The 72,089-nt window shown below is 35.5% G+C and overlaps 2 protein-coding genes, 1 long non-coding RNA gene and 2 pseudogenes across 3 annotated transcripts; 4 read left to right on the plus strand and 1 right to left on the minus strand.

The window, feature by feature from the left end:
* Positions 1-8,021: 8,021 nt before the first annotated feature.
* On the minus strand, positions 8,022-13,815 carry LOC107466969 (receptor-like serine/threonine-protein kinase At2g45590). The gene is made up of 2 exons (XM_052254597.1): positions 13,432-13,815; positions 8,022-8,386 (listed from the first exon to the last, which is right to left on the minus strand). Exons 1-2 carry the CDS (start codon positions 13,720-13,722, stop codon positions 8,231-8,233), a joined length of 447 nt encoding a protein of 148 aa, XP_052110557.1. The 5' UTR covers positions 13,723-13,815; the 3' UTR covers positions 8,022-8,230.
* A 793-nt stretch (positions 13,816-14,608) lies between these two features.
* Positions 14,609-19,625, plus strand: LOC107466970 (phosphoglucomutase, chloroplastic-like; annotated as a pseudogene).
* Positions 19,626-23,664: 4,039 nt separating this feature from the next.
* LOC107466872 (uncharacterized) lies at positions 23,665-24,617 on the plus strand. Its single transcript, XM_016085881.1, has 2 exons — positions 23,665-24,197; positions 24,326-24,617. The coding sequence occupies exons 1-2, from the start codon at positions 23,665-23,667 to the stop codon at positions 24,615-24,617; spliced, it is 825 nt and encodes a 274-aa protein (XP_015941367.1).
* A 13,506-nt stretch (positions 24,618-38,123) lies between these two features.
* On the plus strand, positions 38,124-40,788 carry LOC107466972 (uncharacterized). Its single transcript, XR_001587830.3, has 4 exons — positions 38,124-38,272; positions 38,364-38,417; positions 38,495-38,652; positions 40,665-40,788. It is a non-coding gene; the product is annotated as an uncharacterized LOC107466972 (long non-coding RNA).
* A 1,517-nt stretch (positions 40,789-42,305) lies between these two features.
* On the plus strand, positions 42,306-48,456 carry LOC107466871 (gibberellin 20 oxidase 2-like; annotated as a pseudogene).
* Positions 48,457-72,089: the final 23,633 nt, after the last annotated feature.

Below are 72,089 nucleotides of genomic sequence, written 5' to 3' on the forward strand. Positions count from 1 at the left end.
AAAAATCATTTTTACATAATTTGTTTTACATTACATTTTGTATGAACTTGGACAAAAAATAATAGTTGGCATTATTAAAATAAGAGTAATATTATTATCTTTTATAAATAAATTATTTTTTTCTTTTTCAAACCAAATTTCATCTAATTCACCGTAGCTCAAAGAGGTTTAACCCCTTATTATTTTACCTTATAACAGTTTTTTTTATTATTTTTTTTATTGTAAATCACTGTCGGAATTAGAATTATGTGTGCTAAAATTTAGTAAAAAACTAAAAATTTTGGATATAAAAGTAAGAGCAATGTTATATCTTAATAAAACAGAAAGAGTACATAAAAAATACACAAAAATAATAAAATTATAAAAAAATAATGAAAAAAATACTCCAAATTTTTTAGCCTCGTACTTCTCTTAATTTAAAAGAAAAAACTTTTACAGCAACCACAAATTCTATACAGATTCTATAACATGTGCCTCCTTACAGATTTATAGAATTAATCAAAGAGCAAATAGAATATTTTGTAACGCCATATCTATAACAATATATAATGGCAATACATGGGTTTGGTATCCAAAATTTTTTTTCCAATATTACCCTTTTTAATCAACTTCTTCACTTAATGTCACTTTCAATTTTATTTCAAACTAATAATTAACAAACTAACGTGTCTGTTCAGCCGCTTTTCTATTATTTTTAAGAAATTAATTTTATTTTTTTGTTAATATATTATTTACGTTTCAAATTTATTAGATTTTTTTAATTTTAATATTGACGTGATCTTATTTATATCATATTTTGTTGAAATTAAAATTACTATAAGACACTTTAAAATGTTAAATTATAAAACCACACAACAGAGAGATAATATAAAATGGTCATAGTTTAAAATTCTAGGTAATATATGAGGTGAAATATTCGATAGCATGACCAAATTTTGCTATCTATTAAATTTTTAGTTGGATAAAAATTCTATAATAAAAAGGATCCATATAATTTGTACAATACATTAATAAATACATGAGATAAAATAAGACATATTTTTGTACTGTGTTTTAATAGTTGTTGTTTTGTGTTTAAGATAGATCTTTTCTAATTTTACTATTTAATTTTAAAAGATATATGTTGTTACCAAAATTTTATTATAAAGTTACTGTTATTATTAGTCTTATGAATATATTGCCTATTTAAAATTTATAGTATTTGTTAATTATTTGTTTTAATTTTTTTATTATAGAATTCATAATTTTGTTTGACATTAGGCATTTTATATAGTAGTGTACAATATCAAACCTCTTAATTTATTCAATACAAAAAATATTTTAAATGAATATTATGCAATGAAGATAAAATATTAAAAATATAAGTAAAGTAAGTGAGTACTAACTATTCATATTTGCATGACTTTTAGCATTGTTTGTAAATGGTTCATTATAAGAGATTGATTGAGACATTGAATTAGTATATTAAGATTATCTTGACCTACACTTATACAAAAAAAAAATACAAATTTAATATGTTGTAGATTATCTTAAAAAATTGTTAATCTTCTATATTAAGATTTAATGTGTTTATCTATTAACATTTCACATTAGAAATTTATTATATATTTAATATTATTAAATTAATATATTTTTTAATAATAAATAATGTTACGTGTCTCATGATTATTATCATTGGCTGATATAATAGCATTTTTTTATAATTGATATTTAAAATAGTTATTCAATAAAAATTGATTCAGTAGCTCATATAAATATGTAAAGCATTATCTATGTTTTTAATTTTAGAATTTGAAAATTATATATCCAATCACTGTTTGTAATATTTAATATAGTATTTAGATTTTTTATAAAATTATGACCCATTTTACCGTGATCAAATTTTGGCATTTGTTAAATTTTTAAATGGAAAATAATTTTATAGTAAGAAGGATTAATTTTTATTTATGCGATGCATTTAAATACATGAGATGAAATATCAATATTGTTGTATTCTTCTTCTATTATTATGTTTGTATTTAGGTCAGATTTTTCCTGGCTTTATTTTAAAATTATAAAAATATATATTATTACCAAATTTTTAAAATATGAAAATATAAATTAAAATAAAAACTAAAAAAATTAAATTAAAGTATATTAAAAATCATTATGTTACATTAATTTAACACAATATATAAATACTATTTTGATAATAAAATTATTATGATAAACTTTAATATAAGAATACTATTTAATATCTTATCAAGTGTTGTGTGTTACTAGATCAACGAATTAAATTAGGAGCGTTTAAGAAATTTTTGTAGTTATCTTAGAAAATAATATTTTTGTATATAAAATGATTTCATTTATATTTTAATATAAGAATGCAAAGACATATTCTTCGATTTTTTATTTTTTATCCCAAACATCTATATTATTTTGAAATATAAATACATTTTTTCGTAATAAATTTATAATAAAAGTTTTAGTTAAAGAGTACTCAATACTTCTTTTTATAATTTAGAACAGTAAATTTATTTTCATTTCAGAGTTATTACTTTGTAAAATATATTTAATCACTCAAATTTAAAAATATACATGGTAAAAAATAAGCAATATGCTAATTTTTTTTCTCTTTATTCTATTTGTTATTATTAGTTTTATGAATACATTGTTTATTTTATTTTTTAATTATTTATATATTATATGATAAAGATGGAATATTAAAAAATTATTATTTTGTCCACTAAATTTATTTTATGAAATAGATTATGTAAGGATATACGAAGTCTAAAAAAAATTAGACACCAAATTCTAATAACTTTTTATATTTTTTTATCAAGGAATGCTCTGTAATATGTAATTTTTTTAAGTTAAATAATAAGCATAAGAGTGTATATTAATTTAATTAATTTTGTTATAGAATACCAATTAATTATGTTACTATGACGTCTGTTATTTTGTTATTAAAAATGAATCGGTATTTAAATTGAGTACGTATTAATAATTTTTTTTATTGAAAGTGAATAAAATAAAAAAAATTGAGTACGTAGTAACAGTTTTTTTTATTTTTTATTGAAATCAGTTTTTAAGTTCTGTCGTGTCGTGGGATAAATACGGTTTCTAATAAAGAGAGAATAGGGGTAAAATAGGAAGAAAGAATTGGATATCAAAATTCCGTATCCCCGTTATATATTGGTATAGATTATTTTTTGAATTATATTTTGGTTTATAATAATTTTAATTTTAATAAAATATGATATAAATAAAATCACATCAACATTAAAATAAAAAATACTTATCTAATAAATTTGAAGAGCGGATGATATATTAATAAAAAAATAAAATTAATTTTTTATTTACTAACATGGTTTACAAATTAGTTATTTATATATTAAATTTATTTATTTTCTCAATCTTATTTAATTTGAAGCAAATTTAAAAATTTATATTCAAAAGACTCTTTATTTTTATGTATAATTCAAATAGATAAAAAAATATTTTTTTAATCTTATATTAAACATCTTTAATTATTTTTTATTTTATTATTATTTTAAAATTATTAACTTTTATTTTGATTATATCATCTCATCATATTATACACTATCATTTTTTTTATCATTCTTTTTACATGGATAACTATTAGTATTATTGTCTCACCGTCACTATTATGTTGTCTTGTTTTATTTTTTCTTCTTCTTTTATTAACCACAACCGCAATCAATTACCATAATACCATTATGGCAGCTCTCATTTTTGTTCATCACTTTGTATGTGAAAGACAAATTAAAAATATATAAGAATGAGTTAACAAAATAATTTATGAGAGTTATTCAGTTCATTATTGATAGGTATATACATGTCAAAAAAAATTAAAAAATAAATATCAGATAAAAAAATAATCATTTTTTTAAATTAAATTGATAAGAGAAAATTTTGTATGTGAAAGACAGATTAAAAATATATAAGAATGAATACAATTTGGTAAGTAAACCGAAGAGAAAGGAAAATGAAGGTGAAAGTTATGCGTGAAATTAATATACGTAGTAAAATGGTATAAAATTTGCAATTGTAGTAAATGAAAGCGAGGAAAAGATGGAGACGATACAATCACGATATTCAAGGAAGAAGAATGATGGCAACATAAATAATAAGAGTGCACCTAATGGTGAGAGGAGAAGCACTAAAAATTGAATAATGAGATCAAACTTGGTATAAAGTACTCACATAAAGAATATATCCAAAATAAAACGATAAGATCCATAAAAAATTATTTATCACCCCTAATTATTTTTTTCCTCCTTTCATACATGGCGTCGAAAATCAACATTTGGCATAGTTATTATCTAGTTCAAAAAATTACAAAAACTCATCCAAATAATTGTTACATACAAAGAAGTACATTCAGACTTGGAAAGAGAAGTAAGAAAAATTGAAAACGGATAAAATTAATTAAATGGATAAATTATTGGAATAAAGAATTGAAGGAGAGGTTACGGTTTCTACAACTAGTAGTGAAATATAGAATGAAAATAAGATAAAAGAACACGTGTTGCTGTTAACGGTAAAAGTTCCATTGTCATGCACTTACATTCCTGTATGTTTCAAAAGTAAAATATAATTATTAAAAACTAATTGAATTCATAACAAAGAAAATTAGTTATCGTATTACCGGTATCAAATTAATGATGGGTGGTAATTCTTCTAATTATAGTCAATCGGGCTACTACTCCTATGTTTGTAGTTAATCGACTACATCTATCTGTGTTTGGCACTGGAGTTGGAATTGGAGTCAGTTGATATGGCAACTTATTTTCCTTGTCGAATCATCTCCCGATAAGTTGCTGTCTTTGTTCTTCGATCATATTGTCTTCTTCGCCTTTGATTTTGTGAAGTTTCCATTTTTATTTGTCAGAAACATAGCAAAATGCAGAGAAGAAAAAGGTTTGCGATACCAAAATTGAAAGTGAAAAAGTATTTAATTCTGTTGGGGGTTCAGGTTTTAAATTTAGTACGTAGTGGGAGCAGTTTTTTATTGAAAGTAAATCAGTTTTAAAATATGTCGTGGGTTGAAAATGAATCAGTTTAATACTCTGTCGTGAGATAAATTCTTTTTTTATAAAAAAAAAAATTGAAAACGTAGTAACAGTTTGTTATATTGAATTCAGTGTGTAACAAAAATAAAAAAGAAATAGGGATAAAATAGGGAGAAGAAATTGGATACCAAACTTTTCTATCCCATTCTATATTGGTATAGATAAAAAAATAGTTATTATGACAAAAATAAAAAAAATAGTAAATAGAAAATAATAGAAAAAATAGTTATAATAGAAATCAAAGTTGTCAATCATGCAATGGGACTATTTCAATTCGAAAAGAATAAAAGAAAATTCAAATCTAAATTTATTTGATACTAAATAAAATAAAATTACATAAAATATTATTATTTACCGTATAAATTAAATAAAAAATTACTAATATTTTTAAATAAATATTTTATACAACAACTGTCAAGTAGAACTCACTGAATAAAAAAAATTGAACATCAAACTCCCATATTTTCTTTGTATATTGTTATTTTGTTATAGTATAAATAATAGTTTTGGAATTATCTAAATATTTTAATATAAATTAGTTAATATTGTCAAAGCTAAAAAATTTAAGAGATAAAATTAATATTTCTTCTAATGATTATTTTTAAAATTATAAATACACAATAAAAATTAGAGTACATTAAAATAGTACAATAATAAAAAATAATTCAAAAGATAAAATTAACAAACTAATGGAATACATATACACAACTAACCAATGTTATTTGGACCAATTCTAATACTTGAATATCTAAAAACAGATTTTTAACATATAAATAATATTTTTTGAATTTCGTAAATCTTTTAATATAAATAATTTAATATTATCTGGACAAAAAAAATTAAAAAATAAGATTAATATTTCTTTTAAGAATGATTTTTATCAAAATTATAAATACATAATAAAAATTTAGAGTACATTAAAATAGTACTATAATAAAAAAATTTAAATATTAAATTAATAGTGTAAATTTTTTAAGTGAACAATTAACAATCATAATATATTGTATTATAGATATATGTAACATAGTATATTAGAAATAATTAAAAGTTTACTAAGAATAATAATTTATACCCACTAATATTATTATCGTTCTATCTATTAAAAAATTTGGACCAATTTTATTACTATTATGAATATCTAAATAATTAAAAGCAAATCTATTATGGGCATGAGTCTAATGTATTTTTAAAATCTATCAATGTATTCAATAATATTAATAAGAGATGAGATGAGAAGAGAAAAATGGGTAAGAAGTGACAGGTAAGAATTACGTCAAGTGACCAAGTGAAGTGATGGAAGTTTTTCAGAGATAACTGACATTAAGTAGAGAAGTTGATTAAAAAGGATAATATTGGAAAAAAAAATTTTGGATACCAAACCCATGTATTGCCATTATATATTGTTATAGAATAGATATACAAAAGATAACTTTCAATTTCTAGATTTTTAATTATGAATATCTCTGATTAAAATATTTGGATGATTACTTAAATCTCAAAAAGAAATAATAGCATTAGAGTCACATTATATTATAATTCTTTTTAGACTCATGGTTCATGCTATTTTTAGACTTTTATATATATTCCAAACCTCAGCTATGAAGGCAGGGCAATTGCCAATATTGTATGAGAAGTCTCCTCCTATTCAGTGTTCATTCTTATTTCTAAGAACTCTACCACATTCAGCTTTCTCATTTTGTTGAGATCCATCTGTGTTGAGTGTACCAATTTGTGTGGGGGAGGGTTCCATTTTATTTGTTGCTCAGTTCTCGCTTTGAAAAAATTCTGTTTTTCCTTCCTCTTTGAAAAGCTTCAGAAATTTTCTGCACCTTTTTCAGTATTTCGTTGTGGCATTGAGGTGGTCTAGAGTAACCTTGTTCATGTATCTTCTTATTCCTCCAGTTCCAAATTTTCTAACACGCCGTGATGAAGACATATCTAGCCAATCCCTCCGGTTGCTGCCATTCAAATTTTCTCTAAAATTGAGTTCAATCCATTCATTGAAGCTAGCTCCAAAAAAGGAATCGAGCAATCTAGGGTTTGTTAGTTGGACCCTGATCGTTGACACCTTGGGACAGTTTCTCATAGCGTCAAGTGTGTCTTCCTTTTGGTTGCTGCACAGGGCTCTAGACTCCGGTGCTTGTTACTATCAAATGGGCTCAACCCTACCAATTTTTTTGAGGCTAATAACTCTTACCATAAACGTATGAGATTCGTGGCTAAGAAACAAAAGCCTCTAGGATTTGGTCTCCGTATAGCCCAATGCCCCAAAATACTTTTTTGAATTAATCTAATTACTAATTTTATACTAAAAAAAATAATTATTACTGATTAATTCTACTGAGACTCTGAATGGGAAGGAAAGCATCACCTATCAGCCTGTTACAATTTGATATATCTTTTGCTGTCCCTCCAAATAAACAAGATACATGTATCAATTTTATTAATCAAATGAAAAAAACTAAAAAAAAATGTATCTTACATTCATGTATGGGTACATAACACTAACACTTGGAAAGCAAGTCAAAATATGTAGAGATGAATTATGTAACAAGTTACCCATTAGTGGCCCATTACTACATCGTAGTTATTAGCGAATGTGAATTAGAACTTAGAAGTACGATGGAGAAAGCAAAGTGCATAGTAGCATAGTTGAATATAACAGATGCCGGATAGCGTTGCACCAGTTTCGTAGACGGGCTTTTATCCAATATTCTCGAATGATTTTATTGATTCGTAAAAAACTGTATGAATGTCCAGCTGTCCAAGTCAATTTGTATAATCAGAAAAACGACAACAATCAATTACCAAAAAGAAAAGTCTAGAACGTCAGCAATTTTTGTGTTTTTTTAGCCAGCACTTAACCATCAAAATAAAAGTGAGTAATTTTCCACTATTAGATGTAATCTCACACAATTAAAAACACTATTGATAGTCAATTGATGATTACAAAACACCAAAATTACTGCCTATATCATTCCTCTTACCAAAATATGTTACACAAAAGTAAGAAGGGTTTCTGATTAGCAAAAGTTGTGAACTACAAAGATGGCCTCTCCACTAAAGCATGCCTCAAAGTTAGTGTGAAATAGAGAAATCGATCAAAACTAGCAAAAGTAAAAACAAAAGAGAGTCAACGCAACTAAAAGGAAAATTTACAACAAAATAGAATTGCTACTGTTCAGTGGATGATGAAGATGAATAGTGAAAGGGCAATTGAGATGGCTCCAATTCTCCACTAAGCCCATCCCAACAACCTCTTTCATTGAAGGACGACGAGACGGTGACTTGAGCAAACAGAGCAACGCAACCTTGATATAGAGCAGAGCCTGCTCTTTATCCAAACCCTGAATAGATTCATCAACAAGATTAAGCAGCTTCCCTTTGCGGCTGCAATGGCGACCCCACGACACAAGATTCGCTCTCTGAAACTCATTGCTCGACAATGGCGAACCAGTAGTCACCTCCAATGGACACCTCCCAGACACTATTACAAGCAATAACACCCCGAAACTGTACACATCGCACTTCTCCAACGCATCGCCACCACACTCTGGAGCAACATAGAACACCGTCCCTCTCATGCTTTGGTTGTTGCTCATAGCGCCACTCTTGGGATTTCACCATCATCTACCCATGAATCTACGCTGTTTCTGCTACCCCTTTTCTTAATTTCCCTGAACCACCACTCCTCACTCTCTCTCTCTGTACCATCTCTATCCTTTTCTTTTTTCTTTTTGTTTTTCATTATATTTATGTATTTTAAGTAGTAATAGAATAAAAAATATTTTATCTCTAATTAAAAAATTGAACAACTAAAAATACTTTTATTAATATAAAAAAGACACTCCAAAAGGACTGAAGAAAAGAAAGTCAAAACAGAAAATAGAAATTTTTAATCGGTGCTTTGCACGAGTCTTCTACCAGTATACTCCGCTTTGAAGGCAGTGCAATTGCCAATATTGTATAAGAAGCCTCCTACCCAATTTTCATTTTCATTTCTAAGAACTCCACCACATCCAGCTTTCTCAGCAAAGTGCAACCCAATTACCCAATTGGGGGGGGAGGGGGAGGTTCCATTTTATTTGTTGCTCAGTTTTCACTTTGAAAAAGCTCTGTTTCCTTCTTCTTTTAAAAGCTTCAGAAATTTTCTTCATCTTCTTCGGTATTTCGTTGTGGCATTGAGGTGGTCTAGAGTAACTTTGTTCATGAATCTTTTTATTCCTCCACACTGATGGATACAAGGGGGACGAGTGGAGGCCTCTCTCCAAAATTTTTTAATAGTAATAAGTTATTATGTATAATTTAATTTTTTTTAAAATTATTTAATATTTAATCTAGTATAAATAAAAGTTCACTCTAATTTAAATATTAATGATTTTTAATATCTAAAAAGTAAGTAATAATATTAAAAAAAATTTAAAAAAGATATTATTACTAATATTTTTTAATTAAATAAAAATTTTCAAATTTTATAAAGTGAACTTTTTTTGTAACCGTTTTTTTATTCATTTGGTATTAATTCTCTTTGTTTCAACTGTTATAAGTAAGAGATCTTTTTTAACTATGAATATTGTGAAAATAACTTAGAAACAAAATAAAAGATGAATTTCTCGCTAATTATCTTTTAATTATATTGAAAAGGAAATTGCTAAAAATTTTGACACAAATTCTATTATCGGTGAATTTTATGATACGAAAAATTGACCACTTCGTTAGTAAAAAATATACACATATTTTTTTACTTTAAAATATATTCTCTATCAGAATATTTTGTAATACATCTTATATTATGTAATTTTTTTACATAATTTTTAATATTATATGTGTTATTTGCCTCCCATAATATTATTTCTGAATTCATTCCTGACCAAGATGCAATAATTTTGTAGGCTGAAGATACAGAAAAATTACCGTCGTCCATGTATCTCCAAGCCACTCTATCTTCTCCTCTATTCCGATTGGATGCATGTTGAGCCATTATTTTCATGATCATGCTTTCTGGTAAGAAACTCTCTAATTTAATTTTGTTTGATTCTTCTCATTCATTAGTCTATTCCCAGACATTGCTATATAAGCCTCAAGTCTTTTCTGCTTGCAAAATTGATCAGGTTCGCCTTCCACCCAAGCTTACGTCCATAATTTTGTGGGGAGCCCATCCTCAACGAAGGTGATGGTGGAAAGAGGGTCAGATTTTGATTAATTTCTTCGAAAGGTGAGAATTTAAATTTCTTGTTATTGGTTGTGACCGGTGAATGTTCCTGTGTTGATATTTGAGATAGAAAATTTTTGCCCATAAGATCTCTGGGTTCTCTTTTAGCTGTCAGATTATCTTTAAAAGAAAAGAATCTATCTAGTATTCAAGTAATCTATAAACGCATAGTTATCTCTCTAGACTCCAGTGCTAGCTACTGTCAAATGGGCTCAACCCTACATATTTTTTTGGGGCTAATAACTGTTAAGCGTCGTGGCTCAGCAACAAAAGCCTCTAGGATTTGGGCTCCACATAGCCCAATACCCCAAATTTTTTTTGAATTAATCTAATTACTGTTTCATTCTTGTAATTTCTATGTATGTTTGGATTAGAGTTGGTGGAGTTTGAATGAAAATGATTTTGTAAAATTGAATTTGAATAGAAGTAAGTTTGTGCTAATATGATTTATGTTTGGCAATTTTATATTAAAATTGATTTTGATAAAATGAAATTGTTTGGATAATATTAATTAAAATCACTTTTAGATAGATAATTAGTTAATTATTAAAAAGATATAATATTAAATTATAATATATTTTAGTATTTTTTATGAGTATTCTCAATAATCTTATTTTGTTTATTATTTTGGATTCTAATTTTTTACTAATTATGTTTTTATTATTATTTATGATTAATTTTTTATTTAATTTATCATTTTTAATTGGAACAATAATACATATTATAACAAATTAGAATAATAAATAATGAACAAAAATTATAATAATAAATTTTACAATGTCAAACAAAAAATATTCTATAATTATTTTAGTATTCTCAGTATTCTTTTATTTAATATTATTTTAGACTGTAAAATTTTATTACTTATAATTCCATTGTTATGTATGATTAGTTTTTTATTTACTTTATCATTCTTAATAAGATCAATCATTTATATTATAATAGAATTATAATAACAAATTTAATAAAAAAATCAAAATATAAAAAAGTACTAAAAATTTAAAAATATTTAAAATGACTCAAAACAAATATGAAATTTTTTTTCGAAAAAATCAATAATAATCATCAAAGGTTAACTCACGTTGACTTTAACGCATAATCAACAATTTTTTTGCTCCGAAAAAAATTGCCAAACATAAAAAACAGCATTCAAAGAATTTTAACGTACTTTATCCGTACTTTTATCCTTTCAAACGGATTTGCCAAGGACTAGTTTTAAATAATTTTAAATTTAAAGTAGTTGTGATAGAAATAAAAACTGTTATGATTTAAATTTAATTTTAAAATTTAAAACAAAAAATATTATCAATAAAATGCAAATTAAGGAAATGATTGAAGTATATCAAAATAACATAAAAGAACAATTGAAATCAACAAAAGGTATACATTAAAAAAAAAGTACCCAAGGAAAAAAAAATTATGATCTACTGTAACTGCTGACTTCCCAGAAGGAGCTGCCGCATTACCTTTGGCACCATCTAGACCACTGAACCCGCCAATAAACGAGGTTGATATCCAAATCTCTAACTGCCAAAGTTTCAAAGTATTGGTGATGCAAATATAGTAGATAGCGTCTCTCTTTTATTTCATAGATGATCCTTGAGCTATGATCCTTCAAATTATAAGCCACGAATTTTCTCATTTCATCTGACACAATTGCAAGCATTGCTTCTTCGTCTTCGTCTTCTTTTGGTGGTTGGCGAACAACACATGACACATCAAAGTGACCCCTATCTGATTGGAGAGAAGTTAGATCTATATAATATCTTACAATCCATCCGCTGTAATCTTCCTTTAATTCCCATATATCATACCTCAACTTTTCATTATACTTGGCTACGATCAAGTGTATATTCCCTCCGCATTCTCCGAAATACACATCTTCTAGCAGATCAGAAAGTGGTACAGACAGAGGTAACGGCAATGTTGGTAAATTTTTTACGCAAAGGAGATCAACATCAAGATAGACTGAACTTTTACCAATAGCGAACCAATGTACAGCACCATTGCAATAAACACCATTGTCAAAGTAATAAATATCATTTGGGAAAGAAGTAAGAAAATCAACTTTGCTCCAAGAACCCGTCTCTGAGGAATAAACACTCATTTCCATCTTGGTTGTGGGTTTATTTCTATCCCCATCTAGTTTGGTGAAAAAGATAATTTTATAGTGAGGAGATTTCCAAGGTTCAAAGACAAGAAATGGATTGGAAAATTTTGGATGAAATTCATAGCCAAATTTGTCTATACGAACATAATGGCCGGTTGATGGGTTACTTACGTAAAAACTGCCTCCTTGAGTAATTACCTTAGTTCCTGCATCGTAGGTTAGTGAAGTCAAATCTCCTGGAGTACTTCTCCAGAGTAGTAGACCATTGCAGGATTGCTCAATTTTATAATGTCTTGCCTTATCGAGCTTATTATCAGCATGAAGATAGGTGAACCTGCTGTTGCTGTTATTGGTGAATGGACTTATCTTAGCCCTCTTATTGAATAGGCAAGAATCAAGTGTTTGCCGCAAGATGCCTGATGGGTAAGGATTAGGGATGTGTTTGTATTTGCGGCATAACCCAAGTGTGTGTTGATAACAAAATTGGTCTTCGGAGATGAGAGACTTCCATTTTTTGCACACGCACTTGCTTCGGAGAAGGTCTTTAACTGACAAAAGGAGAAGAATTACTGTTAGCAGATCAATGTCTCCTAGCACAGCATCACCTGACCTATGCGAATGCATCGTTGATAATACTGCTTCCGGAGCTGAATGTTTGTATATATACCCTACTTAGGTTTAGGGTTAACTTTCAAATCATTTTAAATTTAAATCAGTTATAGATAGAAATTAAAATTGTTATAATTAGAATTTCGCATGGGCTCTCCAAAGTTGGGCTTGCTCATTTTTGTCATGCAACTAAAAGGGAAATTTACAGCAAAGTAAATTGCTACTGTTGAGGACGAACCAAGACGCAGCACAGGCTGAATCGAGCCTCTCACTATCGCGGCAAGAGTGAGATACACGCTTGGATAACGGGTCGGTTCGGGGGCATGGATCTCTGTTCTGGACCTGGGCTGGTCTGTTGGCCCGGATTCCCGTCCAAAAAAAAAAGGACGACGAGACGTTGACTTGAGCAAACAGAGCAACGCAACCTTGATACAGAGCAGAGCCTGCTCTTTATCCAAACCCTGAATGGATTCATCAACAAGATCAAGCAGCTTCCCTTTGCGGCTGCAATGGCGACCCCACGACACAAGATTCGCTCTCTGAAACTCACTGCTCGACAATGGCGAACCAGTAGTCACCTCCAATGGACGCCTCCCAGACACTATCACAAGCAATAACACCCCGAAACTGTACACATCGCACTTCTCCGACGCATCGCCACCACACTCTGGAGCAACATAGAACACCGTCCCTCTCATGCTTTGGTTGCTGCTCATAGCGCCACTCTTGGGGATTTCACCATCATCTACCCATGAATCTACGCTGTTCCTGCTACCGCTTTTCTTAATCTCCCTGAACCACCACTCATCACTCGCTCTCTCTCTCTCTGCACCATCTCTATCCTTTTCTTTCTTTTTTTGTCTTTCACGATACTTATGTATTTTAAATAGTAATAGAATAAAAAAATATTTTATCTCTAATTAAAAAATTGAGCAACTAAAAATACTTTTATTAATATAAAAAATGACACTCCAAAAGGACTGAAGAAAAGAAAGTCAAAATAGGAAATAGAAAATTTTAATCGGTGCTTTGCACGGGTCTTCTGCCAATATACTCCGCTTTGAAGGCAGTGCAATTGCCAATATTGGATGAGAAGCCTCCTACCCAATTTCCATTCTCATTTCTAAGAAAATTTTTAAGAAGTACGTATTTTGTGAAATAAAATTCTTTTCATATTTATTTCAGTAAAAATTCTATATTCTAGTATTATATAATGATAAATAAAAAATTAATGTTTTTCAACCGAGGTGATCGTTTGACTCCTTGGATGAATTTCTCTTCCAAATATGCTTGATCAAAAAGCTCTTATTTGGATTTCTCTCTTCCATTTTCACTGATCATTGCTTAGGAGACTGGTAAAGTTATTGATCAACAATGTATCTAGACTTGACAATGTAATAGAATGAAACTGTTATCTGTCGGGCGTTTAGCTTTGTGTGTATATATTTATGTTAATTGTGTAATAATGAAATTCTTACACCTCCTTATGCTAGCTAGTATCTAAGTATTTACTGGCTTAACAGTAGGTCTAGAAATCGAAATCTGATAGTGGTATTCCACTTATGATTATATGCATGATTGTTTTGCAGGTGAAAAGTGTTTATGCAAGAAAATTACCTCGCAAACTGGATACAGGTTGGTAGGATTCCATGGGGTGTATAATTACATGTTTTATACATAGTTTTACTTTTTCATCTAAGTAAACATTTGTGCATCTGTAGGCACTGTTTGATTCATTGCCTCCAGAGGATAACAAGAATGGTGTATTGGTGTTGGGAGGTGAAGGTCGATACTTCAACCGGGAAGCTGCGCAGGTTAAGCTTTTGAATGCGTTGTTTTAGCTATCAAATTTAATTTTGTTAAGAAAAGTGCTTATCCTGTATCTGATTTCTGCTGCTGTTCTCATTCACTTCAGATTATAATCAAAATTGCTTCGGGGAATGGTGTTGAAAAAATTTTGGTTGGACAGCAAGCATCTTTTAATCATTTGATTTTTTCAATGAATTTTTCTACAACAAATGTGAAGAACTTTGTAACACAAGATGGCAGTAAATGACGTCATCATAAGGATAAAAAATCTTTGATGGACTAGTGCATCACCTTATTGTTCACACTCCTCTAGTGTGTATTAACCTGACTCTCTTCTTAATAGAAATTGAGGACAACTTGTCTTTCTAATACAGGGAAGGTATATTGTCAACACCAGCTGTTTCTGCTGTGATAAGGAAGCAGAAGTCAAGCAGCAGGCCTATCTAACTAACTCCCTTTTTATCCTGCAGTATTTTAGCTCACTTGCTAATCATTTATCTCATTTCCTTATACTTTAACAGGCAAATGGTGGATTTATTATGAGTGCTAGCTATAATCCTGGAGGGCCGGAATATGATTGGGTATTAAGGTGAGTTAATATTTTTTAATTATGGGTCAATTGTGAATTGACTAATAGGTTATTTGATATTCCATAAACATAATAGATACAGCTCTGTCCCATAAAGAAGATTTGTCTTGATATATCTGTAGCCAATTTCCATGTTGTGTGCAAGTTTGCCAGTTGGTGTTTCTGATCCTATTTTATTTACCCTAGTTTAATTACAGTAGTGGACAACCTGCTCCAGAATCCATCACTGACAAGATTTATGGAAACACACTATCTGTAACAGACTGTAAGTGTTTGTCATGCTGTCTTGCTTTTTGCATCCTTATTCTATTCTTTGAAATTATTGACTTGATCATATATTGTCTGGTTGGAGGATGAAAGTTCTCATGTAATATTGCCATTACCAATTTAGCACTTAATCTTTCTTCTTGAACTCCTTACATTACTCTATAGAATTAATTTATTGGTGATTTTTTTCTTTTTTCATTTTCCTTTTTCTTAAATGGTGCTATTAATGCATCTAAAATCTTGCACACTATTTTGCATCATCAGCCTACCCTATTCCTATGCGGGATTACTCTAATCAGCCACTAACATGTGCCATCTTTTTTTTTCCCCTTCTGGTGAACATATAACTTGAGCTAGGCATGAAGAAAAATAGTTGATATTGATTGGGATACTCATGGAGGAGCATGACCGAGTGATCTGTGCTTTTCTTACCTTAAAAGTTTAATGGAATTTCTATTATATTGGGCTTAGATATTCTGCATTCATGTAGATATCTGAGATAAAGATCGCTGACATTCCTGATGTTGACTTATCAAAAACTGGGGTTACAAAGTTTGGAAGCTTCAGTGTTGAAGTAATAGACCCTGTTTCTGACTATTTGGAGCTACTGGAGGTGAGAATAATTTGTCTGTATAATTAAAATCTAACAGGACAATTCATGTTACTTGATCTTAGTGCTATAGCTTCATTTTATTTATTTATTATTATACTTCTGTGCAGACTGTATTTGATTTTCAGCTAATAAGGAGTCTTATATCAAGGCCAGATTTTAGGTACAATTTTCTTCATATCTGAATTGCTAATGTTAACATTATGGGATTGCATGTCCCATTTTGTTTCGTATCTGGCTCTCCCGTTGGCCTCTTCGCCTCTTTGTTTCTTTGTCCCTTTTTTTTCTTTTTTCTTTTCTGCTTTGCAGCTCTAGTTTTCTACAATTGTTGTTTCACATATTCTTGTTTACTGTGGCATTAATGAAAGAAGTTCTCTGTCTAATACCTTGCTGTCAATAATACGAGTTTTCCTGTTTGACAAAAAAATTTTATTCTTTTCATGCACTGTGGTTTTTAGTGTCTAGTTTTTTCTGTTTAGTCAATCTTATTTGTAACTAAAGAGGTTGACCTTTCTGTTGTTCCTTGTAATTCTTATGGCTTGACTTCCTGGATCTTGCATGTCTTCTTTTGGTTGTCTAATCTTTCTTGGTTGTTCTTAAGATTCCATATATAAAATTTATCATGTTTTGAACAAAGTGAGCATATCATGGCTGATGTATGTTGTTGGTTATTATGCTCACAATTTATGAAAGTCTCAGTCTTGAAATTCATTACATCTTTTTTATGTTTCAGGTTTACATTTGATGCAATGCATGCAGTTACTGGCGCTATGCCAAACCTATTTTTGTTGATAAACTTGGTGCAAGTCCGGTATGTTTTGCCCCTTTAAAACCTTTTTTAATGAGTTGAATTTAATTTATTTGTAGTTGTGGATACTAGGTTTTAATTATGCAATGTAGGATTCAATCGCAAACGGAATCCCTTTGGAAGATTTTGGACATGGTCATCCTGATCCTAATCTAACGTGAGTTTAACTCTTTATTTTATAAAATTGTCTTTTCACCTGAGAAAAATATATTTGATGGGTTGTTCATTTGACAGATATGCAAAGGATCTTGTCAACATTTTGTATGCTGAAAATGGTCCTGATTTTGGAGCTGCTAGTGATGGTATGTGAGTTTCATGAGTTTCTTTTGTTTGTTTCTCCCCATCTAATTTCCTCAGTAAACTATTAAAATTCAATGTTCATATTGTATTTGTTGTGCAAATATTGTTATGGTACACTTATGAGAAAGGATCTATCTCGTGTAATATGGGTCCACCACAATTTTCAACATATTGCAGAAGATGCAATTGATGTATGCTTGCACAACAATGTTTTGTCTGTTTACTTAATGTTGTTCAAGTATTTCATTTTTATTGTTTTTTCTCCAGGTGATGGTAATAGAAATATGATTTTAGGAAGATGTTTCTTCGTAACTCCTTCAGATTCTGTAGCAGTTATTGCAGCCAATGCAAGAGAAGCAATTCCATACTTCAAGGATGGTGTTAAGGTAGAAAATTTATCCACTCGTTACTGTTAGGTGTAAATTTTTACAGAGAAAAAAAATGCCATTTTCCTTCATTTTAATTTCAGGGTCTTGCTAGATCAATGCCAACAAGTGGTGCTCTAATGTGTTGCAGAGAAATTGAAGCTTCCCTTTTTTTAGGCATGTTTTAATTTATTTTATTTTGTATAATTGTTTATATTTTTCTAAACTATTTTAAATAGAGTCTCAAATATTTATAAGCATAGTTCTTTAATAACAAAGATGGACTTGGGTTCAGGTCCCCACTGGTTGGAAATTTTTTGGGAATCTTATGGATGCTGGGAAGTTATCAGTTTGCGGGGAAGAGAGTTTTGGAGCAGGCTCTGACCACATTCGTGAGAAGGATGGCATCTGGTAAGTATTCCACATGTTTTTTTAAGTTTATATAATTTGATTTAATTTTATGTTTCCGGGCTACTACTTTGGTATATCTTGAAATTATTAGAATTCTGAAAAACAATGTTGACCATTTAGAATGGTAATGTCTATGTGTTCCCGAAGAAAAGAAAATTTGTTGTGTATCTTGTGTTTACAGGGCTGTTTTAGCTTGGCTTTCTATTATTGCGCACCGCAACAAAGACAAGAAGGCAGGGGAGAAACTGATCTCTGTGGCTGATGTTGTGAAGGAACACTGGGCAACTTATGGAAGAAATTTCTTTTCTAGATATGACTATGAGGTAGGTGTCATCATGGCTGCAATTGAAGTTTCATTTGTAACATGATCTTGGCATTTCAGTTTTATCTTTTGATTTTCTTAGTAAAATGAGCATGGTTAAGTGTAATGGTTTATTTTACAAATCCATCTCCTTCATGTAGGAATGTGAATCTGAAGGTGCCAATAAGATGGTAGCATACCTACGAGAGACTGCATCAAAGAGCAAGACTGGTGATAAGTATGGTAAGTTGCTACTAACAATTTCTCTTAATCTTGATGATCCTTTCTTGTGTATATCATAAGTGTGAAATTCTCTTGCAGGAAGCTATGTCCTCCAATTTGCAGATGACTTCACATACACTGATCCTGTGAGTTTTCACATTGGTTTACATCTTTTAATTTAAGGTCAAGAAATTATGATTCTTGCTTGATATGGATCCAACTTATTAAATGTGTAGGTAGACGGAAGCGTGGTATCAAAACAAGGTGTTCGGTTTGTTTTTAGCGATGGCTCGAGGATTATATATCGTTTATCAGTAAGTGACATCTGTTTTATTTCCCCACCATTTCTCCCTCAAGAATCTGAAATCCATAGTGGAATTTATGTACCACTAAATGCAAATGTTTGCTATATTTTTTTAGGGAACTGGTTCTGCAGGTGCAACTGTTAGAGTTTACATTGAACAGTTTGAACCTGATGCCTCCAAACATGACCTTGATGCTCAAGTTGCCTTAAAACCATTAATAGGTTATATTCATTTCCAAGCCAGTAACTCTGATGTGCAGATTTGGTATTAACTGTTTTGTTTATCATTTTTTACACCATTGATTTTTCTATTGATATGCAGATTTAGCACTATCTCTGTCAAAGCTCAAAGACTTCACAGGAAGGGAGAAGCCTACAGTGATCACATAATGTACTTTATGTTAATTGTAATATTGCATATGAAGGTTGGTTGTCAAATTCAGTTTTGGTTACTCAAGCATTTTGGAGCAATATACGTATGGTAGTTAACTTATTTGTCAAATATGGAGGATTATTTATGTACCAAAATAATGTATTGTAGTGACAATAATTTTGTGCTCTGCAAAAGGAGCTGATCTATTTAAAATTTTGTCCAATTACATTATGGAGAAACTAGAGTTGCATCTCAAGTATGTTCTATGCAGTAAATACTAAATAGTTAGTCTTCCAATTTTAGTATCCCTTATTTTATTTTTTGATATATCCTTAACAAGTCAAAATTTGACGTCTTCACCTATATAATCCTGAAGGGTAGAGGGTTTGATTGGGTAAATTTTTACAAAATTTTTTTAAATATAATTTTTAAAGATTTTATAGAAAAAATAAAAATAGTTTTATGTTTAGACATTTCATATAAAAATATTTTTTAATTTATTAATTATGTTTAAGTACAATATAAAAATATTTTTTGTTTATTTATAATGATAAAAATAGTTTTTTTAAATAATTTTTTTAAAAAAAGATATAAATTATAATTTAAAAAATATTTTTTTATTATTTTTATTTTTACTATCAAAATTTTGTTAAATATATTAAAAAATAATTAAAAAAATTCTAACAAATATAATGACACCTAAATAAACTCAGAATACTATCTTCAAAAGAGAAACATTATTTTTTTTTCCTGTTAAGTGATATTGTCAAGCATGATCTTTTATTATTTAATATTTTTTTATTTCACTTAAAAAATATATAGTAAAATATCACACTTTTTATTTTTTTTATATTAAAGATAGAGAAATTCGAATCCGCAACCTTTTAGGTGAATATGGAAAAACTATGCCATTTGATTTATAATTCATTGACAGTATCACACTTTTTATCACCAGAAAAAAATTGAGAGAATTTATTTCTATACTAATATTCTTAAGATTTAGAATTAGTTGATTTTTTTACTTAAATATCAGACACAATATTTGTCTTTATAAAAAAGAAGCACAATATTTTATTTATAATCAAATTATTTTGGCTTAAATACGTTCTTAATCTTATCACATCAACATGTAGCTTGTCATAATAATATTTAACAAAACAAACTAAATAAAAACATTTTAAATTGTATTAAAACTAAAAACAGTAACTCTGATGTGCAGATTATGTGCAGATTTGGTATTAACTGTTTTGTTTATCATTTTTTATACCATTGATTTTTCTATTGATATGCAGATTTAGCACTATCTCTGTCAAAGCTCAAAGACTTCACAGGAAGGGAGAAGCCTACAGTGATCACATAATGTACTTTATGTTAATTGTAATATTGCATATGAAGGTTGGTTGTCAAATTCAGTTTTGGTTACTCAAGCTTTTTGGAGCAATATAAGTATGGTAGTTAACTTATTTGTCAAATATGGAGGATTATTTATGTACCCAAATAATGTATTGTAGTGACAATAATTTTGTGCTCTGCAAAAGGAGCTGATCTTTTTAAAATTTTGTCCAATTACATTATGGAGAAATTAGAGTTGCATCTCGAGTATAATAGCAACTTAACTATGTGTTCTAATGCAGTAAATACTAAGTAGTTAGTCTTCCAATTTTAATATCCTTTATTTTATTTTTTGATATATCCTTAACAAGTCAAAATTTGACGTCTTTACCTATATAATCTTGAAGGGTAGAGGGTTTGATTGGGTAAATTATTACGAATTTTTTTAAATATACTTTTTAAAGATTTTGTACAGTACTCTACCTACTCGGAGCTTATCGCCATATATCTCGGCCACATCAGAAAACGGAGCTTATCGCCATATATCTCGGACACGTCAGTCTGATCAAAACACACGTGCATCTGATACTCTAGGCACGTATATGTTAGTTCCCCAAGAATCTCGGGAAAGCCGAGATTCATTCAAATGAACCCTTACGGCAATTAAAGCTCTAGCTCTATAAAAACAGCGCTCACATAAGCAGAGAAAACACATGAAGCATATACCTCCTCTAAAGAAAATCACTTCACCTTCTGAAGTCCTCTGCTGGAATAATCTCTTTCTCAATTTCATATATATACATATATATCTGATCTTTTGTTTTATCTTCATACTAACTTGGGCGTCGGAGTCCCTTTTGCAGGTATTACGCTCGGGTCCAAGATCACAAGAAAATTGTCGGTCCCAATAAAACTACTGAGCGGAGGTCAGCACAGGACCGAAGTATACAGCGGCAACCCCATCCTTGCAAGAACATTTGGCGCCCACCAGGGGGCCGACGTCGATTCCTTCCCACCCGAGGATATAACCATTTTTAGCTCACCCATATCTGTTACGCCTTCCTCCCTTTTTGTAGGAAAAGAACTATGACGGACCATTCAGAGACTCAACAAGAAGTTTTCTAACTTTACTAAAATTCAATTTCTTTTGGTTATTGCTTAAATATGTTTGTCATCAAGGGAAATAGTGTTGAGTTAAGAAATTAATAAATTTAATTAGTGATGACAAACATTATTTTTGGGCAAAATAAATAGTTAGTGTTGATTAATTATAATTGCATCTTACTAATTATTTAGTGTTGCAGGCCAAAACTCAACATTGCAACAACCTAATATAAAAGCAAGCAACCCAAACTGGTTGAAATCAAGAAACAAGGTTGGCGGGCTATAAAGCAAGGAAAGCCCAAAGAAATCAAAGCAAGATAATTAATGGTCTGAATTTGAGTAGAACCCGATCCAAGCCCGAATTGATTTCAAATTTCTCTCACTTGCTTTCACCAACTCAACGTTCTTCTCTTCTTTGACCATGTCAAATCACAAACTCAGAAAAGTGAGAAAGAGAAAGAGAAAGCTTCTTCTCTAAGGTGATCATCAAAGAAGCAAGAAAGAGAAAGTCCAAGCTTGAAACTCAGAAGTCTAATCACCCATTTCAAACCAAATCAAGCTTAGGTTAAAGGTAACACATTTCCTTTTACATGCAACACACTTTCTTCTCTTCATCTTCAACTCTCTGCCACTCCATTTCGGGTTATATGGAAAAGAGGATTTATGTTCCTCACTGCTGTGCATCAACGGTTGAGAATATGTCTTGGGGACCAAGTTGTGTTTCAATGGTCAAGATCTAGGTTTACCATTGAAGAAATCTTTTCTGCTGTTAAAGTAGCTTTCGGTCAACCAAGGAAGGTCAGAAGCAAAGTTTCCATTGTGATGATTAATGGGAAAAAGTGAGACAGTGGGTTGGTGAAGCTCAAGGCTCAAAAAGTTGACCTAGGAAGAGCAACAAAGCAACATGCAAGGAGATAAAAGAAGACTTTCTGCTCATTCAGAACCAAGGAGAGATAACCAGAGTATTGAGATTTTGTTCTGAGAAGTGTTCTTTGAGAGAGTTCAACTAACTGGACAGTGTGACCTAATCAAAGGTGCCTTCCGCCAGTATGAAGAACTGAATCAGAGGCTTGCTAATCTGGTTTTCGCATAGCACAAAGGCTGTTGATGAAGTCAATCTCCTTCATGTTTTACTGATTGTAATGTACTTTTCTAAGTTTATCTTTCTGTAATTTCTTGTGAGAAAAGGCACTGTGAGAAAGCTCAAGTAAAAGCCATGAGTGGAAAAAGGCTGAGTGATACACTTGAGAGAAAAGCCTAGAGTTATTTTCTGATTTCTTTAGGTTGGTTAAGTGTCTTATATCTTGTACCTGTTAGGTATCCCTTTCTTAGTTGGGTTAGCACTAAGAGTGACTAGTTAAGTGTTAGCATAACCAATGTCAAGTTAGGTTAGAACTTGAGTGTGAAATTGGTGTATGTAATACTTTTAACTATAGTGGAAATTCCTCCATTGTTGTGGAGGAGACTGGACGTAGGTTGCATAGCACAAGGCAACCGAACCAGGATATATTCTGGTGTTAGCTTTTCTCTTCTCTGCTGTGTTCTGTTTTCTGATATTCATGAGACAAAAATAAATTGTCTCATAAATTTCCGCTGCTGAGTACAAACAGAATCAGAATTGAAAGTTTGATTTAAAAGGTCATAACACCAACTTAAAAAGGAAGGCATAGTTTCAACCCCCCTTCTCTAAGCCTATCACAACCTTTAGATAGCAAAAGGACAAACGATGAACAACACGAGGAGCATCAGTCAGAGTCCAATGCTAAGACAGTAGAAACTCCACCCAAGTCCGGGAGACGCCGAGCTAACCCATTCTCCGAGGAGATAATGAGCTATAAGATGCCACATAATTTTACACTCTCGATGACCTTAACGCCATACAAGGGGATCGGAGACCCAAAAGTTCATGTCACCAAGTTTGAATCCATGATGTATCTGAACAGTGATTGCGACCCTATTCTATGCCGATCTTTTCCTACTTTCCTAGATGGAGCTGCTTTACTATGGTTTTCTAATTTGCCTGCAGGATCCATAACCAGCTTCGACGAATTCACCAAGATGTTTATCAATCATTTTGCAGCATCCAAAATTTATGTGAGAGACTTGGATTATCTCAGCACGATCAAGCAAGGTTCGCATGAAAGCTTCAAGGATTACATGACGCGGTTCACTACGGCGGCCATGAAAATCCCCGACTTAAACCCAGAAGTACAGTTGCATGCTATCAAAAGTGGCTTACGACCAGGAAAATTCCAGGAAGCCATAGCTGTGGCTAAGCCGAAGACGTTAGAAGAATTCCGAGATAAGGCCACAGGACAGATCGAGATAGAGGAATTGCGAGAAACACGGAGGAGTGAAAAACTGTCATCACGAAAAGATGATGACAAGCCGAGCAGGTCTATTATTAAAGATAATAGAAAATATTTTAAGCTAACTCCAAAATTTGATTCATATACCAGGTTCAACACAAGAAGAGAGGACATCATAAAGGATATATTGCACAACAGACTCATAAAGCCACCAGTAAAAGCGGAAACGTATCAAGATCAAAAGTACGTAGACAAAGGAAAGCATTCCACCAGAAGTTCGGTCACACCACGGACGAGTGTGTAGTAGCCAAAGACCTATTGGAGAGACTGGCAAGACAAGGACTGCTAGACAAGTACATCGGTTCAAGGAGCCAGAAGGAAACAGCTGACACGAGTAAATCGAAGTGTAGCTCAGACCGAAGGGATAAAGGAACATGGCGGGACCCAGTAGAAACCCCCACCTCCAAAGGGGTCATAAACTACATATCAGGAGGTTTCGCCAGATGAGGAATGACAAATGCAGCAAGGAAGCGAAGCTACAGGGCCATGATGGCAATAGAAAAGACACAGCAAGATTGTTCGACTCCAAATTCTTCGGCAGACATCAGATTCAGTACATCTGACTTCAAATCACGAGTTCCAAACCTAGGCGACCCAGTAGTGATCTCGGTAAACATGGGAGAACTGACAGTGAAAAAGGTGTTACTCGATCCAGGAAGTAGCGCCGATGTCCTGTTCTACTCCACATTCAAGAAGATGCAGTTAAGTGGTAAGTCACTACAGCCATCAGGAGGAGAACTAGCAGGCTTTTAAGGAAAAAGAGTACCCATATCAGGATACATCTGGCTGAGAATAACATTGGGAGAACCCCCAAACTCCAAAACACTGGATATTCAATTTCTAGTGGTCGACTGTGTTAGTCTTTACGATGTCATCTTTGGACGACCATCGCTTAACTCCTTTGGAGCAATTGTTTCCACTATTCATTTGTGTGTCAAGTTTTCCTTACAGGATGACAAAATAGCAACAGTCCACGCCAATCTAAGGAGGCCAGACAATGCTACAATGCTAGCTTGAAGATTACAAAGGAAATCGTCTTGAGAATCAATTCGGTATACAACTCGGAGCGTATCCCACGCCTAGCCGAGATGGATCCTAGAGACGACCACAGTCGCCCTTCACAACGGACGATCTAGTAAAGGTAACATTAATTGCAGATAATCAGTATACTAACATTGGATCGGCTTTTTCTGTAGAAACAAAGCAAAATCTGAAGAACATTCTGAAAGCCAATGCCGACCTATTCGCTTGGACCCCGGCCGACATGCCAGGGATTGATCTGAACTTCATCTGCCACAAACTAGCAGTCAACCCCAATGCTCGACCTATAAGACAGAAGAAGTGCAACTTGGGAACAAAAAGAAGAAATGCAGCAGCAATAGAAACACAAAAACTGCTCGATGCAGGTTTCATAAGAGAAGTCCGATTTTCTTCATGGCTAGCAAATGTGGTCATGGTCAGGAAAAATTCAGGGAAATGGTGAATGTGCGTGGACTTCACAAATTTGAACAGGGCATGCCCAAAGGACTCATACCCATTGCCAAACATTGAAAGACTTGTTGACAACACTTCAGGTTACAAAGTGCTGAGCTTTATAGACGCTTACTCTGGATACAATCAGATCCAAATGCACCCAAACGATGAAGACAAAACAGCTTTCATAACTGACCAAGGTAACTTTTGTTATAAAGTAATGCCTTTCGGATTAAAAAATGCAGGTGCCACTTATCAGAGGCTCATGGACAAAGTATTCAAAAAACAAATAGGAAGGAATATCGAAATATATGTCGACGACATGGTCGTCAAATCCAGTTCAGAAACACAGCATGAATCCGTCTTAAACGATGTCTTTCAGCAACTCCAAATGCACAACATGAGGTTAAATCCAAAAAAAATGTGCATTCGGAGTAAAAAAGGGGAAGTTCCTTGGATTCTTATTAACAAATCGAGGTATAGAAGCCAATCCAGATAAATGTCAAGCAATCCTAAACATGCAGTCACCAAAGACGATCAAAGAAGTACAGAGACTAACAGGATGCTTGGCCGCCTTGTCAAGATTTTTACCAGCCGCGGCGACAAGATCTTGCCATTTCTTCAAGACTATGAAAAAGTCAGATGAGTTCTCTTGGACAGACGAATGTGAAAAGGTGTTTACCGAATTCAAATAGATTCTGGGATCACCACCTATACTGCAGAAACCATAGCATGGTAAACCCTTAAGAGCAATATCCAATGTATTTCGTAAGCAAAATCCTGCAAGACGCTGAAACAAGATACTCAATGATTGAAAAATTGGCATATGGCTTAGTAATCACCGCCCGATGTCTGAGACATTATTTCCATACACATCCGATCATAGTTCGAACAAGCCACCCTCTGCAACAAATATTAGCAAAACCAGATTTAGCAGGTCGATTGACAAAGTGGCAATCAAACTCTCTGAATTTGACATATCTTATCAATCAAGGGGATCACCGAAGGCACAGGCATTAGCCGACTTTGTCTCCGAACTCACAGGTAAGGATGAACTTACCAAATCCTGGGAACTGTACGTGGTCGGAGCATCAAACTAGAATGGATGCGGAGCAAGGATTCTGTTGAAAGACGACAATGGAGTCCATGCAGAACAATCAATCAAGTTTCTCTTTGAAGCAACCAACAACCAGGCCGAGTATGAGGCCTTGGTCGCAGAATTGAGGCTAGCCAAAGAAGCAGGAATCTCAGCCCTAAAAGTACACTACGATTCGTTGCTCGTGGTGCAACAGGTAAATGGCCAATTCCAGGTACGCGACCCGCTTCTAGAGAAGTATTTGATGATGGTTAAAGAGCTTATGAAATATTTTCAACACTTCGAAATTTTACACATACCTAGAGAACAAAACAATAGGGCTGATATTTTATCCAAGTTAGCCACTCATAGAATGACAGATCATACAGATAAACTACACCACATTAGTCTAACGGAATCCAGTTTAGAAGCAAAGTTAGTTTTGAGTGTGACACAGGTGGAAGATTGGCGAAAACCATACGTCCACTATTTACAGAACGGGAAAATACCAGAAGATGAAAATTCGAGAACATTCAGGTACAAAGCAAGCCAATACACTTTACTAGGATCAAATCTGTACAAGCGAGGTATATCTCGACCTCTCTTGAAATGTCTCAGCCGAGAAGAAGCCGAAAACGTGGTAAATGAATTACACGACGGCGTTTGCGGACACCACACTGGAAGTAGAAGTTTGGCCACAAAGATACTCCGAGTAGGTTACTACTGGCCGATGTTAAGCAAAGACTGCGAAATGAAAGTCCAAAGCTGTGACGCCTGTCAGAGATGTGCACCACTCATACATAACCCGGCCGAACTCCTACATACATCAGACATCAGCTGGCCATTTCATAAATGGGGAATGGATATACTCGGACCATTCCCAATCTCTACAGGGTAGGTAAAATTCCTTTTGGTTGCTATCGACTACTTCACGAAATGGATAGAAGCTCAACCGTTAGCAAAGATCACAGCCGAAAAGGTACAAAATTTTATTTGGAAGTCTGTCATATGTAGATTCGGCTTACCAAGAGAAATTGTATCCGACAATGGTAGGCAATTTACCGACAAAAAGATTGCATCATATCTGACAGATTTGCATATTAAACATCGTTTTTCTTCATTCGAGCACCCACAAACTAATGGGCTCGCGGAAGCTAACAAAGTTATCTTGCAGGCATTAAAAAAGAAGTTAACAGATGCTAAGGAAGGATGGGCCGAGCTTATCCCAGAAGTATTGTGGAGTTACAACACGACTCCGTACACAACAACAAAAGAAAGTCCATTCCGATTAGTATATGGCACAGACTGCATGATACCTATAGAAATCAGCCGAGGATCAATACGGACTTAGTACTTTGACAAACGTGACAACTCGGAAACAAGATCGGCCGAACTTGACCTCATACACGAGGACCGCGAACTCACCAAACTGAGACAACAAGCGATGCAGGCAATAATGAAGAGGCAATACAACAAAAGGGTCAGACCAAGAACACTAAAAGAAGGAAACCTAGTACTAAGACAAATGAAAGAAGCTCCGAAACCACAAGGACATGGGAAACTAGCCGCCAATTGGGAGGGCCCATACCGCATTTCTAAAGTCATTGGCAAAGGAGCATACATTCTTGAAACACTAGAAGGCAAACCCATACCCAGGACATTGAATATTTCATCTTTGAAGACATATTACAGTTAACTCTTAAGTGTAAGCGCAAACTAGCCAAGTACACTTTTTCCTGATCACGAGGTTTTTATCCCTAAGGAGGGTTTTACTCGGACAGGTTTTAACGAGGCCGACCACTTCGTAAAATAAGACATCAAATACATATCAATAATATTCAGTTGCATAACATGTGATACTCATCATTAGCAAAAGTCAAAACAACATCATTACCGACCACTAAAGTTGGTCGAAAAGATCGCAAAATGCAAGAAGTGATATTAAAGCAATCCTTATCATTCAAACACACGCAGGAAAAAGTCAAATTAAACGATCATACATGAGCTTCTGATACAGCTCTAAACATTTTTTCAACTGTCGTCAAGATTGGATACCAAAATATTAACAAAAGTCTGAAACAGAATCAGTCTTAAACTAAAACAAAAGTATCACATTTTCCTACTTTCAAATACAATCATACTTTCAGGCAGGGGGAGGAATATTTTCACCATGATCCTCACCCGCCTCATCTTGAACAAGCTTTCCATCAATCACGATCTTCGTTACATCAAGCCGGTCGACATCAAACTCAGGAATGAAAAGCGAAACTTGGGAAACAGCTCGGTCAAAACCAGACGTAAACATTTCAATACCTTAATCTTCCAATTCATTGATCCGAGCAATCATCTCACCTTTCACCTTGTCATTATCCCTTATCTCACTTTGAAGTACATGAATCTGATCATGAAGACGAGCCACTTCATCTTCATAGTAACTTCAGAAACCTTTTCTTCTTGATCTTTCATCTTGGCAGTAATGTCAATAATAACTCATTCTTTCTCTTTAATCGTTCGTTCTAAAGAAGCAAACTTCTCAGCATGAATCTGCTGCTCGTCCCCGATCAATTCGGTAGTACGGCCAACACAAAGCAAACGAGCAGTAACATTTTACAAAAAGCAAATCAAATACAATAAACAACATGAAAAGGAAAAAACAAAAACAAAAGAAAATTCACATACCTGAACATATTTTCCCAAAGCTTCCATACCAACTCGGCGAGTAAGAAGCATGTCCCCTGGATATTGGGAAGCCCTATCAGAAAGCTCAGCCAAAGGGAAGTTCTCACTCCAAAGAGAATGAGAATTCGCCCCTGGTATAAACCCATGAAGACTTCGCTGACGATCAAATGCCAACTTTGAACTTTCAGTAAATTCTTTACCCCTCCAGATAATACTTCCAACGAGTCTTCAGAAACATCTCTCTTCCTCTTCGAAGAAGCTGGTTGAGCAGTAGAAAAAGCAACTTCCCCTACACCAGTCTTAGAAAAACCAGAAATACCAGCACCTTTATCATTTTTCTTATCAAGAAAAGTCTGTAGGCGAGATGAAGTCAGATGCGGAACTCGCCCTCCTACAGATAGAAACAAGAGCTTATAGACCAGACAAGAACAGAACAATTAATAAAAAGTACATATTTATATTACCTATGTAAGTCATTAATCCCTCCTTATCACTTTCCTTCTCAAAATGCAATATCTTAGGAATCAACAAACACTCGCCGGCAGCCAAATTTTCAATTAAAAATTCCACCACTAAGTCCTCCTCCTCACTTCTATAAGCCTCAAGCACTTGCATGGGCTCAGAACACCAGTATAATGGAAATTTTTCTATCAGCTCATCGTCAAGGTAAAAAGGATATTCGGTCTCTATGGATCGAACTTTAACAAACAAAGGTTTAAAATTTTCGAAGGAAGACTTGTACAGAAAAAAATGGAACAACCAGGAAAGCTACTAAAAAATATCCATAGACCCCTCCGAACCCCTTTTGACTGAAACAGAGAAAAAAAAATACCCAAAGAAGGCAGATACTCAAGAAAGTCCATCAAACACTGGAAAGCCCGTAAAAATGCCCAAGAATTTGGGTGTAATTGGGAAGGAGCACAGTTAAGCTGTGTCAATACATCACACTCGAAAGGTGAAAAAGGAAATCTAACATGCAACTCAGTAAAGCAAAGAGTGTACATATAAAAATATCCCCAATCCCCCCTACGCTCACAAACCCTATCCTCACTGGAACAAGGAAGAATTTCAACGGCAATACCAGAATAGTCCTTAACTAGCTTTATACTACGAAGCTCCTTCAACGACTCAGAAGTAGAATATGAAGAAGCACGCGTTTTTACATCATCATCTACCTAATGGAAATGATCATCCTTCTTAACTTCAACCACTTTCACTTTATCTTTTTCCTTATCCCTAACCATTTTTTTCCTAACAGCAATAGAGAATCAAAAGCGAAAAGAAGGAAGCAGAGCGAGGAGAATCAATCTAACCTTTCGAAGCCATTCTAACCGCCAAAGCCAGAAAAAAAGTAAAAAGGTGAAAACTTTGAAACAAAAATCCAAACAAACGATATGACAAACCCACTAAACAAGCAGGAGACCCAAAAGGAACAACTGTTGAAGTACCCTAGGTCAAAACGGTTCAAATCCGGTCATTAAGGAACTTAATTGCATCACGTTCACCAAAAAATGGGAAAGTAAGTTTTTGGCACGTTCACCAAAATGAAACGCCTCAAAAAACATGAATGGAGTTTTAAAACGCAGCGTTGAGCTTGGGGGCTACCAAGTACAAACCAACGCCGAGATATAAGTCGTCCAAAAGCTCAACTTGCTATAAATTAAAACTAAAGACACAAGTTAAGCTTGGGGACTGTGTACAGTGTCCTACCTACTCGAAGCTTATCGCCATATATCTCGGCCACATCAGAGAACGGAGCTTATCGCCATATATCTCGGACACATCAGTCTGATCAAAACACACGTGCATCTGATACTCTAGGCACGTATACGTTAGCTCCCCAAGAATCTCGGGAAAGCCGAGATTCATTCAAATTAACCGTTACGACAATTCAAGCTCTAACTCTATAAAAACAGCGCTCACATAAACAGAGAAAACACATGAAGCATATACCTCCTCTAAAGAAAATCATTTCACCTTCTGAAGTCCTCTGCTGGAATCATCTCTTTCTCAATTTCATAAATCTATATCTGATCTTTTGTTTTATCCTCGTACTAACTTGGGTGTCAAAGTCCCTTTTGCAGGTACCACGCTCGGGTCCGGGTTCACAAGAAAATCGTCGGTCCCAATAAAACTACTGAGCGGAGGTCAGCACAGGACTGAAGTATACAGCGGCAACCCCATCCTTGCAAGAACAAATTCTATAGAAAAAAATAAAAATAATTTTATGTTTGGATATTTTATATAAATTTTTTTAAAATTTATTAATTATATTTAAGTACAATATAAAAATATTTTTTATTTATTTATAATTTTAAAAATAGTTTTTTAAGTTTTTTCAAAAAAAATATAAATTATAATTAAAACAAAGATATTTTTATTTTTTTATTACTTTTATTTTTACTATTAAAATTTTGTCAAATATACTAAAAAATAATAAAAGATAATATTTTTTATTGAAAAATATTTTTTCAAAAGAGAAACATTATTATTATTTCTGTTATTAAGTGATATTGTCAAGGATGATCTTTTAGTATTTAATATGTTTTAACATTTTTTTCTATCTTACTTAAAAAATGTGTAGTAAAATATCACACTTTTTATCACATGAGAGAAAAATTGAGAGAATTTATTTCTCTACTAATAATATTCTTAAGATTTAGAATAAGTTGATTTTTTTTACTTACTCATTTTTTATTTTATTTAAATATCGGATACAATATTTGTCTTTATAAAAAAGAAGCACAATATTTTATTTATAATCAAATTATTTTGGCTTAATAAATACGTTCTTAATCTTATCACATCAACATTTAGCCTATCATAATAATACTCAACAAAACAAACTAAATAGAGACATTTTAAATTGTATTAAAACTAAAAGAAAAATTTATAAGGCCAAAACAAACAAATAAAAAGAATTGTTTTATAAGAATCAAAAACTTATTTAACTCAACTATTTTCTATATTTTTATAGGATTCCAACGTGCAATGAGTCCCGATCAACATTTTGTCAAACAATTTTCCACTTATTTGCAAAATTATATGACCGTGAGGTTTGAATAAGTTTGCAGTAAAAGTAATGCAAAGGTGGGATGATTGTTGAGGAAGATAAGTGTAAGCTTATAGATGGATATATATGAGACAATAATGAATGACAGCAACATGGCATGATTCATTGATTCTTGGTGGTAAGGCCCATGGCTTATAAAGGTTACAGTGACCCGCACATATTGCTTGTCTCCTGTGGTGGTTCAGACATGGCAAGGTGGCTATCTTAACAAGATCATATGAAAAGATGTACTTCCTTCTCTCTCTCTATCTCCCTTCATCCCTTCATCTCATGACCTCGTCAGCTTTCCATAACATCAAATCTGCCCAATCAACCAACGTTACTTTGGACCATTATTATTTCATATTATCTCCCAACTTTATTTATTTATTTAATTTGCATGTGCTTGCCAACCCAAAGCCATATGCACAAGCAAAATTAATTAGTAACTAATTATAGCATATTGTACAACGTCATATTTTCTTATAGGTAAATACTCATTGTTTTCATATACAGTTGATAGTTGAGAGACGTTAGATAACAATTTAGTCAAACATATAAAATTATTTTACGATTTTCAACAAATAACTTTATATCAAAACAACGTGAATTTTCACATTTTTTATAACTTCAAAACACTGATGTATTAGATACACTACTGAGAAGCAAAATGAAGCAATATGAGTTCCATTATACTAATTGCATTTTGCCTTAGAGAAGCAGAATGAACACTATGAAATTTTTCCAACCAAAACTGAAGTTTCTTGCTGAGATCTGGATGATGTGTTTGATCTTGAATGAGACAATATTTCTTCTTGAAGACAGATATTGGCGCTTGACTTAGAGACAGAGTTACATAAATGGCCAAAATAATAATGAGAATCTAATTGTATATTCAATTATTTCAGGTGAGAAATTAAAGTTGGATTGTGCTCTAAACTTATCTTGTTCTTCATTAGTTGACACACTAGAACCACTACTTTGAGATGCTAAGCTAAGCCATCATGCATTATTGTTCTAAATTAAAGATAACTTTGAGGATGATAAATACAAACAGAGATTTCAAAATCTTCATGCTAGTAGTGGAGGCTGATCAGAAATTTGACCAAATTTGGTGGCCTCGATCCATTTGTCAGATATTTGTATTCTGTGTTACGTTCTTCCATAACCAATTATGTATTATATGCAAAATATCTTTGTGACTGCTACTAATTAATTCATGTTTGAATAGGTAGTTTTAATTTGTTCCTAGCAATGCTGAACTATAGAAACTGGAGTTAGTTGAAAAGTAGAACAAACATATCTAGCCTAAAATTTGTTAAGACTACGAAGTCAATGATTGATCTACAAATAGAGTGCCGCAATAAAAAAATCTCGACAAGTCAACACCGTCAAATGGATTAGTGGACTATACGTAATAATTGTATGAAGAAACTTAGATCAAAGAATAAATTTTAAGATAGAGGAACGTACATATACCACGAGATCTTGTCGGGTACCATGTACCCAATTTGTAACTGGAAAAGAAAAGAAATGGATTGGAATTACTCACCAGAAAAAGAAAATTAAAGGGAATCAGTATGAGCACCAAAGTGAGGTTTAAGATAGAATAATGATGCTTAAGCTTCTACGCACAACACATAGAAAGTAAAAGAAGACAAAATTGCATCTGATGTCACTTTCACTTTACAACACTAGTTGTTGTTAACCTTTTATCTAATTAAAAATACAGAAAAATTTACGTGTCTTCGTATAAAACTGATAATTAAAATCTATTAGATGATTTAATATATATATTAGATTAAATAACTGATTTTTAGTGTATAATTTGGTATAGTTTTACAAAGTTTATTCTATTCAATAAAATTATTTTAAATTTAATATAGTTAAGATCAAATAAATTCAATATTTTTTAATTATCTAATATAATAACATTATCAATTAAGTCTAAATTTTAAATTATCAAATTTTAATCAAAATATGTAATGCACCTTTTATAAATAAACATTATTAAATGCTCTCAGATTAAAATAAAAAAAATTTACTTTGTCCAACTAATTTATGTCATATATACTACTAAAATATTATTATTATATATAAATATTTATTGATGACTTATTTTTCAATTAATATATTAATGAAAAAGTTATAATTTTCACGTATAGCACCGAATAATGTTTCTAGTAGGTGTATGTTATACAATTTTCATTTGAAATACATTCTAAACCTCAAACATTAGCATCTTTATATATATAAAAAAATATTGCTATCACAATAGTTCCATTTGAAATACCTAATTATTCAACAAAGATAAGGAGAGATTATCTCAATTAAATTAATTTAATTAATACACATATAATTAGATTTGTTATAATAAATCGATTTTGTTCTAATTTATTAAAAAATGAGGAATGCTACACATATAAATCATTTTTGTTTACAAGTCTTACAAGTTGGGCCTAACACGCGCGTTACAGAAGAAGAAGCGTGAATATAAATGACTTGTATGATTTGTATGGAAAAGCGTTCTCTCTTTGCCTTCGATCTCCTTCTGTTTTTTTCGATTTTTTTCGATTTTCATGGTTTCTGAAATCAAGCTTTGAAATTATTTTGAAGATGATGGAACTTCAGAAATACACCCGAACGATTACAAAAATACACCCAAACGATTATAGAAATACATCCAAAAGATTACAGAAATACACCCAAACAGTTACAGAAATAAACCAAACGATTACAGAAATACACCCAAAGGATTACAGAAATACACCCAAAGGATTTAAGAAATACACCCAATATAGGGAGAGACAGTATATTTCTTCTTGAAATCAATACACCCAAAGAATTATAGAAATACACCCAAAAGATTACAAAAATACACCCAAAGAATTTAAGAAATACACCCAAAATTCGTTGAAGTACACCTTATGCATAATTCAGAACTCTTTCTCTTTTTCCTCCTCATCTTCTGCTGCTGCTTTTTCTTCTTCAAAAACGATTTCAGAGCTTGATGTCAAAAAACAATGGAAACCGAAAATAACGAAGAAAGAAAACAAAGAGAAAAGCACGTAAATGAAGAAGAAGAACAGGAAGAGGAAGAAGAACGTGTAGCAAGAAGAAGAAGAAGGAGAAAGAGAAGGCAAGAAACGTACCTTGAATAATGTTTCTTCGTTTTTTCTGGTAATTTTGATGAAGGAGAAAGAGAAAACGAAAAAAGGAGAAAAAATTTCAATAAAAAAAGAGGGAGGAAGAGAAGAAAAAGAGACACAAAAAAAGAAGAAGAAGAGGAAGAGGAAGAGGAAGAAGAAGTACGGAGAAAGAAGAAGAAGAAAAAGAGGCACAAAAAAACGTGAAACAGCGTGTTTATAAATGACTTGTATGACTTGTATGGAAAATCACTTGTATATGGAGAATTACTTTTAAAAAATAAATTATTAATCAGTTTAATAAAAATGTTCGATAATAACATGACACATGTAAACATCTTTTAAAAAAGATATTTTTAGTGTCTTTATTAAAGTGGTCTCCTTTAAAATATAATCCTCATTTCAACTCTAAAATTTTCCAGGGATCTTTATCTTCATCTAATCATCTCAACGATTTTTTTTTGTCTCCATATATATGCATCTGTATTGTGATCTTCGAATATCTTTATAGATATCCAAATTTACGAATTTTCGTTGTCATTTCTAATTGAAGGAGACATTACAAAACTCTTTCTATTATTCGCGAGCATATAAATATAAATTTTTATCTGTATGCAAACTAAATAGTTTGATATGATATGAAGCTCATCTAAATCTGACTTTAAACATATAAATGTCGACCATGATAGTAGATAGTGTGGTACTGCTTTTCCCACTGGGAAAACATGCACTAACTGTTTATATAATAAAGTGATGATAACGTAAATCGCAGTTGGTGTGGCAATGGAAGTAAGATGGTGATGGAAACTGACACACTTGTGTCCCTCGCAATTATGGAGGAAAGAATACCAACAGGGGGTTGCTTAATGGATGGCTTAATGAGTAATATGCCATGGCAAGATAAGAAAGCTGCCCAACTACAAGAACCTCATGAGCTTTGGGCCTTACTATTACAAGTATAAAGTGGGTTCCATCTATTTTTCATCACAAACAAATAGCACTTCTTGCTTTTCTCCTTGTTTTTTTTTCTCCCATTAAACGTAGAATCATGATTTGGGGGTGGATTATTTGTTGTTTTGGAACTTTTTGAGTTTGTCCGATGGTTAGTTTATTAGTTCGTTTAAGTAAATGTCGATAGTTTGAATTTAATCTCGTGCATGTAGCATGTAACAATCCGTTGGTCAGCGGCAAACCTTTAAATAAAGCTCTGATTCGTGACGAATTAATCTTTAGTCTGCTAAATTAAAGAATATAAAAAAAATTAAAAAATGAATACAATGATAATATTCTCAAATGGAATTTAGTGGCACTATAAGATTTAGAAAATTTACAGGATTTGAATCTTGATTGTGACTAGAAAGTGATTATATAGAACTCAATGAGAAGGAGTGTGCGTTAAGACGTAACTTGATAAAAAATTGAGTTTAGTCATTATTAATTATAACGGGATTCTTTTTTCTTTTTATGTCGAAAAGAGTATTGTCTCATTGTTCTAAATAAGCAGTTATTTATATCAGAATAGGAATTAGGAGAAAGTAATAAGTGAAAATGGCAGTAAACTTAATACCAAAGCAGGAACCAAAGAGACTTTGATGAATGATGACATGAAATTCTCTAACTCTATATGCGTGTCATTTTGTTGTTCTGATAACTTTAGCTGGCACCAGCAGAAAAAAGCTTGTCCTTTTAAGGGTCTTTACCCTACTCTCCCATATATATTAGGCATTTGACACTCCTAAGTCCTAATATTAGTTCCACAAGATCTGCCATTTGATCCAAATCTAATAATCCAATTGTTCCGTAAATTTCCAATAAGATTTATCATTAAAATACTAACAACTGTTATATTCATGATTCAGTTTTGGTAGAGACATATCATAGTGGGAGTAGTCAGTGTTAGTAGTTAGTACTTGTGTTTTTGGCTTTCTCAATATGTATCAACTTACTACAGTTGCTTCCCCTTAAAAAGGTTCAGGACCTCTCTCAAACATACAATGAGTTGAGGGTAGAAAAGCACTATGAAAATTAATAATCACACATTCTACATATGAAGTCCATCACAAGGGTTTCAATACAGTCTAAAAGTACTTAATAATAGCTGTATCATTTAATAAATACTTGTACTTATATGACCAATGGATAATTAAATCAAACAATAAAGATTATATACCATGATATTAGATGTACAAATATTTTTGTAACCAAATCTAATTCAATTGGGATAAGCCCAAACAAAAAAATATATCTATACATCATTGTTTCTTGTAAACCTCGCTAAAATTGGTAAATAATTAGTCAATAAATCGAATTTTAAATAAGAATATTAGAAATGAAAAACAAATATCAAAATAGGATAAAGCTCGTCGAAATTAGAATTTTGATAACAATTTCAAAATTTTGGTCCAAGATCGGACCGGAAGAGCCGAACCAATTGAACTGGGATCCAAACCGGGCCTGTGGGTTCAACCGGACCCATAACATAAATGAAGCAGCAACTTCATCTTCTTCATTTCACAAAGCAACGAAACACAAACAGCAAGGGGGAGGAGATGAAACATAACCCTCACCTTTCCTTCTCACCACCATAACTCCTCCGTCCGGGCTCCGATCGCCGCACCGTTCGCGGCCACGCGCACAGCGCGTCGAGCTCTACCTTTCTATCCGAATAATTTCATTGGTAAGTCCCCTATTCAGTTCAGAATCTCTACCCCTCTTTCTTTGGTAAACTTAAAACTTATGGTGAATCTTGTCCAATTTCCATGTTCTAGGTTCAAGTTAGCTTCCGGAACTTGTGGGCTCAAGCTATTGAGCATATGGGTATGGTAAGAATACCCTAACCCTAGCTCAATCTTATTTTTGGTAATAGAAAACTGAATTGGAACATATATATGTGTATTAGGTGTAGTTTAAGAGGGTATTTATGCTTTGGACTTGCATTTGGATTACTTGGAGTTTTGTTGGTGACAAGGCTTGCTTTGGGGCTGTTTGTTTGAGTTTGGAGGAGACTGTGATTTTGTGTTGAGAGGCTGCCTTGGGTGAATTAAGTAATCGGCCAAGGTATGATTTAAATTTCGCACGTTTAATATTTATGGTGTTGCGAAAACTTAGGTTAGAAGAACCATATGATAGGTTGAATTTGTTAATGGCATTTAATGAGTAGCTTTGTGTTGTGTTGGTATAAATGTTGATGAACATTAAATGGGATGATGATGTTATTAATTCCATGTTGTTGGACTTGCTTATAATGGGTTGTGTTGATATTGTTATTGATGAGTTATGATTGGTAATTGTTAATGACAAGTTATTATGTTAAGTTGATGGGTTAATGTGTATGAAGGATTGATTTTGCTAATGGCATTTAAATTGGTATATTGGTGGGAGGTTGATAAATAAATGGTGTAAGTTGGTGTGTGTGAAATGTTGATATGAATAATGAAGGGTTGTTGAAGTATGAGGTAAAAGTGAGTAATTATCAATTATTGAGGTTTGTTAAGTTGATTAAAGTTATTATTAGCAATGGTTGTTGATGAATTGAGTGGATATGGCATTACAATGTAGGTTTATATGGTAAGAAAGTTAAGTTGGTGAAAATGAGGTTTTATTGAAAGTGGTTAAAACCAAATTTTGATGAACTTTGGGCATCCATAATTTACTCCTCAAATTCTTGATTGGTTTATGGTTTGTTGCAAGTAAAAGATGGTTTTAATTACTCTTGATTGATATCAATTTTGTGAAAAATGAAATTTCTTAAAGAAAGTTATGGATGTTGCAAGTTTGAGGTATAAAACTGTGTTGCAGGATGGTAAAATCTGGTTGCAGAATGCTTATGGGCATTCTGCCCTTTTTTTTCAAAACACGTCCACCCACGCGTGCGCGTGGCTTGCGCGTACGCGTGGTGTGGAATTTTGGCGACGCCTACGCGAGAAGCGTGCGTACGCGTGTGTGCATATTCACGCATACGCATGACTCACGCGTACGCATGACTTGATGTACACCCACGCGTGCGCATGGCTTGCGCGTATACGCGGATGCTGCCTGCTGCAAAAATTGGTTTTGGCTGTTTTTAAACCAATTTTCCACTTCTAAACCTTCGTCACGCGTCCGCGTGGCTTGCGCGTACGCGCGGATGCTGCCTACTGCAAAAATTGGTTTTGGATGTTTTAAACCAATTTTCCACTTCTAAACCTTCATTTTCTTCCCTTTAAGGCTTTAAGTATGGTTCTAGGTCCAGTAGACAAAGGAAGCTAGAAAAACAAGATAACTTGAGGGTGAAGAAAGTTGTAAACGGTGACTTTTATGAAGGAAATGAGAACGTTAATGAGGTCTAAAGTTAAGGCTTGCCATTTGATGATATATTGATGATAATTGTTTTGGCTTATGAATAAAGATATTTGAGATACGAGTTTTCCTGGGTAAGAACGTGGCTTGTCACCACGTGTTCCAGGTTGAATCTCGATACTTTGTTGACCCTACGTCGTAAGGGTAACTGGACACGTATAAATTCCCGGGTATGGATAACCCCCATTAAGTGATTATATGATGAATGAATATGAACTCTATGCATAGACTCTTGGGAATGCGCGACAGGGGACAATCTAAGGTTTTCGGACTTGTCGGGTTGGCTAGATAAGCGACAGATGGGCCCCATTAGCCATAGGACAGGCATGCATCATATGCATTTGTTTGTTTTGATTGCTATGCATTTCATGAGTTTGCCTAACTGTATGTATACATCCTGCTACCTGTTATACTTGCTACTTGCACTATCTGTCTATTACTTGTGCGTGAATTTGTTTGGTTGCTTGTATTTGCTGAATTATGGATGACGGAGGGATGGAGTAAGGGTGAAATGGTTTGAAGTTAGGTTAGGTTTAAACTGAGTGAGTTAGGCAGGTTTAGAACACCTACCCCTATTTCTGGCTTCTGTTTAGAAATTAAGTTTTACAACGGTATGATGGAGTTTCTAGGATTGCCTCTGGCATTTCTAGGACCTTATTTATTATACGCGTGTCACCTTTACCATGCTGAGAACATCCGGTTCTCATTCCATACTGTGTTGTCTTTTTCAGATGCAGGTCGAGAGGCTCCTCGCTAGGTGTCTGGATCTTCAAGCGGAGTAGTCCCTGGGGTGTTTTGGTTTATCAGATTATGTATATATGTACTTAGTTACTTAGCTTGCTCTCCAAGAAACTTGTTATTATATATATATATATATGCTACGGCCAGCCTTGGCTTCGCTAGTCAGGAGCTAGCTATGATGTTTCCCTTGTATTTCCTTTATTCTCTTATTTATCTTTATCTCTTCCTTCTAGGTTTCTTAACACGCAAGTAATTCGATTACTCGAGCGTTGTGCTTTTCTTTTTGCGAATTTGTTTTACCCGTTTTTCAAGACTCATAATTGAGTATCTTTTTCCTTATTACTATGTATATATTTTTACTTTTAGAAGTCGTAATACCATACTATCTCAGTTTTATGACTTAAGAATAAGATTAAGGGCTTGTTTGGATGAGCTTCTAAGAAAAGGTCTTTTTTCAAGTTATCTTTTTTTAAAAGATCTTATAGAGAAGTAAAAGTAATTTTATGTTTGGATATCTCATGTAAAAAGGTCTTTTTATCTATCAATTATGTTTGGGTATAACAATATAAAAGTACTTTTTTGTTTATTTATTGCATGAAAAACATCTTTTTTTTAAGAAAAAAAGATCTTTTAAAAAAAGATGTAAATTACAGCTTCTCAGAAAAGATCTTTTTTTTATTTTACTATTAGAAATTTGCCAAACACATTAAAAAATAAAAAAAGATCTTTTTTCATTGAAAAAAGATCTTTTTTGAACAAAATAAAGGCGCCCAAACATGCACTAAGTATAGTAGAATGTTACATTTCTGCTTCTCTTTGTTTCTTTAGCATAGAAAATTTTGTTAAAGAGTACAAAAATTTAATAGTATAACACAAAAATTTCATATAATATAAATTTATCAATATAACATAAAAAAATTTACATATAACACATTAATTTTTGTTGTGAATGTATTTTATTAGTTGAGTGAGTTAATAGTTTGGGTATGTGATTTTTCAAAAAAAATTTGATGTTGTGAGTATTTTATTAATTGAGTGTCTAAGTTCTAAATACGTGATTCTTCAATTTTTTTTGTATTGTATGTATTTTGTTAGTTGGGTGCTAATATTTTGAGCATATAATCCTTAAAAAATTTTTGTATTATGCATAAAAAATTTCTATGATCTAATTTTGAAGATAAAAAAATGACAAAAATGACAAAAATTTCAAAAAAGTGTGCATACAATAAACAAACTTAATTGGACTTGATTTAAAAAGTACTTGACTGTTTAATTTTATTGTAAAACATATTAATCTTAATAAAATTAACATTAAAATCATATTATTAAAAAAATATATTTATATAAAAATATTAAGATAATAATTGAGATACAATAGATGATTCAATATATTTAATTAAACTACTTGATATAATACCTAAGAATATCCTCAAAAAATAGGCAAAAATAACTTTATAAAAGAGGAGTACTAGGGAGCGGAGTACTCTATGAAATTTGTATGAAAATAGTGAAGGTGTGGGTGCTTATATAAGATTCCAATATTTGTTCTACAATTTCCCCAACAAACGGCCTTGGCTTTTCTTTCATCGCATCTCTCTAACTCTTTTTTCTTTTTCTTCTCCTTGAATGCAATGGCAATAGACTGCATGCACTCGATGCCTCAACCACCAAAAGAACCCCATTGGTGTTTGATGCCTCCGTCCTCAGCCACCAACTCAACCTACCGTCACAGTTCATTTGGCCTTACCACGAGAAAGCCTCAGTCCATGTCCCTGAGCTTCAGGTCCCATTCATTGATCTTGGAGGCTTCCTTCCGGCGATCCCTTGCCGCAATGAAAGCCTCAAGCCTTGTTGGCGAAGCATGTTAGAAGCACGGCTTCTTCCTCGTCGTCAACCACGGCATAGACAGGAACTTGATCACTGATGCTCACGCTTTGATGGATTATTTCTTTGAGCTTCCCCTGTCCCAGAAACAGAGAGCTCAGAGGAAAACAGGGGAGCACTGTGGCTATGCTAGGAGCTTCACCAGTAAATTTTCTTCTAAGCTTCCATGGAAGGAGACACTCTCCTTTCAATACTCAGCAGATAAAAAACACTCACCCAACCTTGTCAAGGACTACCTTTGCAGTAAACAGGGCAAAGAGTTTGAGCAATTCGGGTAAGCAGAACTAAATAATAAATGTAGAAGTTCGAATATAATCTTGTACATATGAAAACTTATCAACCAACCACAAACTCTTAAATAAAATTTAAAATTCAGATCCACAATAGACTAGTCCTTAGAGCATTGTAAATTTGACTTGACATGACTTACATACATGCAGGAAGGTGTATGAGAAGTACCGTGAGACAATGAGCAATCTTTCTTTGGGGATAATGGAGCTTCTGGGGATGAGCCTTGGAGTTAGCAAATCATATTTTAGAGAGTTCTTTGAAGAGAACAATTTAATAATGCGGCTCAATTACTACCCTCCTTTGTCAAAAACCTGACCTCGCCCTCATTGTGATCCATCTGTTGTTGTTTCACTCAATCCTCACACACTCTCACTCACTGTCCTGCAATGAATTTGTAGAACTCACACTCGAACTGTTGTATGTTCAGAGAAAAAAAAAAGAGAGAGAGTTGAACACTAGAGAACTGAAGAAGCAAAACTAACTACTGACACTATTCAATAAACTGTTAAATACAATAATAGAAAGAAGAAAAAAAACTAACCACTCACTCCACTACCTTAAGAATAGGACTCCACTTCCTTAAAAATAGAAACTAGCTGAACAAAAAAAAGATTAACTTGCCTCTGAGGCCACTAATGACTTTGACCCTATTAACTGAATCATACACATAATCATAAAACAGAAATAAATAAATATCAGGTCCTAATACATTATCTAACATTTCTCCTCCTTGGATTAGAGACCTTGACACATTCCAACTTCATGAATCAATTGACTAAATCGACTAACAGCAAGAGGCTTGGTGAAGACATCAGCTATCTGATTATCTATCTTGCAATACTTCAGCTCCACCTCTTCCTCCTGTTGTGCTTCACGCAAATAATAGAATCTCAGCTTGAAATGTTTAGTCTTGCCATGAAAGACTGGATTCTGAGCAATTGCAATTGCAGCTTGATTGTCCATATACAACACAGTTGATCTTTTCTCTTGCAGCCCCAAATCACAGAGTAACTTCCTGAGCCATACTGCATGCTTTGCAGCTGCAGTTGCAGCCACAAATTCAGCTTCAGCTGTAGACTGTGCTACAACTTCCTGCTTCTTTGAGCTCCAGGAAAAACAACCTGATCCAAGTGAAAAACAGAAACCCATTCTGCTTTTCATGTCTTCCACCGAACCACCCCAGTCACTATCTACAAAACCAACCAGCTTCATCTCAGGAACTGCTTTGAATTTCACACCATAACTTTGAGTCCCCTTTAGATATCTCAACACCCTTTTTGCTGCAGTAAGATGTTCCTTAGCTGCACAATGAAGGAACCTCGATAGAATACTCACTGCATACTGAATGTCAGGCCTAGTAGTTGTTAAATACATTAGACAGCCTACTAGACTTCTGTACTCATTCTCATGCTCAGAATCCTGCACATTACTCTTGCTTAACTTCTCTTTCTGATTAACAGGAGTAGTGACTGTCTTGCATTCTCCCATTTCAAATCTCTTTAGGACCTCTCTGATGTACTTTCTCTGACAGATGAATATCTCACCTTCTTTTTGCTGAATCTCCATGCCAAGAAAGTAAGACATTCTCCCCAAATCTGTCATCTCAAACTGCTTCATCAGTCCTACCTTCAGCTTCATTATCTCACTCTCCTTCTCTCCTGTAACAAGCAGATCATCGACATAGATAGACACCACCACAAGGCCTCTCTCACTCTGTTTGTAGTACAGAGTGACTTCACTTAGACTCTTCTGGAACCCAAGCTGATGCAGATAACAATCAATTTTGCTATACCAAGCCCTGGGAGCTTGTTTCAACCCATACAAGGCTTTCCTCAGCTTATACACTTTGTCTTCATGGCCTTTAACAACAAATCCTTCTGGTTGGTCTACATAGATGTCCTCAGATAGGTCACCATTTAGGAAAGCTGATTTCACATCCAGCTGATAGATGGTCCACCTTTTCTGTGCAGCAACAGCTAGTAGCAATCTGATGGTATCCATGCGAGCAACCGGAGCAAAAGTTTCAGAGTAGTCCACCCCACTCACTTGAGCATATCCCTTCACAACCAACCTGGCTTTATACTTGTTCACAGTGCCATTTGGATTCAATTTTGTCTTAAAAACTCATTTGACACCTATAGTCTTCTTGTGATCAGGCTTAGACACAAGTTGCCATGTGTTGTTCTTGTTGATCATGCTCAGTTCTTCTTTCATAGCTGAGGCCCACTCCACACTTCCTTTTGCTTTCTCAACTGTTCCTGGTTCTAGGAGAGCCACATTACATCTGGCATAGACCTCTGCCAGTGGTCTTGTACCTCGCATAGGCAAACTATCAATCAATTCATCTTCAATAAGCTCACACTCATTCTATAGATCTGCTTCCTCATTTAACTCATCCTCATTCTGCACATTAGCTTCAACTACAATATTGTCAGCCATTTTCTTTTCAAATACTGCCCTCTCCCAATTTTTATCTTCACAAAAAATCACATCTCTACTCACAGTAATCTTTTGTGCATCAGGACAATACACTCTATAGGCTTTAGACTGAGAACTATACCCTACAAAGATACCAGCCTCACCTCTATGATCAAGCTTGTCTCTACTGACTGAAGGAGTCAAGTAATAGCATAGACAACCAAATGTTCTTAGTCCACTAACCTTTGGTTTGTACCCGTGCCATGCCTCGAATGATGTCTGCTTGTTGAGAGCTTTGGTTGGTAACCTATTCAACAAGAAGACAGCAGTATTTACTGCTTCTGCCCAGAAGCTCTTGGGTAGTTGTTTGCCTTGTAGCATACATCTTCCCATCTCCACAATGCTTCTATTTTTCCTTTCACTCACCCCATTTTGTTGGGGAGTGTAAGGAACTGTAAACTGCTGCTTTATGCCAGAGTCCTCACAGATGGCTTTGAACCTTTTTGAGGTATACTCACCACCATTATCACTCCTCACTGTCTTTATTTTACAATTTGCTTCATTCTCCACCTCTTGTTTGAACCTCAGAAATACTTCATCAACTTCTGATTTTTGTTTGAGAAAGTAGACCCAGCAAAATCTTGTGCAGTCATCAATGAAGGTCACAAAGTACTTGCTTTTGTTCAGTGACTCCTCAGGCATAGGCCCACAAACATCTGAGTGAACCAGTTGAAGCTTCTTCTTGGCCCTCCATCTTGTTTTCTGGAATGGCTTCCTTACTAGCTTCCCTTGCAGACATACTTCACAATCAGACACTTCACTTCCCAACTGAGGCAAGTCTTCAACTAAACCATGCCTCTGCATAAACTGCAATCCCTTATAGTGAAAGTGACCCAACCTTCTATGCCACAACTCCTCCTGACCCTGCACACATGCCATAGCTTTGCTCTCTTTGCTTGCAGGATCGAATGCAAATGTTTTGTTCTGCATAGGGATCCTAAACAAGAGTTTGCCCTCCTCATCTGCAATAGCACATTCATTCTTATCAAACACAATCTTCATGCCCTTCTCAACTAACTGTCCCACACTCAGAAGATTCTGATCTATCTTGGGAACATAGTAGACATCAGACATCAGCTTCACTCCTCCAGGGCCTTCAAGTAACACATTGCCTCTTCCTTCAACCTCTAGATGATCACCATTCCCAATTCTCACTCTAGTATTGACTGATCTGTCAATATTAGTGAAAATTGCCTCATTTCCTGACATGTGATTGGAACAGCCACTGTCCACCAGCCATCCATCACGTGAGACTTGAGACACAAAGCCTGAAGCAACAAATAATTGCTCCACTTCACCTGCAGCTGCTTGAGCCTCTCCTTGTTGAGAGCTCTTTTCTTTGCAGATTCTCTCTATGTGCCCCATCTTCCCACACTTCCTGCAAACTACATTTGGTCTTCTCCAACACCTAAAGAAAGGATGACCTTTCTTTCCACAGTGTTTGCAGGCTTCATCACTCCTTTTCCTCACTTGTGCATCACTTGAACTAAAACTGGTCTGTTGAGCACCAAACTGCTTGCCTTGCTTCTTCTTCTCACCACTTCCATGCTTCACCCTAGCCTGCATTGCACCTTCAACTGGCTCATCTCCTCTCCTCAGTACCCTCCTTTGTTCTTGTGCTTGAAGAGCACTAACTGCTTCAGCAAATGGCATCTTTGAGATTTCTCTTGTGTTCTCAAGAGATGCTATAGTAGCTTCAAATCTTTCAGGTATAGAACACAGGAGCTTCTCGACAAGTCTTTCCTCTCCAAGATCAGTACCCAACAGTGCCAATTTATTGGTTAAGTCTAGGAGTTTATCAGCAAATTCTTGAACTGATTTATTTTCCTTCATCTGCACTCTTTCTAGCTCCCTTTTAAGGTTCATTGCTTTCATTCCTTTAATCTTCTTATTGCCCTCATATTCTTTCTTCAAGAAATCCCAAATATCTTTTGCAGATTCTAGACTCATGATCCTATTAAAAATAATAGGAGTAACAGCAGCATAGAGACTAGATCTTGCTTTGGCTTTTCTAGTCACACGTTCTTTGTAGAGCTTTTGTTGATTTGCAGTTGGATTGGCAACCAATGGAGGCACCACGTAGTCATCCTCCACTGCCTCCCACATATCAGCTCCTTCAAGGAATGCTTTCATCCTCACTTGCCAGACATGATAATTGCTCCCATCAAGGATTGGAGGAGCAATGCCTGCTAGCCCAATAGTTGTTGATGAAGCTTCCATCACCACAACCCTTAAGATACTTAAGGCTCTTGATACCAATTTGTTGTTGTTTCACTCAATCCTCACACACTCTCACTCACTGTCCTGCAATGAATTTGCAGAACTCATACTCGAACTGTTGTATGTTCAGAGAAAAAAAAAAGAGAGAGAGTTGAACACTAGAGAACTGAAGAAGCAAAACTAACTACTGACACTATTCAATAAACTGTTAAATACAATAACAGAAAGAAGAAAAAAAACTAACCACTCACTCCACTACCTTAAGAATAGGACTCCACTTCCTTAAAAATAGAAACTAGCTGAACAAAAAAAAGATTAACTTGCCTCTGAGGCCACTAATGACTTTGACCCTATTAACTGAATCATACACATAAGCATAAAACAGAAATAAATAAATATTAGGTCCTAATACATTATCTAACACCAACATCCTTAACAATTCTCCACCAGGACCAAGTTGGTGGCCTCCAAGTTTACCTTGACGATCAGTGGCACTCAGTTATCCCAAATTTCAATGCTTTTGTCGTCAACATTGGTGATACGTTCATGGTATGTAACACTATACATACTTAACCACATAATTAATGGTTTAACCTCCTAATATATATAATTGTTTTGGGTTTGTATGTTGATTATTAGGCTCTTTCAAATGGGAGATACAAGAGTTGTTTGCACAGGGCAGTGGTGAATAGCAAGACAAGAAAATCACTTGCTTTCTTCTTGTGTCCAAGAAGTGACAAGGTTGTGATGCCACCATGTGAGTTAGTGGACAATTTGAGCTCAAGGCTCTACCCTGATTTTACATGATCCATGCTCCTTGAGTTTATTCAGAAGCACTACAGAGCTGACATCAAAACCCTTGATGAATTCACTAACTGGCTTCAATGGAAGGACGATAAGATTAGTTGACGAGGGAAAGGCATTAAACAAGAACAAGCAGCACTGAATTGGAGTTTCTTCATGTTTTGAGTATGCTAAAAAAAATGTTTAAAAAAAATCAATAAGCAGATCTCATCAGGTAATTTTGTAATTTTAATTTCATTATATAGAAGGGTATCTCCTAATATGTTGATTATATGTTAAATTGAAGCAAGTTTGTATCAATGTATATTGAAACCTTTAAAAGGTTAATTATGCAAGCGTTTGATTAAACAAAAACTTTAAACTTCCATAGAAATATTGTAACAACATTTCCTTATAATCAATCATCGCCAATACCAGGCTATATTAGGTCTAGGGGAAACAAAGGTTAACACCTAATAATCCTAATTAATGGTGGCTAAAAACTTAAAATATTAAAATGATGCTTTAATTTACCAGTACATGTGATGTCACAATTCTCAAGCATCAAATCAATGATCTTTCAATATCTTGGAAGTCCTTGGACATATGTAGGAGTAAGGTTAAAACTGACAAATAAATCTAATAAAAATAAGTGGCCCACTATTTGAATGATTCAGTGGAATTGAAAGCTAAAATCCAATGACGATTATGTTGTTATCAATTTTGGAGGCTTAGTAATTTAGAATGCGAACTAACTCTCGCTAATCTTTGTCCTGTTCCCTGTCCTTAGATGCTGAAACATTCTTCTTATGGTTTTCTTTTCTTTAATTTATTCCCACTCATTTTAAATTTTATGTCTTATTATGAATGTAATAAAATTTTATACAAATATATAGCTACTTAAAAAAAGGTAAGTTAATCTCTATGTATTTAAATTTAAAAATAAGGTACCACTTGTGACCGATGAGTTTGCAGTTTGTATTCAAACGGCACATTTGCAATGAACATATTATTATAATTTATTTTTTGTTAAAAGCCTGTATTATGATCCAATAACTATACGACGTTTGTTTGTTTAGTTGTTACAAATCAGATTGATTACATAATACAATAAGGAAAGAAATGAAAAAAGACATGCTTGCTTCAAACTCGGAAGGTTCAGCCGCCAGGCCACAACTGAAGACAATGACAGTCCATTCTCGTACTCTCTTTCCTCAAACCCTGCACCACGTGCAAATTAAAACCATTTCATTTTCTTATACTACTTAATACTTATTTCTTCTATCTCACTATGCCTTCAATAAACGTAACAATTTCTTATGATGGACTATTTATCTCCGTGCCCACGGAATTAATATTTGTCATTGGCCACAAATATTTTAGTCCCAACAGATAGAATAAAACTAAAAACTAGTTCAAGAAAACTATCAATTGATATGACTTTTTGTGTGTAAAATCATTCTAAAAGGACCAAACATTGCGGTGTGCAACACAGCTACCATATCTTCTAAAACAACATTTTTTTACTAGATTTTGGTCATATTATATAGATGCCTCTGATCCTATACTCATCACCTATATGTAATTAATATTCTTTGTATTTGATCCCTAGTACTAGCTATTTGTCTATAAGTTCATTTACTTTTATATATATTCGGCACCCAACTACAAACAAATAATGGTATCCTTAACATACTCCAAAAGAATAAGAAGCAACTAGCTTAATTAGCTGGTAATTAATTATGATTAAGCATGTTTGCATGCCCACAGAAAATATATTAGCTTCCATTGATATTCGGATTCGACTGTTGGGAATAAGGAGTATGACCACAATCCAATCAATCATATTTCAAATAATTTGTTATTGTTATTATATTAAAATGTTAATATAATAACGTCCTAGATTAAATTTAATAAAAAGGACATTAATAATTCGGAAAGATCAATATATATATAATGGTCTTCATTGGAAGAAGATTAATAGATCTCATTTATTAAATTATATATATAGATGGTGCATATAGAGATATGACCATTGAACTGACTCACTTTGAGAATTCCTAATGGTTATAATTACCGTATAATTGTCAATAGGATATTTTTAAGATGAACATAGTAATAGAGTTTCCTTTGACTTGCGACTGTCATAGTAATTAACAATGTATTTATTATACTTTGATTCCGGACACCTAATACCCCAGGGTGCTAGTTGAATGGATATTGGGTATGATTTAAATACTTGTAGAATTAATGATTAGTCAATAAGGAATCCGTCAACTCTCGGTAAAGAGTTTGAGCTCTATGATTATAATGACTGAGATGAATAAAACCTTGGTCAAGAAGATTGAATGAATGACGAAATGAGTTTCTTAGGCCATTCACAGTTCATTATAATAAAGGTAACAAGTTAGAGTTTGACAATTAAACCATACTCTAAGGGTTAACCAAGAGCTGGAAAGATGGAAGGAATTATACTTTGTTCTTCTGAGGTTCTTAGTAAAAATATATTACTTCATACTATCGGGTCGTTGAGGAGTGTTGCTAGACGCCAACCTTGATTAGTAAATTTAGTATGACTAATTTACTACCCGCTTAGTATTGAACCTATGGGGTCACACACTAACGAGTGTTCTAATATTTGCTATAGAATTATTTAATTATTATTTTGATTTGATTAAATAAATAATTATATTAATTCAAATAGAATATTATTATATTTTTTGCTAGCACCAAAAATATAATAATAGTATGATAATTGAGAATATTAAATGAGATTTGAGAATAATTAGTTATTCTATTTTTAAATTTGAATTATAAAGTTGGATGAGATCCTAACTGATTCTGTTTCAAATTGAATTATGATATGATTCATAAATTTGAAATATTCAAATTAAAATAGTAAGATATGATTTAAAATTGAATTGAGATTCAAATTTAAAATCAACAACAAATCTCATACTATATATAGGTACGCCAAGAGTAGAGGTAAACATGAGAAAGACAGAGAGAATAACAAGGGTTGTTATTCCTTTACCTCTATGCACATAAATGTATGTGAGACTAATTCTTAGAGAAGAATTTTATGGTGTGCAAAGAGTTGCAAGAGGTTTCTCAATTTAGATCAGATGTCCATTGGTCAAGGGGTTGACAGTAAATGTTGGTCTCGGTGTGGATACGCATAGCGCCTTCGTACCATCGAAGGAAAAAGTGATTTTTACTAGCGTACATACAGGTATTTAGATCTGATTTACTATATATTATATTATTGGAATAAAGTTTAAACACAAAATAGATCTTTAAGGATTATTTTCTTTTCTTCAGCTGCGTGTTATGAACACATAGTAATCGGATTCCATTGATATAATTAGCTGGTAATTAATTATGATTAAGCATGTTTGCATGCCCACAGAAAATATATTAGCTTCTATTGATATTCGGATTCGACCCCTTTGATCTCCTTTACCCTTCAAAATTATTTTGTTAACTATTATTCTAATTCCACCAAGGGTTGTTTTTCATGTACCTTTTGGCCAAAAGAGTGAGGTAGGGTAGCTGATGCGTCCAATATGAATCAAAATGGTAACCATTAAAGTGACATATATATAATAAACAAATGAGATTGGAATAACAACTATTTTACAAATTAAAGAATTGATGAATAACAATTACTGTAATAGCATAATTTTAAGATCTATGACTATTTATATCATATCATCATAGTCTATCACCAAGCTAAATCTCTTGTGACTGCAGATGTTGTTGATTGAAATAAATGTTTTTGTCTTTATGATAATTTCCATTGGTTCATCAATAAGAACAAAACCTCAATAATTTTTTCATTTTGGTCAGTAAAATACAATAATAGAAGAAAGAAAAATAGGTGTACGCACCCCTAGGCTTATTGATCATTGAGATTTTATATAATTATATTATTTTTTAATAAGAGAAAAGGAAATAAGTTCCAATAATTCAGCTAGCATCGTTTGTGGTCCAGTAATCAATCTTCAGATATTAGAAAACAGTGGGAATGAGAGCGAAAGAGCGAGAGAGAGCATGGGAGAGAAACACTGGGTGGGGTAGATCTAGGAACCTAGGAAAGGATTCTCGGGTTTGGAATCGAGAAGAGTATCGACGACTGGAGCATGAGTCTTTCTCGATCTTTGTGAGTGTTACAGACCGCTTTAAGCCCAGTCCGCCTACTCGCTACTCGCCGGGTCGGAGCGCCTCCGGTCCAAACCCGAAACGATAAAGAAACCCTACGGGTCGGTCTTCGGATACCCGACCCTGGCAGCATACGACCACGCTCACTGTACGGACCAAATCACCTAGCCAAAATGATCGGGTCGAAGTCATTGGGATCAGACCTGAATCCCAACCCGACGGTTAGGAACACCAACGCTTCCCCACGTGAGCAGGAGCAGCGCAAGGCATCCTGGGCAGTGAGCCAGGTCACCTTTAGGCCCACCCAACACAGTATATAAGGGGAGAGGTCAGCACTCCCCCTAAAGTACGTCACATCCTGACCTAATTCTGCCACCCCCAGTACGGACTCTGACTTGAGCGTCGGAGTGTCCTTGCAGGTGGCCATCCCCTCTCTCTGTCCATCCTCCGACGTCACCAACACACAGCTTCCCTCGCTCCACACACCGTCCGGGACTTCCCTCTCACCAACCCATCTCCCACTGACAACCCGAGATAACCAGGTCACGAACATTGGCGCCGTCTGTGGGGATCCCAGGCGCGAACATGGAGCGACCCATCACTTCGGAGGAGCTCCGCGAAGGAGGCAGGGCCCGTCTGAGCAGAGTGAGCTCGATAGTCCGCGCTGCAGAGCACCCGAGACCATCCGTTTAACCCAACCAAACGTATACCGAAACCCCCGAAAGGCGCCCCTTCGGGGGAACTGGAGCCGACAGCGCCTAGATCATGTAGGAACTCAGGCACAGAGTACAAAACCTCGAGCGGGAGTTGGTGGTGAGGGGCTAGTCCCACGAAAACTCTGGCCACTCACACGGCGGCACGAATCGGCCCCCCACCTACACCCGCTCCCCCTCCAAAGCCCAAGACAGCCAGGGTAGAAGCCTGACGAGGCACGAAGAGGCACACACGCAAGCAAAAGCCAAACTTGCTCAGAGCAGGTCGGAAAGCTGTTGGGGATCCCAAAAGCAGGAGACCGGGAGACATGAGAAACCCCGTCATCATGGGTGCGACCCCCTTCCACCCGGCAATCCTCAAGGTCCGACTTCCGAGAAACTTCGACAAACCGACAGACATGAGGTATGATGGGATCAAGAACCCCCAGGAGCATGTCACAGCCTTCGAAGCAAGGATGAATTTGGAAGGAGTAGGCGACGCGGTCAGATGCCGGGCATTCCCTGTAATGCTGGCCGGACCTGCAATTCGATGGTTCAACACGCTCCCACAAGGGTCCATCACAACCTTCGCAGACATATCCCAAAAGTTCCTAGCCCGATTCACGACACGCATAGCCAAAGCAAAACACCCAATAAACCTACTGGGGGTCACCTTAAAACCTGGGGAGCCGACTAGGAAATTCCTAGATAGGTTTAACAACGAGTGCCTGGAGATTGAAGGCCTCACAGATTCAGTTGCTAGCCTATGCCTAACAAATGACCTACTAAATGAAGACTTTAGGAAGCACATCACAACCAAACCCGTGTGGACCATGCAGGAAATTCAAAGCGTCGCCAAAGAATACATCAACGACGAAGAAGTTAGTCAGGTAGTAGCAGCCAACAAACGGTAGCTCCCTAGCTCGTTAACCCGACAGGCCCCCCAAACAGACAGGTACAAAGAAGCTCCCAGAGACAGCAGCCTAAACAAACCACCCAAGCACCCACGAATAGGAAGGTTCACGAACTACACGCCACTTACAGCGCCCATAGTAGAAGTTTACCAACAAATCGCAGACAACGGAATCCTGTCAAGGCCTAGACCCCTAAAAGAGAGAACAGGAGGCAACAAAAACCTTTACTGTGATTATCACAAGGGATTCGGGCACAAGACCCAAGACTGCTTCGATCTCAAAGATGCCTTGGAACAGGCCATCAGAGAAGGAAGCTAAGCGAATTTTCCTGGCTCATCAGAGAACCGAGGAGGCGGGAAAGGGAGCGCTCTGAGGAAAAACGGAGCCGAGCTATCAAGCCAAGGAAAGAACCTTCAGGAGATGCCGGCAACCCCCCAACGTTCGTAATTAACATTGTGGTCGGACACAGAAGCCGACTCTAACATCCTGTTCAGAAACGTGTTCGACGCCATGGGATTCAAGGAATCTGACCTCAAAAATTACCAACATGGAGTCATGGGACTAGGTGACAACTACATCAAGCCCGATGGGACGATTTCCCTCCCAATCAGCCTAGGAACTGGTGACGCTAGGAAATCGGTTATGGCAGATTTCGTAGTTCTTAGAGACTCCACTGCCTATAACATCATCCTAGGAAGGAAAACCATCAATGAATTTTCAGCTGTAATATGCACCAAGTTCCTAACGATGAAGTTCATAACGGACAAGGGAACGATCGGTTCATAAGAGGAGACCTAGAAACGGCGGTCGCCTACGACAGCGCCAGTCTCTCCTTAAGGAAAGAGTTGAAAAAGGCAGCTGGCGTGTTCCTAGCAGATCTAGACGTCAGGATGGAGGACAAACCAAGGCCCGAATCAGAAGGGGACATGGAAAAGTTCCAGATAGGGAAGTCGATAGATCAATTTACCTTCATTAACAGGAACCTACCCTACGAACTCAAAGGCTCCCTCATGGAAATTTTTAGGGCAAACAGCGACCTCTTTGCATGGACCCCATCAGATATGCCGGGGTTGGATCCTGAGGTCATGTCTCACTGGCTAGCCATCAAACCTGAGGCCAAATCGGTAGCCCTACGACGAAGAAAGATGTCACAAGAAAGAGCTGAAGAAGTCGCCAGGCAAACAGCAGGACTGTTAGAAGCAGGGTTCATCAAAGAACTCGAATACTCAACATGGCTATCTAACATTGTCTTAGTCAAGAAGGCTAGCGGGAAATGGAGGATGTGCGTAGATTACTCTGACCTGAACAAGGCATGCCCAAAAGACTCTTTTCCCTCCCCAACATTGACACCCTGGTAGACTCGGCAGCAAGGTACCATTTTCTCAGTTTCATGGATGCCTATTCTGGCTACAATCAGATCTCGATGCACCAACCCGACGAAGACAAGACAGCCTTCATAACACCAGGAGGCACCTATTGCTACAAGGTAATGCCCTTCGGACTGAAGAATGCAGGGGCCACTTACCAAAGGCTGATGAGCAGAGTCTTCCATGACCTCATCGGCAAGACGGTAGAAGTATATGTCGACGACATCTTGGTAAAAATAGCAGAGCCGAGCAAACTGATAAGCGATCTCCAAGACGTCTTCAAGGCATTGCGAAAATTCAAAATGAGGCTCAACCCACTTAAATGCGCGTTTGCCATGGAAGCTGGGAAATTCCTAGGGTTCATGATAACACAAAGAGGGGTAGAAGCCAACCCGGACAAATGTGAAGCTGTTCTCAAAATGGCAAGTCTTGGAAGTATCAAAGATGTACAACGGCTCACCGGAAGCTCATGGCTCTGTCTCGGTTCCTCAGGGCCTCGGCCGAGAGGGCCATCCCATTCGTCAACTTAATAAAGAAAGGAATCACCTTTGAATGGACCCAGGAGTGTGAAGAGGCATTTAACCACTTTAAAAATATACTCTCGGAACCCCCCGTACTCAGCAACCCCAAAAAGGGCGAGCCCCTGTAGTTGTACTTGGCCGTGACCATGCAAGCAATGGCAGCAGTCCTAGTTAGGGAAGAGGACAAGACCCAGCGCCCAATATACTTCATCAGCAAAATACTTCAAGGGGCAGAAATGAGGTACACCAAATTGGAAAAGCTAGCATACACCCTACTAATTTCATCAAGAAGGCTAAAGCAATACTTCCAAGGGCATACAATCATCCTGAGAACCGACCAAGCCATCCGACAAGTCCTCCAAAAACCCGACCTGGCAGGAAGAATGATGGCATGGGCAGTGGAGCTATCCCAATTTGATCTGCAATATGAACCAAGGCAAGCAATCAAAGCCCAAGCCATGGCAGACTTCCTCGTAGAGGTCACAGGAGAAACTCCCGACCTATCGAACACACGGTGGAAACTCCACGTTGACGGAGCTTCCAACCAAACGTTCGGATGGGCCGGAATTATCCTTAAAAACACGGCAGGAGTAGCTTTCGAACAGTACATCAAGTTCGAATTCCCAGTTTCAAACAACCAGGTCGAGTATGATGCCTTGATAGGAGGGCTAATGCTAGCTAAAGAAGTCGGAGCGTTAAGGGTGGAAGTCAGCAGCGACTCCCAAGTCGTCACCTCCCAAGTAAACGGCAGCTACCAAGCCAGGGATGCGCTGCTACAAAAATACCTGGAAAAAGTAAGAACGCTGTGCAAAAGCTTCGAAGAAGTCACAATCCAGCATGTTCCCAGAGAGAGAAACGCCCGAGCCGACCTCCTCTCCAAGCTTGCAAGCACCAAACCTGGCACGGGGAACAGATCCCTCATCCAAGGATTAGCAACGGAACCCGTAATCATCATGTGTGCAGCTCAGGCGCCGAACCCCCCTCATGGATAGACCCAATCTCCCGATATTTGGAGCACGCAGAAACACCCCTTGACGAAAAAGAAGCACAAGCCGTTAAAAGGGAAGCTCCTAAGTACACAATCATACAAGGGCAGCTGTACAAGCGAGGGCTCCACCAACCCCTACTCAAATGCCTTCGTCCCGACCAAACGGACTACGTCCTAAGGGAAGTACACGAAGGGTGCTGTGGTCACCACATCGGGGGAAGATCCCTAGCAAGAAAAATCATCAGGGCATGATACTATTGGCCCACAATAATGTTGGACGCCCGGGAATTTGTGAAAAAATGCAAAAGATGCCAAGAAAATGCCAGCTTCCACAAGGCGCCTCCCGAGGAGCTCAGTTTAATGAAGGCTCCCCGACCTTTCGCTTAATGGGGAGTCGAACTTTTGGGGCCCTTCCCACCAGGACCCGGGCAGGTAAAGTACCTAATAGTGGCCATAGATTACTACACCAAGTGGGTAGAAGCAGAACCACTAGCTAGTATAACCGCGGCGAATTGCCAAAAATTCATGTGGAAACAAGTGGTCACAAGGTTCGGGATCCCGGAAGCTGTCGTATCAGACAACGGGACACAATTCACTGACAAGAAGTTCAAAGGGTTCCTAGAAGGACTAAGGATTAAGCAGAAGTTCTCCTCAGTGGAGCACCCCCAAACCAACGGACAGGTTGAGGCGGCCAACAAAGTCATCCTAAAAGGGCTAAAGAAGCGACTTGAAGGGAAGAAAGGCTCATGGGCAGGCGAACTCGCCTCAGTTCTATGGTCATACAGAACCACCCCCCAATCATCTACCGGCGAAACCCCCTACCGACTCAACTACGGGGTCAACGCCGTCATCCCAGTCGAAATCGGAGAACCAAGCCCAAGGTTACTCCTTGGAGGAGGAAGTGAGGCAATCAAAAAAGACATGGCCAACAAAACGAGGGAGATGGCCCACCTAATAGAAGCGACAATAAAGCAAAGAATAGCCCTCAGGTACAACGGCAAAGTGATGAAAAGGAGCTTAGGAAGAAGCAACCTGGTTTTACGGCGTAATGACATAGGACCACCAACCCCAGGAGAAGGCAAGCTAGCCGCAAAATGGGAAGGACCTTACAGAGTAAGAGAAGTCCTCGGCAGAGGGGGTTACGAGCTGGAAAAGCTAGATGGAAACGAGGTACCGAGAACATGGAACATGGCAAATCTCAGAAGATTCTACTCGTAAGAAGGGGTGACCACACGACCTCAACACCCCTCCTATGTTCCACTCTACTTTCCCTTTTTTATGTCTTATGCAAATAATATCTATTATCTTTTTTACTTGATTATGCATCATATTATTTCCTCGTCTAACAAAATGACAAGTTTACCTTTTTGCAAATCTCAAATCAAAATAAAGAGCATAACGAAAAAGGTGAACGGTCGACCCAACGGAAACCCGGGACTGATCACCCCAGGAACCATAAGGGACCAAAGAAGAACAAATCGGCTCAAGCAAAAAATATCACGATAAACGGTAAAACGAAAGGCCGCGACGGCCCGAGCAAACGAAAAGTAAAAGCGAGGCCACGATGGCCCGAATAAAACCAGCATTAACCAATATGACAACGTAAAGCAAAAGGAAAATGTTCATTACAAGCAAAGGCGCCTACACAGGCCCAAAACACCAAAAAACACAAAACATCAAAGAAACAGGAGGGACCTCCACCTCAAGGTTTCAAGAGATCAACGATCTTCCCGTCCTCAACAGTCTTGAGGGCACCCACCTGAGTAAGATCAAGATCGGGAGCAAGCACCGCCACTTGAAGCTTAATCCCTTCTTCGGTGAGCTTCACGGCCTCCCAAGCCCCTTGCGCAAGCTCCCTATTCTTCCTCTTCAAAACAACAACCTCCTTGCGGGCGGCTTCCGCCGAGCTCTCCGACAACTTAAGCTTTTCCTCCAGCTCCTCCACTCTCTTCTTAGCCACTTCAGCTTCACCACGAGAGGTATTCAGATCCTTCATTAAGGCAACATCCCGCTCCATCAACCTGCTTGCCTCTTCAGCATACTCTTAAGATTTCCCTTCCAACTCAGATAATTTCTCTTTCAAGGACTCCTCCCGAGATCTCGAGTCCGTCAAATCTTTCTGGGAATCCCAGAGCTTCACCTCCATGGTATGATAGTTCCCCAAAATGGGCTCCACCTTCTTGACAATGGCGGCTGCTCGGAGAAGGCTGCGATAAATTCACCTCGCCTGTCCGGAGAGATCGGCATCATAAAAAAACTCTTCCGTAACAGGGAGCAGCTGAGACTCAATAAAACCTCCAGCATCGAAATTTTTCTCCATAACCGAAAGTGCCTTCCCAGAGTCCCATTTCCTCTTCTTCGAATTGTCGGTAGCTTGCAAATCATCACCAAACCCCAAGTCATCGTTAAGAATCCCCTCCATCTCCACACTCACTTTCCTCGGGGGGTCCACAACAGAAGTCCCAGCCATAGCGGGCTGACCTCGGTCAACCACGGCAGTAGGACCGCTGCCCTCCCCAGCAGCTTCACGATCTTAGCTCGCCGAAGGGGTCGCCGACGAGTCCTCACCGCTTTCCTCACTCCCCTGAATAAGGCTCATCAAGTCGGCCAAAGTTTTCTTCCCACCAGCCATAGAAACTAGAAAGAAGCAAAGGAAAAAGCATAAGGAACAAGAAAATGAAGGAATAAGAAACAAAAGGTAAAAAATTCACCAACATAAGACCGATCGGCCTCCCGATCCCCCATAACCATACGGGGATTAAGGTTTCTCTCACCAAAAATTGCCAACAAGATGTCAGCAATATTACGATCCTCCGTGCTCAGTCCATCATAGGAAATCTTAATCAAATAATCAGATCCCGCTCTGAAACTCCAGTACGTCGGGATCTGCCTATCCCCCTTAAGAGTCAACCAGAAGAGCTGATGACCTTCGATAGGCCTAACCTTAAAAAAGGTGGATTTGAAGCCATGATAAGAATTCTCGAAGAGACCAAAAATCCTGTGACCTTGTTGGGCCTTAAAGGACATGTATCCTTTCTTCGCCTTCTGGCGGGAAGGATTTGTGAGAAGAAAGAGGTAGAGGAAGACATTTACAGAGGTCGATAGCTCCAGATATTCACAGACCATCTCGAAACAGCGGATGACAGCCCAACTGTTCGGATGCAGCTGCAACGGAGCAACATCATAGCGGTTAAGCAGACCCATGACAAAAGGAGTGAATGGCAGTCAAACCCCTAAAGTCGTGAACATAGGTTCATAGACCCACATCCAATCGGCAACTCGGGGGGCGCCAAGTTTNNNNAACATAAACCTGGTAGAACGCCTCTTCGCGACCACCCCCACATAGAAGTCCCGCCTGATGTAAATTTTGAAGACCTTCCTTCGTAATCTGGGAGGGGGTGTCCCTCACATCGGAGGACACCTAAGCATAGTGATCGACGAAGTCAGCTAGCGGTCTCTGAGCTGGGCTCAGAAGGACAGAACGCTCGGCCAAACCTACAGCGGGGGCACCGCTCAGTCAGAATGGAAGATCGAGAACCCACACAAAACATAAGCAAAGCTAAGGTTCCTCAAAACACCCCTTTCAAACTCATCCCTACACTAACCCAGAACATGAAAATCCCCAGCAAAACCCAGTGGCGCCCCCTCTAAAAAGAAAGGGAAGCAAGACAAAACCCAAGCGTGCACACAAGAAAAACGCACAACACACAAAAGCAAGGAAAGCAACTAGAAATGACAGAAAACATACCAGAAATTAAGAAAACCTCGAAAGATGCAGAAAAAGGAATCCAGGCAAGAGCAGGAACACTCGAAGGAGGAGGAGGATTGAGAACAGTGATGCACGGAAATGGAAAAGAGAAAATAAAATTGCAAAGGGTTTGCGAAACAAAATAGGGAGAGAAATGTAACCGTCGAAGAAAGAGTGCCAAAAAGAAGGGGCATACCTGTCTTTTCACAAGCTTTGAAATGATGGGGCATTTAATGCCCCGCGCGAAAGCCAAGGAGACAGCACCAAGGACGAGGCAACCACGCGTACAAAACACGAAACGCTACCAGCGGACTCCCGAGGAGAAAGAAACACCCTTACTCGGCGAGTAGCATAAACGCGCCTAAACACGAGCTCCAAAACCTCGAGGCTAGCGCGTTAGGGACACTGTTACGGACCGCCTTAGACCCAGTCCGCCTACTCGCCGGGTCGGAGCGCCTCCGGTCCAAACCCAAAATGATAAAGAAACCCTACGGGTCGGTCTTCAGATACCCGACCCTGGCAGCATACGGCCACGCTCACTGTACGGACCAAATCACCTAGCCAAAACGATCGGGTCGAAGTCATTGGGATCAGACCCGAATCCCTTACCCGACAGTTAGGAACACCAACGCTTCCCCACGTGAGCAGGAGCAGCGCAAGGCATCCTGGGCAGCGAGTCAGGTCACCTTTAGCCCCACCCAGCACGGTATATAAGGGGAGAGGTCAGCACTCCCCCCAAAGTACGTCACATCCTAACCTAATTCTTCCACACACAGTACGGACCCTGACTTGAGCGTGGGAGTGTCCTTGCAGGTGGCCATCCCCCTTCTCCGTCCATCCTCCGACGTCACCAACACATAGCTTCCCTTGCTCAACACACCGTCCGGGACTTCCCTCTCACCAACCCATCTCCCACTGACAACCCGAGATAACCAAGTCACGAACAGTGAGTAACCTTCCAGGAGACATATCAAAGAGAGAGTTATTCCACTTGTTCAATTGGACGGGACACATCATTGACATATATCTAACCCAGAAAAATAAAGGCACGAATATCTACATATTTGCGTTCATTCGATACACAACAAACGGGGGGCATTGAAAGCTATAGCAAATATGAATCGAATGTGACTGAGAGGTAGGTGGTGTTTGTAGGGGAGGCCAAGTATAGAAGAACGCTGGAGTGCCAGAACAGGAACAAAAGAAATGAAGGGGACGAAACAGAAAATCCCAGAATCCTGCAGATAAGGCAAGAAGTAGTGCAGAATGAATTATTGGTTGGACATGAAGAACGGACGAAGGGATTGGAGAAGGATTCCCATGAGAATAGCTGCAGAAGAGCAGTGGTGATAGAAAATCTGGAATGGCTGCAGAGGAGCCTCGTAGTAGGCATGACAATGCCTATTAACGTTGCTTCTATGAAGAAGATGGTCTCGAAGAACTTGCCAAACGTCATCCAGATTCGAAAGATAGGAGCATACACAGCGCTTCTTAATTTTGATAGTGTTCGAGATGCGGAAGAAACATATACGTTTAATATGAATAGTCTCCTACAATTATTTCACAGTGTAAGGCGGTGGGAGGAGTCGAAGCATAGTGATAACCGGAGAGTGTGGCTGGAATGCTTTGGGGTTCCATTGCACGTATGGTCAGTGGACACATTCAAAATGATAGGAGGCCAATGGGATGATGTGATTGCATGCGATCGAGGAACTGAATTGTGTAGCTCATTCACAATAGGACGGGTGCATATTGTTACTTGTGTGAAGGACGTCATTCAGGAGTGGATTCATGTCACTGTTGGGACGGAGGGCTTTGATGTTTTGGTTAAAGAGATTGGACACGCAGCGTGTACTCTAGTAGACCTGGAGAAATCAGGAGACGGGGATGAAATGGTACCTTTGGATCACGGTAGCACACGCATGAAGTTAGGACTGGTTACATGGTCGAGGCAGGAAGTGGAATCATGGCATACAAGACTCCATGACGAAGAGCTGGTGATGAAGGTACCTCAAGGAGAGGATGATGACAAGGGTAGAATAGTAATTACGGACGAAATTTTGAGTGAATGGATTAATGACAGTGGATATCGCAATTATGGGGAGATCGCAACGCATCGTGCCGTTAGAGGAGAGAATCACAGCATTCCCAACTATGGGGGAAGTAACACCCAGAGTAGTAAGGCTGACTCGGAGAGGACTGTCACTAGCATTCTTCATGGGCTGCCAAAGAGGCCCACTAATGAACAAACACAAAAATAAAAAATGATAGACAAATCTAAGGCTGGGACCGGTCACTCTAATATTCAGGGGGATGGAAGGCTTGGTTGTCCAACTAAGGAGTGGGCCTTTGATAATGCTAAGAACCAGGGGAAAGGCTGGACTTATTGGGCCTGATACCCTTAGCTAGCATGGAGACACCTGCAGGACCCGAATTGGATGGATCGGGTCGATGGGGGGTCTGTGAGTATGCGATAGGAACGATGGAGCCAAACAGTGCGAAGGGGGGAGGTAGCGTTCGCGATAGGGACGCCTGCGAAGAGGATGGCGGCGCTCGTGAGGGCCCTGGTCTACACCGAATCCGAGATGAGGATTTTGGTGCCGTCGATGATGACGGCAGTACCGGGGCTGGGGAAGACGAGCTCCTGGCAGACAAGGCTAGGCGTGAGACGGCTGGGGTGGTGGAAGGCCAGAACGCTGGTGGCGGAGCGCGGGATGAGGGGGATAAGCGGGGTGAGGAAGGAAAGGCCACGGTGCTGGACGGATATGCTTCGGAGGGTCGCGGGAACCTGGACGACACGGATGCCATGCTTGACCTGGAATCTGATGATGGCCAGAGGCTTATTCAAATAAATCAAAGGAGGGCTTGCAAACAGATTGGTGGTGGTATTAAACGAGGTGCTGGTCGACAGGACGACCTGGAAACTAGGGAGAGGATGGTGATAGTCAGTCTTCAAGGGTAGAGGAGCAATTACTGGAAAACCGAAGAACCTGGGAGCTGGGTATAGAATTTGGTGTGATATTGCAAGATGAGGATGTGGATATTATGGAAATTCTCCAAGCACAGAATGCAAAAATAGCTCGTAAAAAAAAAGTGGCAAAGCAAAAGGCGAAGCTGAGATGGTGCAAACCAAAAAACAAAAAACAGGTGTGTAAAAACATTTTAAATGATTATTAGTTCATAGAATGTTAGGGGATTATGAGGTGATGGAAAGCTGCAAATGGTGAAGGACCTTACGAATAAACATAAGTTAGACATGGTTGGGTTGATTGAGACCAAAAAGCAGGTAGTGACGAGGTTTGATGTTACAAGAATTTGGGGGCATGACAGTGTAGGTTGGGAATATGTAGGATCTGATGATTTCTCCGGTGGACTTTTGTTAATTTGGAATGATTTGGTGTTTAGATTGAATAATTGCTACAAAGGAGAGAGGTGGCTGTGTGTTGAAGGTGTTATGTTAAAGAGACGGTTCAATTGTTCATTTATCTTGGTCTACGGAGCACATACTAGAGCTGAGAAGAATCATGTTTGGGAGGAGCTGAGTTATATAGCTGGGTTATGTCAAGTTCCTTGTTGCTTTATGGGAGATTTTAATGAAATAGTACATGAAGGGGAAAGAAAAGGCGCTACGGGTTTGACTCGGTCTGTGGAAGATTTCAAGAGTTGGATACAAGATATGAATTTAGTGGATATGCCACTTTCTGATTGCAAATTTACATAGTTCAGGGGACGTTCTTGCAGCTGGATAGATAGGGCTCTGCTGAGTTTAGAGTGGTTAGAAGAATTCCCAGAGTCTTGGCTTCGAGGTGGGCCAAGGGGCTTGTCAGACCATTGCCCTATAATAGTTGAAGACAGGAAGCTGTCGGTTGGTCCAAGGCCGTTCAGAAGACAAGCTCCTAAGAAGCTAGGTGGGTTGGGAGTGGGGGACGCTTTGATTCGGAACACTGCTCTATTGTTTAAGTGGTGGTGGAGTTTTGCTTAGGAGGAGTGCCCGTTGTGGAAGAAGGTAGTATGCTCATGCCATAATCTGAACTCAAATGAACTACTCTCAACCCAAGTACTACCTACGAGAGGAGGACCGTGGAGGGATATTTGCCAAGTAAGTTTCACGAATCAACAGCTTCAGGATAAGATGGTCACAGACTTGTCAATGGAGGTGGGTGATGGGCAACAGACTCAGTTTTGGGAGGATGTGTGGCTTCTCGGTGGAGCTCTAAAAGATCGGTTCCCGAGACTCTTCTCTGTTTCAAACCAGAAGGGATCTGTGATCGGGGTTTGTGGGTTTTGGGATGGGTTAGAGTGGATTTGGAATTTCCAATGGAGGCGTGAGCTCTTCTAATGGGAATTAGAACTTCTGGACCAGTTGCATGAGGTTTTGAGACCAATGAGGCTAGTACAAAACAGAGAGGATAGGGTGGTGTGGAAATATGATAGGCAAGGTGTTTATTCAACTAACTCGTTTGTGCAGGTATGGCAGGAGGAAATGCTACCACAGGAGATAACTAGCTTCAGCTTTACTAGGAGTATTTGGAAAGGTCTGGTTCCACCAAGGGTGGAGTACTGGAGCTATTTGCTTGGTTTGTGCTGATAGACCGAGTGAATACAAAAGAAAGGCTAAGCCGGTTTCGTATAATCACTCAGGAAGATAATGTTTGTGTATTATGTAATAATGATGTGGAACATGTACATCACTTGTTTATAGGCTGTACTTTTGCGTGACAGGTGTGGAGTGCTTGGATATTAGCTTTTGACCTATAATGGTCTTTTTCGGGTGCGCTGAAAGAGCACTTTTTGAGCTGGACAGAGGAACCGCGGAGTAAGGAGAACCAAAGGCAGCAGTTGAGGTGCTTCTATGCGATCCTTTGGAACATCTGGCTGGAAAGAAATAGGAGGATCTTCCAGAATACCAACAAAGGCATTGAAGAAATTATCAACATGACCTTCCTTAGCGCTAATGAGTGGAGTTGTGTAGATCCTTTTTGTTGTTGATGGCTATGTTGAAGATGACTTGGAGATCGGTTTCGTGTGGCTGTTCTTAGTTTTTAGTCTTCAGTTTATTTTTATTTTTATTTTATTTTTTGGTGTGATAAATGATCCTGTTTACTCCACCTTATTATGTTGAGCTTTGTCTTTAAAAAAAAGACAAAAAAAAATAACTATTTATGAGTATGCTCACATAAGAGATTGGCTAACTTGCTAGGACTAATTTGGCGCTACATTAGGACCACAAAACGACAAAATAAAGCATGATCGAATCGAGTTGCTGAATGGGGAGTTGGGACCCCTCGTGTTCTTTTTCCTGCCTCCTCCCATCAATTATATATATTTTTCGTTTCCTTTTTTTAACAACATCTAAATTTATTATAAAAAAAATTGATTCCGAAAAATTTGAGTACTCGAGTTTAATTATATGATTATAATTACAAAAGAAAAATTGTATTCTCTTTTCACTTCAAATCTCATCCATAATTACGCGTCTAGCTAATACACACATTTATTAGGGGTTTAATCAAATAACAATGAATCATACTAATGGGTAGATTGATAGGACTACTCGTATTCAAAACACTGGCTAAGATTTAAAGTTGGCCACTTAATTTCAGACATTATAAAAATATGGCTCAAAATGGCTTCCATTCGTTAGTTTTGTTTCTTCTGTTGTTCAGTTTCGTTTGGGAAATGGGAAAATTGAGTGCTCGAAAACGATGCTTGCTTATAACTATTGCATTATATTATGTCATGATGAGGAACGTATGTGACTATGTGTAACGTTTATTTGTTTTACATTTGATTTCTTTTATTATTATCCAACCCTCTACTTTTATCAAAATTTTTACACTACCTTTATTTTTTTACCAAACCTTAATCCTAATTAACATCTAATTATCCCTTTACTCTAAAGAAATTCTAGCCCTCTTTCTTTTTTAGCAACACATACACACACACATTCTTCTCTTCTTCATCGTTCAACTTCACTCAGACACGTTCATCTTCCCTCAGCTACTCATTCATGCATAAAATCACTCACCCTCCCTCTCAATCACTCATTCACTCTGTGACAAAGAAAGACAGAACCAAAGAAAAAGAGAGAAGAATGGAAGAAGAGGAAGACCACGTTGCTGCTGACACCAATTGAAAACCGTGTTTCTGCTGTCCAGGCTGATTGGTTTGGTGCTGCCACCACTAAAACAAGTGTCTTGGCTACTGGCTTCTATTCTTCTAAGCGCCAGAGCTACTCGTGCTTCGTTTGATCTCCCATGGCTGCAAATTATTTTTATATTTAATTTTCGTCAAATTCGAATTCTTTGTTTTGCTGCAATTATCATCACTGTCGTAGAAAGTTGGAGCTGCTGCTGCCTCCATCCAAATTTTGCGCTCTTTCGTACCCTTTAGTTTGGTACTTCGGGTTTGGTATCTTCAGTCCCTTGAGACTAAGTTGTGAGTAGGCTTTACATCTATAATTATTTTGATATATGCTGCTTGAATTTATGATTATACTTATAAGTTATTAATAGAGGATTTGAATTTGATTTTAATAATGGATTTATTAGAACTAAATATTATTTTTGTGAAATTCGAATTTTTAATCTGCACATGAAACTATATACATATTTGATTAAGTTTTGTATTATTTTAGAATATTTGATTTTATTGAATATGTGTTTTTGAAACATTAAAGTATTGTGAATATTCACTTATATACTATGAATTTGTAAAGTATATTTGACATTTCATATAATTGAAAAAGATTTTTGATAAGAAAGTATTATTTGATTTGATTTGATACTGTATATAGTTCAAAGATTAAAGATTGGTTGTATTTGAAATTATATGTTTTAAATTAGTTTATGAGGCTCATATTAGAAAACCGTAGTTAACGGCTCAGACCTCAGCTAGCAGGGGCATTGCTAGCCTAACGTGTAGGTCACACGTTGGATCTGTTATTCCATACGGACACACTAGAGAAAAAGAGTTACCTTTAGAGGTGGAGCTGTCCAAGTGTGGACTATTTGATTTGATTTTTATATGAGAACTCCCTTATTGATTTACTTATTTATATAAGTTATTATTTTTTAATTAAAATTATTTTATTAATAATTTTTATATGGTCTTATGTGAATTATACATGGACTATCTAGTCACTGAATTTGACAAAAATTTGACGAGATGAATGAACGATAAAATGTTAAATCTAAGAAGCCATTATGCCACGTGAATTTGACACTATTGATGATAGATTCTGTCGCATTCTAATAGGAATATTGTATGTGATTCAAGAAATAAAAGAGATGTTAAGGATGGGGTGATCAAGTGCGCCACAGTGAAAAGAAGTCACCTTGATGCATTGATACAGCATCCCTCATTCCCTCCCCAAAAAATATTGCAAAGAAGGAAGAGAAACACAAAATAGTCGCCCTAATACTTATTTTCTTTTTAATATATTTTGGGAGTTTTTTTTGTTGTTGTAAAATAAGATTCTTTTTCTTTGGGTTAGTGATCCCTTCACAAGATAAGTGGGCTGAGATTAGAGGTCCATGGTCTAGCACCAAATGAATACTTACGTACTTCTAAGAAAGAAAACGAAAAAGACAAGAGACTATCTGGACTCAAAAAGCTAAAGGAAAAACCTGACTTGAAATAAAAAAACTGGCTTGGGTGTGCCATGATAGAAAACTACCTGACCAATATATCTACTTAATATATTAAAATTGGGTTTTACCCCAGTTATTAAAGATGACGTATCAATCTCTCATATTTCTGTTTTCTCTCTAAAACGAATAAAATTTTTTTCTATTCTAAATTATTTTATTGTAATTATATTATATAATTAATACTAAATGAATAATATATAATTATACTAATTTAGTAACATATTTTTATTATAATTATATCAAATTAATATTTAATGTACTGTTAAACTACTTATCAATTATCAATTAAAAATACTTTTAATAATTTTAATGATAATAATAATATCAATAATAGTAATAATAATAATAAAAAATCTTTGTTACCCGATTCACGTATATCAAATAATTTTTTAAATTATTTTATAAAAATATGTTTAATATAATTATATTGTAATTAATATTTAATGAATAATATATAATTATACTAATTTAGAAACATATCTTCATAATAATTGTATCAAATCAAAATTTAATGCATTATTAAAAAATACCTTAATAATAGGTAATTTACATATTTATTTTTGTTTTACTAAAGTCTATATATAGTGTTTTCCTGTTATACATGAATTTAAATTTGAGAGTCAATTCATAATTTTATATTTAATGTTTTTTTTTACTACTTCATAGAATAAGAATATATTCTTTGTTTTTTATTGAAGTTGATCTTTTTAAGGTACAATTTATAATTTTTTATAATATTTTTCATATACTCATTCTATTATATTATTCTTTTGATAATTTTTTATTTGTTATTACTTTAAGTTATTCTTATCGTCTAATGTTCCAGTTCGATTATCTTTTACCACAATCATTTACAATGCATCACATCCATGAAATACCTCATCGAGTTGTCTTCACTGATTCGGGTTCCAACTACATGGATATAAGCGTTCAAAGAAGAGGCAATAATCTCTACTTTACCGAATGATGGTTAGATCAACTCACCTATTATGACCAACATAATGGAATGTGGTTAAAGTTAGATTTCTTAGGAGGAGCTCGATTTTTTATTGAGAAATTGCATCCACGGAACTTTATAGGGCAAGTTTAAGTTTCATCCCCTCCATGCTTTTTAAGCACATAATGAAATTGAATTCCCTCAGTTTCAGTTCAATTTTGCTAAATTCGTGACAAATTCAGATATACAATTTCAACTATTGGTAATATATTTAAATTTTCTTAGTTTAAGTTGTTCATTATTAGAATAATTTTTTAACATATTTTGATTTTTTTCAAAAATTACTAGCTTTCTTTTGTATGCATGCAATGCCATTGAGGGGAATAAGAGTTAGTTTGGTTTCTCGATGTGACAATTCTATACCTTACCGCATTGTATGGATAGCGGATGATGAAGCTTATCTAACAAGAGGATGGTCTGATTTTGCACGAATTCTAAATATTGAAACTTACGATGTTATTTTAGTTGGTTGTCGTTATAAGAATGATTCTATACTATACGTGACTAAGGACTAGAATAAATTCAATATTGTTTAGGTAATTTGGTTTTACTATTAGTATTTGATTAAATTATAATTATAGAATTTTAAATTATTGCCTCAATTTATATATTACGATTATTTTTTGTGGATTTTCTATTTTTAAATAATTTAATAAAATAAAGTAGTGTCAGATATTATTAAGTTTATTTTTATCCTTTATTTCTTTATTTGTATTTTTATTATATTTGACAAAAAATGAACCTACACATATATTAAATCGTTGACCTAAAGACAATTTATTTACCAATAAAAACATATTTTATTTATAATTGAAATAAAATTTATTTGCCAATAATTGGTGGATAAAATTGAAATTACACCCGTGTCATATAATTATAATTGATTAATTAGTATAAAATGAAATTATATCCGTGCCATGAGTAATAATCTAAATAATTATATCTTAACAAAATATAATTTGAAATAATTTATAAACAATTATCTTAACAAAAATAATAATTAATAATTGATTTAAAAATCAATGCAAAAAATAATTATTAATAATAGTATTATTAACTGGGTAAATAATATAATTTTAAATGATTATTAACTGGATAAATAATATAATTTCAAATTATTACTTAAAATATAAATAATATATGAAAATCTATTGAGTAAATTAATGATTTTGCACCTTAATAATTTGACAATTATTACTCAATTAACCAGTTAATTGAATTAGTAATAACAATTTTCAATTTCAAATTTTGTATATTAAGTAGTTATTAAAAATTGGGTAATAACGATTTACACGAGAAAATCATTGATAAATTTAATTAACCATATAGAAGATAATATACTAATAGTTTTAGTATATTATTTATGGCAAGCGAAATTATTTCCTCATATTTTCTATTAAAATTGAAATTAGTAATAATTTAAGAAAAGGTTTATTAATAAAATTAGTAATAGTCACATTTTTATACACATGATATATGTTTTCTATATATTATTTAGAAAATATAATGAAACATGAATAATGAATGAGTATATTATTTCTTCGACTAGCTAATTAATGCAAAATCGAGTATCCTTTTTTATTCGATTGAGGTCATATTCTATTTGGTGAAAGTTTCAATCACCTTAACTAAATCCTGTGTTTGTGCCTTAACTTATACAGGTAGTAATATATTACATATTATATCTAAGTAGTTATTTCCCATAGCAGAGATTTAAAAAATCATATTAAGGTTTATTGCCAAATAATTAGTGGATGAATAATAGTAGATTATATTATTTTGGGAAAGTATTTTCATTATAATTATATCAAATTAATATTTAATTATGATAAAATATGTTAATTATAATTATATCATAGAATTATAATAATTACGATATTTATGTTATATATTTTAATCATTTATGTACGTAAATAATTAGAAATCAAAATATAACTTATAATTACGCGTACCATGCAAGATTAAATAAGATATATAATAACATAGATGATTTATTACTTATACTGATTAAATACAATAAATACATATTAATTTAGTTAAAAAAATCACTTTCCTATGTTTTCCTATTTATTTTTTTAATTCGTTTAAATCCAATTAATTATAATAAATTAATTATATCAACTAATTAATTCAATCAATTATTTTTTAATTTATTTTTTGAATTCAATAAATCAAATAAAATTAATTATACTAATTATTTGTATTGACTAATTGATTTGATTAATTCTTAAAAATATTTTTATTTAATTTATTTTATTTATTTAAATATAACTAATTAGTTATTTAATTTTATTAGGATAAATATCAAATTCTATTTCTAATATAAAAATATAAAATTTTATTCATTTCATTTTTATTTTACCACTATAAAAGATCATATATGCTAGAAGAAAATATCATTCATTTATCAATTACTCTTTCATTGGGTAGCTTTTACAACAATTCTTTTTCTTTCTATGAGGTGCCGTCACAAGAAGACAACTATCATGAATACAAATCAACACACACTCTTCAACTCCCGTGCTCATCATTTAGAGCAATATATGATATGTTATCCATTAAGCATTTATAGACCATGGTGTTATCATGTTTGCATAAATAAATAAAAAATCTATAATTAAGCTTAAGTCATTTATCTATTTGTGTGGTATATTGTAGTGTGAAATTACTTTTAATTTGTGTTGTGCAATGATATTATGATTTAATTTAAGCTTTTATT

Source organism: Arachis duranensis, chromosome 9 (assembly GCF_000817695.3).
Source record: "Arachis duranensis cultivar V14167 chromosome 9, aradu.V14167.gnm2.J7QH, whole genome shotgun sequence".
NCBI lineage: Eukaryota > Viridiplantae > Streptophyta > Magnoliopsida > Fabales > Fabaceae > Arachis > Arachis duranensis.

Excerpts from the sequence above, each read along its gene's own strand:
- LOC107466872 (XM_016085881.1), top strand. The coding sequence starts at position 23,665 with ATGACCTTAACGCCATACAAGGGGATCGGAGACCCAAAAGTTCATGTC. Across the intron at positions 24,198-24,325 it reads GATGATGACAAGCCGAGCAG|TAAAAGCGGAAACGTATCAA; the intron begins GTCTATTATTAA and ends TAAAGCCACCAG.
- LOC107466969 (XM_052254597.1), bottom strand. The coding sequence starts at position 13,722 with ATGAGCAGCAACCAAAGCATGAGAGGGACGGTGTTCTATGTTGCTCCA. Across the intron at positions 8,387-13,431 it reads AGGCTCTGCTCTGTATCAAG|GTTGCGTTGCTCTGTTTGCT; the intron begins GTTGCGTTGCTC and ends CTCTATATCAAG.